Source organism: Agelaius phoeniceus, chromosome 11 (assembly GCF_051311805.1).
Source record: "Agelaius phoeniceus isolate bAgePho1 chromosome 11, bAgePho1.hap1, whole genome shotgun sequence".
Taxonomy (NCBI): Eukaryota; Metazoa; Chordata; class Aves; order Passeriformes; family Icteridae; genus Agelaius; species Agelaius phoeniceus.
Genome location: NC_135275.1, coordinates 2,501,536 through 2,566,287, shown reverse-complemented (window position 1 = coordinate 2,566,287; position 64,752 = coordinate 2,501,536). Strand labels below are relative to the sequence as shown.

At 46.0% G+C, this 64,752-nt stretch overlaps 1 protein-coding gene and 1 long non-coding RNA gene across 3 annotated transcripts; one reads left to right on the top strand and one right to left on the bottom strand.

Annotated features, from left to right (window-relative positions):
• Window positions 1-4,176: 4,176 nt before the first annotated feature.
• Window positions 4,177-7,252, bottom strand: LOC143695027 (uncharacterized). Its single transcript, XR_013183912.1, has 3 exons — window positions 6,603-7,252; window positions 4,577-4,708; window positions 4,177-4,392 (listed from the first exon to the last, which is right to left on the bottom strand). It is a non-coding gene; the product is annotated as an uncharacterized LOC143695027 (long non-coding RNA).
• Window positions 7,253-12,506: 5,254 nt separating this feature from the next.
• HDAC11 (histone deacetylase 11) lies at window positions 12,507-33,432 on the top strand. Of its 2 annotated transcripts, XM_054640216.2 has the most exons (11): window positions 12,646-12,660; window positions 13,257-13,454; window positions 14,051-14,199; window positions 16,236-16,336; window positions 20,110-20,226; window positions 22,247-22,289; window positions 22,438-22,514; window positions 23,741-23,803; window positions 25,655-25,751; window positions 28,464-28,642; window positions 31,528-33,432. In XM_054640216.2, the coding sequence occupies exons 3-11, from the start codon at window positions 14,133-14,135 to the stop codon at window positions 31,768-31,770; spliced, it is 987 nt and encodes a 328-aa protein (XP_054496191.1). In that variant the 5' UTR covers window positions 12,646-12,660; window positions 13,257-13,454; window positions 14,051-14,132; the 3' UTR covers window positions 31,771-33,432. The 2 variants fall into 2 exon arrangements, with proteins under 2 accessions (XP_077040633.1, XP_054496191.1); XM_077184518.1 differs by lacking the exon at window positions 13,257-13,454 and having other exon boundaries at window positions 12,507-12,660.
• The last annotated feature ends 31,320 nt before the right edge of the window (window positions 33,433-64,752 follow it).

Below are 64,752 nucleotides of genomic sequence, written 5' to 3'. Positions count from 1 at the left end.
CATTTTAAACAATCAAGGGTTGGCATTTTGCAAATAGTGTCCTGAATGAATCCTGCCTTTGGAGAGGTAAAATCAGTGTGTGTGCTGCCAGGGCCAAACAGTCCCTATCCCTGCATCCCTGCAGTCAGCTCTGCCCAAGCACTCCAGGAAGAGGCAAAGAGCAAGGACAGTGAAACCCACAGCACTGCCAGGAGACAGCATCAATCCCTGTCAATGTTACCTGCAGCTGCTTTCAAACCCAGCCAGGGTAACTCACAATCCTCCATTTCTGGAGCGAGGTATTTGCTAGGGAGTTTGTTCCTAATGATCTGTAACCTCAGGTATCTGTTAGTTCATCTCAAATCCAAAGCATGCAGGGAGGTTTTGTGGAACTCTCTGGAGGGTGCTGGCATCACACCAAATGAATGGAGCGCTTAGAGTGGAATAAAAGTAATCTGTGATGACTGATGTCGTGCCTCTGGCCTTCAGCTGAAATGCACTTGAAACTGTGAAGAAGGTGCCTCCCCAAAGGCTTGGTTGTCTTGGCAATTTAAACAAATGAAGCATACTGCAAGTGTTCAGATGGGATTATGTGAAGGTGGCTTCCAATTTGGGTTAATTTGGCACTGTGAAGAGGGAAATACTGGATTTTATCTTCTTATAAATCTGTTCAGAACAAAAAACCCAGAACACTATTTTAATTGTTTTCTTTTTTACCAAATGTGACTGTTCAGTCATGCAAATATTCAAACCAATAACAGCTTGCCAGAAGATGGGCTGCTAGAAAACACAGTTTGTCTTCTCCTCATTATTCAAGGTTGTGCCCTGAAACATTATCTACTGCATGTAATTCAAACCATGGTCTGCTGAAGAATAATTAACTTCTTTTTCTGTCACATCCACCCATCCAAGACCTCCCACTAGTGAACAGATCTCAACATTTCTGCAAGCCAGAAAAGTTGTAGTGTGATGGTGGACAAAAGACTGACACTGAAGATGGCAGCAAGCATCAGCATTTATTATCCCACAGTACAACTTTTTATACTTTTTCTCTATATCGCACACATAACACGCACGTGTTTTTGCATTATAACTGGCTAACAAACGACATGCATGCGCCTTCTACACTTTTGTAATTGGTCATAAATTTCTGTTTCTTGGTGTAAATGTCAACACACTTTGGCATTCCATGCTTCTTCCTCCCTCAAAGCTGTTTACATGTCTTGTTCAAGGACACAGCTGTAACTCATCAAGGCCAAGGCTGCCTACAGCCCCATTCCTGTTCCCCTACAGTTCCCCTTTTTTGCTTTTCAACCACAAATGCTGTTTACCATCTTCTGCAGGGCCCTCTGCAGACAAGAGAGCAAACACAGTACAAGCATCTCCTATGTAGTTTCCATTAATTCCTGAATGCGTTTGTGACTCGATTTTGATTCATCTTTTCAATTCATACAGCACATACCATCGAAATCTTCGCACATGCCCGTGGGATAATAACAAAAATCAATAGCTGCATGGTTTCCTGAAGCCATGTGGCAAATGCTATCTACATTAGTGGCCAGTACAGAGACAAGCTGGCAGCTATGTGTTCCTTTACATTCCATAAATGTCATGGTGACAATCTACTGATGGTGTGTTCAGTGCTCTCTGCAATCTGTGCTGTGCAGTGTGGTTTATAATGCGTGGTGTATTGGGTGTTACCACACCTAACCAATGGTGCAAGGCCCCCCTACTGTCCTACTGGGGATTCCTGGCCATGCATGGTCTCTACAAAGCAAAATCAGATCCTTATGCAGTGCTCTGGATTTTGCCAAGCCATATGCTGGCTTGCTTTGATCTCTACCTAACTGCTGACACCAAGCAGTGTGATTTTGATAAATTGAACTGCCGGGTATAATATTTCGGCCAGGTGTAATATTTCAGTTTCTGATGCTGCTTTGTTTGGTTTAGTGCGTGCAATGGGGTCACCCAAACATTCTCACTATTCCAGGAAGCCAGGTGAGCCACAGCAATGTCTGTGGCTCTGAGGGGTGTTATCCAACACAGGTCAAACACAAGGAGCAGGCATTCACCAAACTCCTGGAATTTCTGGAGACACAAGAATATCCACATCCCCAGGTAACAAGATCCCATGGGCCCTCCCAGGCTCATGTTTGCAAATTGCAAATGCAGATTGGAGCAGGGCCAGGGGTACTGGTGACTGTAACAACAAAAAATGCAATAAAATAACAGGTATTGTACATGAGGGAGGAATAGTAAGATGGTTCAGTGTAAACACAGCTTTCCAAACTCTTGCCTGCAGGGTTTCACCTTGGGTAGTGGTCATAGTTGTAGGAGTAATGATGTTAATACTACGAAATGCACCAGCAGACAATGGAGCCGATTTTAGAACTCAGTGAGGAGGGAAAGTAATGCTATTCAAGCCATCCCCTTTCAACAGTGGAGGAAAAATTACTAAGATTATGCACTCCCTGCTCTGCCTGCAGCCTCTGGCAACAAAACTGCTGGTTGTGCTCAGGGAAGACACCACTTTCCCCCCTTACCCCCTGCATCAGCTCACAGTGAAAACACGAGTGAATGTACAGTTCTAACTTCTAACTAATGGTCCCATTTTCCTCAGTACTCTGTCTGCTGCCATTGGTGAGCATCCTCCTGGTAACTGTGATCAGGTACAGGAACCAGGGGAGAGATCTGAGCCACTTGACCAAAGAGCAGAAATGGGCAGGCCTGGGGCTGACTTTAATGATTAGAGAGAGAAGCATTTCAGCAATGGCAATAGCACTCTCCAATTCTAAACAGTACTCCCTCCGTTTCTGAGGTTTTTTTCCCAGCAGTGCCTTATTGAGAGGTGACATCTCCTGCCCCCTCAGGGATCAATCCCCTCCCTCGACAGAAATAACACAACTTGCCCAGAATTTCAAGCATTTATATTTAAAGATGGAGTTTCCTCTTCATCCTTAACCCTCACGGACACCACTTGCTGATCACAGCTGAGCCTTTGAAATGACTCCTCATTCCCGTTTGCCACACTCCAAGTCTGATAGATGAAAAAAACCCGAAAGTACACAGTAGGACACTTCAGTGTTTCCCCGTCCTGTACTAGAACATTTTAATGAGAAATGAGAAGTAAGAAGGAGGTGGGGGAAGGTGGGGGAGGTGGCCGAACAGCCCCCACTGTTCGGCCCTGGCCGAGCTGCTGCCCCGGGCCGCCTCCCCTCAGCGGCTCTTACGGCGCTGCCCCGAGCACCGGCGATTTACAAGACAACTGTTCTAGGACAGAACACACACTCGTGCCGAAGCACATCAGAGATAAAGCCTGGACTTAGTTAGAAACCGCAGCGGTGATTGTTCCACGAGTTGAGGCGAAACAGCGCAGATCAGAGGGAACAGCTCCGCGTCCGCCCCGAGCAGCGGCTGTGCCGAGGCAGAGCCTCGTGGCGGGGTTCGCTTCCAGCTGCCGAGGGAAAAACTTCTTGCGAGGGCGTTCTCTGTGCTTTGCAGCTCCCAAAGGGAAGCCTCTGCCCTGAGCAGATCCCGCAGTGTCCAACACGAGCACTTCCAGGAGCACAGGATCTGCCGCGGAGCCCTCCGGGCCGGGGGTTCAGGGATGGCCAAGCCCGGGCTGTGAGGACAGCCCGGGGCGTTGGCTCAGTGATTTCACTCCTCACTGCTTGGGTTTGCTTGTTTTATTTTCTAAAACAAAAATCTCTCGTCCCTGTACTAGCACGAGGTGTCGAACCTGCTGTTGCTGGTACACACCAAATCTCCTGCGAGATAGGAAACGACCAGTGCTTGGGCCTGAGCTGGCACTGCTTAGTTACCTGAAAAATTCAGACATTTCAACTCACATAACACCTGGACCTTGGAACAGACACTTGGAACAGACACATTCCCAGCAGCCCTTCTCCCTCTCAGGAGAGAAAACAGTCAGGAACAAGCAGTAAGTGAACATGGGGAAAATTCAACATTAAATGCAAAATCCCCAAATCTCTTCTCAATCAATTAAGAAAAGGACCTTTACATTGGCAGAAACATGCTCAGAAAAATTTATATCTCCAAGACCCCTGCCCCCATGAGCCCATGAACGGAATGAGCCCCAATGGGGAACATTATACAAACAAGAGTAAGGACTCATAAAGATAAACTAAAGCTGAAGTTACTCCTGCATTTCAAATTCCTGATTTCAAAGACAGATACTTCAGTCCAGCTCTGAAGGAGATACTTCAACATGAACCATGTAGAAAATCATCCTACCTGAATCTGGATTTCATCGGACAGTTCTCTTGCCATGTTGTGGAACTGGTTGGCTGCAGCATCGAGGACCTTCACTACAACTTTCAGGCCTGTTCTTCCCTTTACTCTGCCATAAACATCCACTGCAAAGTTGTAGTTTGCAGGAAGCTGAAAAGCAGCCTTGGACAGGAGAAAGGGATTCAAGTTGGACTCATGGAAAGCCCAGACATTGGCACCGAGGTGCTGCCAACTGATCTGGGTTTTGAGGCAGTGGAGGCAGCAATATTCCCTGCATTGCCCTGATGTGGCCGTTTCCTTTGCCCAAGCTGCACACACATGCACTGCACACACACCCACACTTTACCTCACTGTGCCTTGTCCTGACATCCAGAGTGTCCCTCTTGGTGACAGACCAGTGGAACGTTAACCCTGGCACAGCATTGCCAAAGGAGAAAGGAGTCTGAGTGCTGGTGATGCCCATGACATAAACTGGCATCTGGAAAGAGAGAAACCAACCTGCTTAGGTAGTGCCAGCATGCAAACCAAACACCTGCCCACAGCAGAGAGAATTAAAATTTAAGTTCACTGATCAAGGGATGGGGTCTCTTATGAAGAAAATGGTTTGGCTGCTGCTTATGCATCACACAGAAGAGTCAACCCCCAACTTGTCAAAAGTCAATTTTGATTCCTTCTGACTCGATACATGCTCTACAAACACCCAACACAAGGATTTTCATGGTTTTATTTTTAATCTTCAAAGCAATTCATTCACCTGGGATCAATGAGCTGGAATCCCTGCCCCCTCCATCAGCTCACAGTGAAAACATGAGGGAATGTACAGTTCTAACTGATCCCATTTTCCTCAGCACTCTGTCTGCTGCCATTGGTGAGCATCCTCCTGGCAACTGTGATCAGGCACAGGAATCAGGAGAGAAATCTGAGCCACTTGACTAAAAAGCAGAGATGGGCAGAGATTGTCCTTCCATAGTTCTGCCCCAGAGACTCACAGCAGGTCTGGGGCTGACTTTAATGATTAGAGACATTTCAGCAATGGCAATATTTGTTGTTCTGGATAGAACAGACATACTGGAGATTGTCAACATACAAAGGACTGAAGCCTTCACTGCAAACAGAATGAAGATGAGAGAACCCTTCTCCAGACTGAAAGATGCTGCTTCAGCAGGCTTGAATTTCCAGAAATCTGGTACAGATGGTCAACTCGTTTGGATTCTGATTTAGTATCAGAGAATCACAAAAGGATTGGATTGGAAGGACCTTAAAGTTCACCTCCTTTTCCCTCCCTGTCTTGGGGGCATTCATCCTGCCCAAGTGCCTCCATGCTCACAACCTCTGGCTGTGAGGAGGACCTGTGGGGTTGTTGGGTTGTGTCAGCAGGATTGCTGTTACTGCTGCACAGAAATCAAAGGTCTGCCTTAAAAACCACCCAAACAATTTCTGTGGGACATGGATTTAGAGAGGGGACAGTGACTGACCCATGGCCTGCCCCAAAACGGCAGAGTGACCTCTGGCCTGCTCCAAACTGGCAGACTCCACTTGGCTTCAAACAATCAACATTGTTGCAAATAAAGCCAGTGCACACATTGGACAATTAGACAATTGGGCATAGTTAACCTTATTAATCTTATTTAATTTAATCTTAATTTAATCTTATCTTCAGAGTACAAAGCATCAATCTTGAGCTCCAGTGGTGAATCCTCATGATAGAGGTCTCTCCTTGTGGTGATACTAAAAGTGACCAGGTAGAACCTTTCCAACACAGTCTGAGTGTTAGAAAGTAGGCACTGTTTATTGCAGTGCTGGTCACTCTGAGGACTCCCCCTCTAATTAAGTGCCCTGAGCATTGGTAAAGAGTTTTTATTACACACAGAATTCACAGAATCACAAGGTTGGAAGACACCTTCAAGATCATCAAGTGCAACCCATGCCCCAACACCTCAACTAAACCATGGCACCAAGTGCCATATATATCCAGTCTGTTTTTAAAAACATCCACCACCTTCCTGGGCAGGCCATTCCAGAACTTTATCACTCTTTCAGTGAAAAACTTTTTCCTAATATCCAACCTATATTTCCCTTGGCACAGCTTGAGACTGTGTCCTCTGGTTCTGTCAGTGCTGCCTGGAGAAAGAGACCAACCCCACCTGACTACAACCACCTTTGAGGGAGTTGTAGAAGTGACAAGATCACCTCTGAGTTGTTTTTTCTCCAGGCCAACAACCCCAGCTCCCACACACAGATTACATATTCATTAGCTCTGCCTGCTTATTATTTTTATTATATTATTATTTATAATATTATATTATTTATTTATTTATAATATTTATTATTATTATAATGTATATGCATTACTTTATTTTACATAGTCATACTTTTTATTGGAAGTTCTCTTGTGGTTCTTTGGGGTCTGTCTTCAACATCCTTTTTAGGGGGCTGTTCCTCGACTCCCACTTTTGAAAAACACAGGATCATTGTTTTGCACATACTTCTGTTTGGTCAGCCTTGCAGAGCTGAGCTGGCATCCTGCTTGTGTTTTGCATGACTTCTGTTTGACTCAGTTACACCTTCATCTATTTCTCCAAAGCTACACTGTTCTGTTCTACTGTCCTTTTCAGAGTGAAATGCTGTTCTGTCCTGCTGTCCTCATCAGTGGATACCATTTGGATGCCATGAATTAAATCAACGATGGCATCACAGCGAATCACTTGTCCAGTCACTTGAAGAGACATCAGAAAGAGCACAAGAAAGCACAACACTGCATGTGCTCATCAAGAACAACAAGAAGTCAAGATGCACCTCAAATTTAGCCAGTGACACAAGACACTGACACTGAAGGAACTGAAACTTGGTCATGACCTCCATGAAGAAACTCGTGGTCAAACGGTGGCTCAGAAAGCAAGAGAAACAGTTCCCTTCCTCACTGGACTGCAGAAACTCTGATTTCCATCTACACTGACAGGTACAGTGGGAGTTGTCTGGGAGTGCTTATGCAGACTTGCTACAGTGCTCTCATGTCCCACAGAAATTAATGGCTCTTACCCACAGACAAAAAACACCCACAGACTCCTTCAGTTAGTGACTGCACAGCATTGGACTGGCCATCTGGTTGTGCCTCTCTCTCACTATAAAAGCTAACCAAGTATATTGCATGACAGACACTGTCATACAAAAAGGCACTTTCCATCTTTTGCAATGCAAAGCATTGGAATTCGCTTTCATATTCTTCAGTCCATACTTTTTATATTTCAGTCACCCCCTCTATTTTTACTTTCAATTACTTTTATTTTTGTTAAGAATTACCCTTTCCCTGAATGTATCATTGTCATGGTTTAAAGCCAGGTAGAATTTAAGCCACATAGAGCTGCTCCTATTTCCCCAAGCCATCAAGAGAGAATGAATCAAACAACCTCCCCTTAAACCCATGGAGCAGGCTGGGGCATTACAGTGTGGATTTTATAGAGGTGAATAATTCTAACTGGAGCAGCAAAAAAGACCAGGCTGTCACAGCAGAACTTAACTCACTTTGACATTAATATCTTCATAGGGAAAAAATGATAAATAAACTCGAGACAGCAACAAATACTCTCCTGAATTTTACTGATTAGAACGAAAGCCTGATTGGGGAAGCAGAAATGGAAGCCTGGAACACTCAGCAGGTGAGCAGGCAGGGAGATGAATTGCTTTCACCTGTTATTTTGGTGATTTCTTTGGTACAGAGAGAAGTAAGAAAAGTCTCTACTCCCTGCTGCTGCTCTAAACCACCTCACACCCCCAATCAAGATGGTATAAACTACCCCTAATGCAGCACTAACACAAGAAGGTGTTAGAAGGTGTAATCAGGGTTCCTAAATGAGAAGGATGCTAATTGCTGGTCATGGGCATCCTTCAGCTGATGAGCAGCCTCCTAGCCTGAGAAATGAGAGAGCTTTAGTACTGCTGTGTGATCAGAACCTCTTTGTCAAAATATCTGCCTGTGGAATAAAAACAACAAATGAGCTGCTCCTTACACATTAAGAGGAGTTTTCCTGAGATGCTCGAAAAACATGTTTTTATTTTGCTTTGATTGCATTTATTAGTCATATGGAAGATGGTGAGGAAAACAGGGATTAGCTTCATCTGAAATTTATGAAGGATTCCTGGCTGTCAAGCTTTCTAAAAAGCAAGTATTTCTTGATACCACCTCTACTATTTTTATATATGAATATATGCATATTTCTATCTCTCTCATGGTTCTTCACCAGTAGGAATTTTTATTGCAATACAACTATGAAATGTTATCTTGTTCTCAGGAAAATAAACACAAATCACATGTGGGAGTGTGATGCAGCAATACGTGTCACAACCAGATTGTGGGTGGATTCTGACAGCTCCTCTGGCCACGCACCAGAACAGCCCAGAGTCCTGCTGTAGCTACTCAGAGCTGCGGGCTCCTTGGCACTTCCTTTTCTTGCTGCCTTTTCTTTCTATACACCTTCACTTCATAGGTCCCTGGCTTCCTCAAGAGTGTCCTGGGCACAAAGCAGAGCAAGCACTGTGGCAGAATCCAGTCTCTTCCCTCTAATTTCTGTGACCATTACATCCAGTTCTGGATCAGTAGTAATAAAGTCAATAAATAAAGCCAATTATCTGATAATTTGTGCCTGAATTGTACTGTGATAGTTGAGAACAAGTAAAATGTCCCATCTGGTTATCACAAGACATCCCTATCTAAACCTGAGAACACCTCATGGCTGGTGAGGAATTTTAGCTGAAGGCCTTTGAAGGAGTTTCTAAATAGCTTTGAGCTTAGGAAACTCCAAAGCTTGGAATAACTCCAGGTTCTTTAGAACTGGTTCACATTGCTTTCTCAGCTGTGCTTAGGTGAACACCAAGACTGAAATTCCTCCAGGACATCTCTGGAGGCATCGTTAGAGTGCAATTTATGAATCTAAAACTGGCACAGAAATAAGAAACTAGTGAAAAGCAGTAATGGATTTAGAAACATGTTGAGTATGTTTTGTGTCATGTTGGTTCTTCCCACAGGCCACACCTCATTTCCTGAGCCCTGGGCCTCTCTTGGGGCAGCAGAGGTGTTCCAAGTCATTCCAAGTGAGGACTGTGCTGCTGGTAGCAGAGAGTCCCTGCTCATGGTTATAAGTGGTCAGTACCAGGCTGGATGAGGCCCTGAGCAAGCTGATTTAGTGACTGACATCCCAGTCCATGGCAGGGAATTGGAATGAGGTGATCTTTAAGGTCCCTTCCAACCCAAACCAGTCTGGGATTCTGTGATATCTTTAGAATGTAAATCTGCTTTTCACTCCCCAGCCCCATTTCCATCAAGTCCAATACTTGTGTAGCAATGGTAAATGGGAAAGATGCAGGAAGCCATCAGAAACAAAAAATGTCCTGAAATCTGAGATTTAATGTTTTCCTGGTAGTCTAAGTAGTATAATAGTGAACTTTTAAACATTTTCCCAGTGTTTATTACACTTTTCCCATCAGCTGAGTCAATGTGTTTATTTTGAATATATTTGGAAAAGGTGGGGCAGAAATGTGCATTGCACTTCACCACTTGCATATTATAAACAGACTAAGTATCACTCAGATTATCACAGCACTTAAAGATCACAACAGGTCAGATATGTCAAAGAACAGATGTTTACAGAGTTTGAGAGTAAATCAAGTCTCATGTCTTCCTCCATGGCCATCAGCTCAAGGCACTGAGCAGAGTCCCTCCAGTGAATCTGAAATGGACATTTACAGACTATTTTGGAAAAACCCTTGCTGGGGTTTGTATCATCTGAATTCTGTTGCAATAGCCCACGTCTCTCATCTTGAAAATTGCACAGCACTGAAGGCACAGAGCAATGGTTTGTGGATTATGCCAAATCGTTAAGAAGTGAGGATTTCAGTTAGGTGTAATTCAGAGAGGGAGACGGCCTTAGGCTAATTAGAGTGAAGATAACACTGTAAGGAAAAGAATCTTATCTTTAAGGAATATTCAGGCCTTGCATTTCCAGTGGCTCTGAGCAAGGGAAGAAAGCTGTATCAGTTTCTGAGCTATAAAAAGCACAGACCTTTTTCTGCTCTGCTGGATTACAGGAATCAGTAATTTCACATTTTCAACACATCACCAAAGAAAATGCCTGATCTCAGTCGTGTCACCCCATGGCAGATCAAAGGCCCCAGGATCAAAGAGATTAAAGTAGCATGGTCTCTCAAAATATTATTTCCTGTTTGAAAAACACCAATTCTATTACTGTAGAAATTCATGTAATGAGTTACTATTCAAATTTTTTTACAGGAAAATCAAGTTCCAGTGTAAATTTTAAAAATCCCCTTTCTATATGTTTCTTTACAAGTGTTTAATTCCTGATTTTATCGACAGATTTCTTGATGTTACCTATTTCAAAAGCCTCAACTCAAAGAGGTTTGAAAGCAAACTATTAGTGACACAGCTTTTATGTCAGTCTTGAAGGTGCCTTGCCCTTTAATGATGTGTAATTAGCATCTCACAGCCGAACCACAAGGAGCTGATTCATACACGACTTTTTTGCCTCTACGGAGGACAGGCTGTCGTGACAAGAGAGGAGACAGCTACTTTGGAAGTAGCTCAGCTGCCTCCGTGCAGTGGAGGAGGAGAGCTGCACATGTCAGGCCTGATCAGATCCACCAGGGTTATCCCAACTCCAGCAGGATTCCAGCTCCAGGCACTAAGTGGGAATTTTCAAGGAAGTAATACTGGGAGTTTGCATCAACTCTTAATTTGGCATCACACTGCTGCATCTGGATGAGGTAACCCAGAGGTTATGTCAGTATTCCAGAGTCCCAAGTTTCTTTGTGGCATGAATTTGCTACCACTGGCTTTAGCCCATAATTTCGCTGATTCTTGATAGGGAAAATCCCTTATCCTATTTCACCATTCATCATGTTCAAGGGATTTAACCATCAGAGAACTTCACAACTTCTTGCAGTGGGCTCTCAGGACAAGAAAGACCTCTGGAGCACGTCCAGAGAAGGGAATGGAGCTGTGGAAGGGTTTTGGAGCCCCAGGAGTGGGTGAGGGAGTTGGGAAAGGGGCTCAGCCTGGAGCAAAGGAGGCTCAGGGGGGACCTTCTGGCTCTGCACAACTCCTGACAGGAGAGGGGGGGGTGTGTCAGGCTTTGCTCCCAGGGAACAGGGACAGGAGGAGAGGGAACAGCCTCAGGCTGTGCAGGGGAAAGTCCAGGATGGGTATTAGGAAGAATTTCCTCATGGAAGGGGTCGTCAAGCACTGGGCTGCCCAGGCCAGTGGTGGAGTCCCCATCCCTGGAAGTGTTCAAAAAAATTTACGACATCCAAGAAACATGGAAATTAGACTGTCAGTGGATTTTTAATTTAAGTAATAATATAAATGAAAATGAAGTAAGGACATGGTAGAAATTTAGCCCCGTGAAGGGCTTAAAACATTAACAAGCTATGTTTGTAGATTGTTAACCAAACACTCAAACTCTAATTAAGTCCCAAGTACTAAGAAGTCAGGAACAAGGAAGAAAAGGTAAATGTGCTGGAGGAATACTGAGGTGAGCACACAAAGGACCAGAACAAAATAAATGTTAATTAAAAGATAATGTCAAGGCGATGGAATGTTTTCATGGTGTAACAGTCTTCTGCTGGTAAATAAATACCAAGGTGAAGCCCAGGCATCCATCAAAACTGAATGCCAAGCCAAAGCCAGCATATTTTAAGAAAAAAGACATTTATCAGAGACTCTCACAAAGAGACATTACTCCTCCAGCAAAAAGAGTGCTTCTGGGTATTTATCCCAGGATTCATAGATACTGCTCCTATTGATGGACCATTTTTCATTATATTATTGATTTAGCTGTACAACTGTGTAAGAAATGCTTGTTGTAAATATTCAAGCAGGATTAATTAACAATGCTTAGAAATGGGGGTTTGACTTGAAACTCTTTTCTTGTGTGCCTGAATTCAGTGATGTTGTCCCTGGGGTGAATCCTGACCAGTCAAAAGCACCAACAGTTCCGCTGCTGTTAGACAGGATCGCTATTTCACCTTTGCTTTCCTCATTTTGCTGTAGACCCACTAGGACTTATTGGTACGAACTGTTAATTTTATTGTACAGCGAGGATCGTGTCTTCCCATCCAAAGATACCGTTAGTGTGGAATCGCCTTGAGGCCCTTGACGCTGCGTTTATATAACCCCCCAACATCAGACCAGCGTTTTGTCCTGCGACCTCCCAGTTCCCTTGACAAGAGCCGTCTGGGGCTCTATTACACCGCCCATGGCGCACAGCCCGTCCACCCCACGTACAAGCCGGTGTCAGCGCACTTCGGCACGGCCGGGCCCGCGGGCCCGCTACCGGCCCCGCCCGCGCTGCCGTGCGCCCGCCCCGCGCCGGGCGGAGCCGGGGCCGGCCCTTCCCTGCGCGGCCCGGCGGAGGCGGGGATGTGAGTACGGGCACGGGGGACGGCAGCGGGGCACGGGGACCGGGACCGGGGACAGCGGCGGGAGGGCCCGGCCTGCACTGTCCGGCCTGGGGGCCGCGGAGCCGCAGGGCCGGGCTGGGACTGCGACAGCGCCCGGAGCCCCCGCGGGCCCGGCCTGACACGGCCCGGCCCAGCCCCGCCCCGCCCCGGCGGGAGGAGTCCCACTGGGAACGAGGTGTCCTTTCCTTCTGGGAATGGGGAGCCCTGCTGGGAACGGGGTGTTCCGCCGCCAGCACGCCGGGCTCCGCAGAAATGCCCCTGTTCGCAGCCCCCACGGGCCGAGGCTCCAGGCCCCGCTGTCGGAGCCGGGGCTGTCCCAGCCCGCCTCGTACCGCGGGGAGGCCGAGGGAAGGGCTGGGCAGCCCTGGCTCCCAGCGTGGGCGGTGTGTAGGCACCGGGCTGCGGGTTCTGGGGAGAAGCCTCCATTGTCCTCGTGTTTCCTTTGGCTTGCTTCTCTCAGGGTTTTGAAAGGGTATTTTTGAGCATGTTCAGGCTGGAAATAAGGGTGTTTCTGTTTGTATTGTTCACCTGACAAAAGACCCTTGTGTCTTGTACAGTATGTTGCATAGCCTTTTCCAGACTTTACATTTCGGGGAGCAGGAGAGGTCTCGGCATGACTCAGTGAGGTGGCGTTTGGGGCACAGAAGGCAACCAGCAGGTGGTGGAATAGGCTAAGTGTGAACACAGAATCCCATCTCAGCCTTGGTTCTCAACCTGCTGACCCACGTGTGCACACAGGCGTCCACAAACAATTGGTGTGTGTCTTTGTAAACACAGAGCATTTAATAAACATTGCTGGGTTTGTGAGTGGCTTGTGAAGGAGGGCTGTGAGCTGGCTCTGCTGTGTTTCCTGATGATGGGAAAATACAATGATTTATAGGGGGAGGCTAAGGCAAGTATTGGTTAAGGGTTACAGGTGTGACATCTGGAGTTAAGAGCATGTCCCTGGTTCTGTGCTCTGCAAATAAAAACCTAAGGCTTACTAGTTTGTTCAGACGGTCACAAAATAGTTTGTTGCTTTCTAGGAAAGGAGCATAAAAATCTTTCCAAGCTTCTGTTGTTAGAAGCGTCATGGTTTGTGTTTTGATACAGAATTTAAAATAGGAGTCTAGTCATGCAGGTAATGAAGGTTATGTTGTCTACAAACTGGGTGCACCTTTGAAGGTAGAGGTGCTGATTGACACGTCTGGAAAGACAAGGGGAGAGAACCAAATGTTTGAATTTTTCTGTTGGAAATACCATGTTTAAGAATTGTAAAGTTGGTATTAGGACTAATTTGTAATTTGGGCCTCCAGTGTAAAAGTGGTCAGTGTGTTTTGAAGTGGTGACTGGTGTGTGTTTGCTTGCCAAGGCCTCACAGGACAGAGCTGTACGAGGACCCCCCTCTGGGATGCTGGCCCATTGTGTATTCCCCCGACTACAACATCACCTTCATGGGACTGGAGAAGCTGCACCCCTTTGATGCAGGGAAATGGGGGAAAATCATCAATTTCTTGAAAGGTAAAAACATAACAGAAGGTGCCTCTTAAACCAACATTTGCACAAAACCTAAAGAAAATTACATGGTTAGTACAGGCTTGTGTTGGGCTTACCAGACCTGAATTGCAGTGTGCAAGGCTTCCTATAGCCTTGTGCTTCCCTGCCTTTACAGCTGGTGTAGCAGGAGCTGGGGCATTCCTGTGGCTGGTGAAACACAAAGTGGTAATGATGGTTTGCTGTAGTTACTCAGCCTGGACTGCACACAGGGCTCCTCAGGCTGAGGGAGAAGTGCAGCTGTAGCACTTTAGTCCATTCTTTAGCAGCCTCATCCTATTGCTCTGATGATATTTGGAAAGAGCTTTGGGGCCTCTCTAGTACAGGCAGAGCTTCTTATGATGCTTCTAATTATTGCTGTTTAAACCATTTGTGGGATACAGGTAGAAATGCTTTAAGGGGATGCAAATGTAAGAACCAGGGGCAGGATCAGGGCCTGTGAAATCTTGACATTTCTTCATTTAAAGTACAAACTTCCTCATCAGGAGTAAAAACCAAAAACAACAACAACAAAAAAAAGGCTTTTTCTCTTGCCAACTCAAAGGCTGTTGGCTGTCCCAAAGCTAGGCCTCTTCTCTTTATGTGGTCCTAATGACTCCTTCAGCTGATGATCCTTGGCAGTTCAGGATTGTCCTTCCCACTGCAGGCTGACTTGTATCCTTTTAACTGAAGTCAAACAATTTTAACACTCTAATAAACTTAGTAGATGAGTTTTGGCTTTTTCCTCTACCAACCTTAAATAATTTAGTGTTGAGTTCCACAAGAGTTCTCTTAGTTAATCAGAACTTCTGCCTTTCTGTTTCTTCTGTGTAAAGCCTTTTCCTCCAGCTCTTTTTCTGTGACATGCCTATTCTCAAATGTCCCAGGCTTTCACAGAAAATTAGTTTTCCCAATTGTTTTGCTGTCCATTGAAAGGAGGAAGAAGGCCCAGGGTGCCCCAGAGCCCTTGGTTTGCTGTAGCTGTGTAGCAATTCCTGGCAACAGCTGACGTCCCCTGTGCCTTATCACTGAGCAGATCAGCAGTGAGCATCTTTCCTGAGCCCCTTCCTCCTGGAGGAGGAAGCTGGCAGCAGTTTGGCTCTGTTTGACACCAGTGCATGAATGAATTGTTTCTCCAGCCTCAGTCAGGAGAAACAGAAGCTTGCCAAAACAAATGTTGTCGCAGGTGCTGTTCTTGTATAACACTTCAGAGCAAAATCTCTCGCTTTTTGGAGTTGTTTTTTTCTCCTCCAAGTATAAAATTAAAGAAGAGGTACAGGCTTGGGAGGCTACAGCTGTGCAGCAATTAAATATCAAAATTTGCCTGGGAAGATCGTCAGGATTCCTTATAATTGTTGTTTGTAGTGATCATATGCACTCATTCTGAATTCTTGGAGTAACTTGCTCTTATAAAACAAAGTTTTAAAATAATCTTTTGGTCTCTAAGGGAAAGAATATCTGCTCTTTGTTTTTTCTTGGAATTAGATTGAGGGGGGGTGCTATAAATATCCTAATTAAGCTTGTTTGCTTTCATGAACATCCAAGCCATTACTTTGTTTTGAATTTTGATTTATTACTTTATTCTTCTGTGATTTTGGGGATTAAATCCTAGTATAAACTGTGGGATTTCTTAAAGCATGTTAAAATAATGGTGGCTATTTGATGGTACCAGGACCAAGATTTCCCCAGTACACCAAGCCCTAAACTGTGAGGAGTTGTGTGATTCCAGTGTGTGTTTGTCCTCTGTCATTACGTGTCTGTCCTTTCAGTTCAACTCCCCATGATCTTAGCACACTCTGAAAACTTCCTGTACACAATATTTCTCAAACACACACTACCTGAACAGCTTGCATGTAATAGAGTATTTGGAAAAACTTGCAAACTCTGAGCAACCTAAAGTCATTCCAGCAATAAACATTACAGAGGAAGTTACCACACCAAGGTCAGAGCAGAGTGTTTGGAGGGGGTCATGGGGAGCTAAGCAGTGCTGTACAATGCCAATTTTTATTTCTCTCCTGTTGCAGAAGAAAAACTAATTGCAGATGACTTGATTGTGCAGGCACGGGAGGCGACTGATGAAGATCTCTTGGTTGTTCACACCAGGCGCTACCTTAATAAATTAAAGGTGCTGTACCTGCTCATGTTTTTCCAGCAAACTGTCCAGAGTGAGTGTCAAAGGCAGGGAATGTCTTGTACAGTTGTTTTAAATCAGCCTTACAGGTATACAATGGTATCTGTGAGTCACCATGCTTACATTGTTACTGAGATTACTGAAGGAAAACCACAGAAATATTGGGCACTTCACACTACAGAGGGGTAAAAGAGGGGAGGGAGGGTCTACCATATGAAATAGGTGATCTGGAAAGATATTTCAGGGAAATTAAACATAGGCACAATTAGAATGTCTGAGATGTCAGTAATATTCTTGTCAGTTCCAGGGTTTTAGTGTTGAGCAATGTAAGTTTTGTTGTACTCTGATAAAATATGGTTCTGCAATTGAAAATACAATAGAAAGTACTAACATGAGGGTACTTTGTTGGATGTTTTCTAATGCAGGGATTGCTTTATGGGGTTTGGGGTTATGTAATCTTGACAGAGCATGTGTGTAGGGGTTCTGTGGTCAGTCTGTTGGGGGGAAGCACTCATTTCATAGTCAGACACTGCCTGTATCAGTGGAATATGGAGAGAGTTGAAAGATCAATGTAAGGGCATAACTAAGCACATTATCTGTTGTGAAGGTTTCCAGAGCCAGCTCACACAGGACCACAGGGGGGATGAAGAACATTCCCTGTATATTTCTAAAGGAAACATGAGTTTGTTTAACTTCAGTGGAACTCTAAAGCATAAACATGTGAGATTTCTGGTTCTGAATCTACCCAGTCGTCTGTGGGTAGAATTGGGTAATAGATGAGTGCAGGTGACATTACTTTTACTTGGCAACTCTGCTTGGAGGGCAGAAAAGGGATTTGTAAGAAAAAAGAAATCTTCCATTTCATAATTCAAAAGAAGTTATTTTGAGCCACCCATGCCCTTCCACAGTGGAAGAGTCCTCAGATTGCTATTTCTGGAATGTTTTATTTTTTCTGTATAAATGATCTGTTATTTGTGTGAACTTTTTCACTCTTAACTGCTTTCCTGAGTTCTCTTATGCTTCTTCATTCTGTGCTATGAAGTTACATGCAATTTCATGCATCATTAGATTTGATATTATTGCAGTTATTCTGGATATTGAACTTTTAATTCCATAGAACCACCCACCTCTTTTTCCTGAATCACTTCTTTGAAGCAGGGTTTAATGTGCATAGCTCAGATTGGAATGCCATAATAATATTTTTAGTACCTATGGGATGGTTTCACTTGTAGAACTTGGGTCTTGTGGCCAAGACCAGCACTGTTGTGTGTATCCAGATGGGATTAACTGGGTGTCTCCTCTCCCCCTATTCTTGAGAGAATATTTCCTGCAAGTGTAGGAACTGGAAGGTGTTGTAGTGGTTGCACCAGCAGATTCCTGCCAAGTAGCAAGGATAAAAGTGCTTAGTTGCAAAAGCAAAATAATGTCCTAGACATGAAAAAGCCCTGTGAAAGCTCTTTATTGCCTCATCCAAAGTCTACCGTGCTATTTTTCTTTTAAATCCAGACAAATAGGTATAAATGGTATAGTTTTACATTAAATTAGCTGGAAAGACCACAAAGTTGCTTGTCTTTTTCAGAATGCCCAGGTCTCCTAAAATAATGGATCACTTGAGTGTTCATTTAAAATCTGAACGTGAATTTGCTAGGAAATTGCCTACACTTGCAAGAGTAGGTGATGATTGGTGTCTTAGCAGCAGCTGAAAGGGCAGCTGAGCATTGGCAGAAGAGAAACAAAAAGGAAATTAGGTCTGTGTTAGCAGGAAGGGTCTCCCTGTTTCCCTGCCGAGTCCTCACAACAAAGTCTGGCCTTTTGAATTGAGGCAATTCCCCCTCAGTTATTCCTCTGAAGAATTTAGATCTCCAAGGTAATGACTGGACTGTGGGGAGTTTGCTTGCAGTACTTTTCCACTCGCTGTCTTCTTCTAGTGTTATGTAAAATAATGAATTTCTTGCATGTCAGCATTCTGACCTTTGGGAAGGAGGTAGGCAATGAGGTTAGAGCCAGTTTCTGACTGTGCTTTTCCCTTTTTTTCATGAGAAGTTCTATGGTAACAAACGTGAGCAAACACTGAAATGCTAATGCTGAGGATAAAGCTGGTCTGGGAATTTGTTGTGGTGAATGCTGGAAAACAAAACCAGCACACTGAAGAAAAAAGCATAAAACATTCCACAGATTTTCAGTTACTAAGTGGAGAAGCGTTTTCCTTCACCTGTAGCTGCCTTCTTGAACCCCCAGACTTTGCTCCCAGTTGGTGACTGCCCCCCTGTGCTGGGAATTACGAATCCCAGTTCAGGCCCAGGTGTGGGCACTGAGTGGCAGCAGGAATGACCCCAGCTGTGAGCAGCGAGCCTGGGAGCCAAAACTCCCACCACACCTGGACTTCTCACCTCCACCTAAAAACCTGCAGCTGCATAATTGCTGGTTTGAGTCATGATTGCTCCCACTTCTCTCTGTTGACATTAATCTTACTTTAAACTTTGTTAAAACTTTCTGTGTGATTATCGTTCACATTTGAGGTAAAATTTATTTTTTATCCAAATGTGACCTTTTCATTTCCATTTTAGAACAACAGGATTGAGTATAGTTTTTAATAATGTGTTTGTTCAAAAGCTAAAATGTCTTGCAAAGGGGCTTTATCAAGATTGACTGTACTAAAAAATAATTAAAGCACCTTGTGATGGACAGCTGATAAGATGGTAACAGAATAATGTCTTGCAAATACAAAAGTAGAGAGATTTTGAAATTAGCTGTTGGTAAAATATAGTTAGGACTTAGGCACTGCATGAACAATGCCACCCCTTCACCCATCCAGTAGTACCTGGTAATTGAAATGTTGCTAACTGGAAAGTTATTTTGAGCATCAGAGGACCCTGAGATGGGGATGTGATTGCCTTTGGTTCAGATTGCCCCCCTGTGCATGCTGCCAGCTGTGAGGAGCTCAGGAATGGGGCAGCCAGTGCCCTCAGTCTCCTTACAGTTCCTAATGCTGCAGAAAATAGGATCTGCTCAGACTCTTTGTACATGGTGGCAAGTCCTAATCCTCAGTCCCTCAGTGTGTCAGTACTGGTTGGACAGGTATATTCTTGCTTGTGACTTAGGCTTTGAAATATATTTAGCAGTGTTATCACTAGTAGCAGTGTTAGTGGAAGTTCTTTGAAGTAATCAATGTGTTTGCAAAAAAAAAAGCATTTGCATATTGCAAATATTTTGTGTTCTAACCTTGAAGACTTTTGAACAAATTGTTTCATTGAAACATTTTCCAGAAGTGTTTAATATGCTAAATAAATTTTAATCAGTTCTCTATGCTAAAGTTTGTACTGTGTGTTCACTTAAGTGTTTGAACTTCTTAGTTCAGTTGTCTGTTTGTGTTTGCTTTCTCCTTTATATCCTTTTGATTCCACACAGGAATGGATATTTTAGGTTTGAACAATATATCAAGTGTAGCCGAAGGGGATTTTACAATTCTTCCTCCCAATTTGAAGGATATTATATTTTCTGAAATACTGCCTTCCTGAAAAATTGCTGATTTGATACATTTTGATACTAAAATCTGGAAAGTGATGATTCTCATAGTTAAAAACTTGAGGATGAACCTATTTAGAGGTCACTAATAAGAACTTCTGTGGTCACTTCCATCTAAAAATAATAAAACTTTTCCTAAGGATCTGTGAGCACCTTTTCAATAAATAACAACTAATGAGAGAGCTGAGTGTCATCATCCAACTACAATACATTAATTGGAACTCTCTTTTTCCCCTTTGCAGTGGTCATTTGTTGTGGCTACAATCACAGAAATTCCACCAGTTGCCTTTCTTCCCAATTTCATTGTTCAGAGAAAAGTTCTGAAACCTCTACGAACCCAGACAGGAGGAACAATAATGGTAAGGAGCTCTTGATGCACTTTTATCATGTTTAAATTTGTTCATCAAATGGTGTAAACCTGGGAGTTGTGGTGATTCTGTAATTGAGATTGTCAGCCTTGGACAGTGCTGCTGTGCCAGATACAGGAACAGGGTTTATTGCAACTCCCAGATGTCCAAGGTGAGTTAGGCTGGGAAATACAAAAGTTAAACCAACTTTTTTTAGGACTATTTAAGGATTTGAATTCTGAAAGAACCTGCTGGGCTCTGGATAAATCTTCAGCTGTATTGGATTATGGTTATAGGCCAGGTAACAAAAGTGCTGCCTCCTCCAGAAGGCATGAACTGGCAAAAGCAGAGATGGGGAGGAGGAGGGAGAAAGAATTCCATGTAGTTCAAGGTGCTTAAAAATATTAGGTTGTCACTCAGAGCAGGTCCTGCTGAGCAGGGACCTGCAGAGTTTCCTGTCATTACAGCCATGCTGGCACTGCAAGATTGTCACAGGAATGAAGGCAGTGGTCTGAGAGAGGAACTTGGGAAGAGTTTAGAGCTTCCTGATGCTTTGCCTTGGATATTCTTGACAAGAGCTCAGTGTGTGTGAAGCCTCTTTTGCTTGGTTCCAGCTAGGCAGTACTTTGCTCTGCTTTGCTTATGTTTTTCACTGTGCTTGTGCTATCTTTAACTCCCAGGTGTGTGTTCACCAGTTAGAAAAGTGCTCAGGTAGAGGAGGCACCTACCAATTGTCTGGTTTTTCTCATGGCTTCTGAAACACAGATGCCACTCCTGGGCACTTTGGGATTCATCTTGAGGCCATGTGCTGTTATTTTTACCTTTTTTCTTTTTTTTTTTTTTTTTCATTATGGGGAAATAGGAATGTACTTTAAATGCAATTTTTATTCATCAGACAATAAAATTTGTACGGTACCAGTCAGAAGTGCAATTTTCTGCTATTCCTGATAGGCCTGTTTATTACAAAAATTCCTGTTGAGTTTCTCTACTTTTTAATGATATTTTAGCAATATGGGAAGATTGGGTTTTGGTGAGGAATCCCTAGGAAGTGTGATAAATTGCAGATAATGTGTTCTCCCTGGGACTTAATGGGTTTTATAGTTCAGAAACTGCAATCTTCCCCCAAGATCTAATTTGTGTAAGTTGGCATGATCATAGCAGGATCATGTTTACCATGCCAGTAGTTGTCCTAGTACTGAATTAAAACCGCTCAAATGTAAATATTGGTTATAAAGATTTCATAACTGTCCAAACTTCATTTTGGATATGATGTGTAATTTTTTCTTTCCATGATTACAGACAAAAAATAATTGATTTTTAAATGTTTTCTCTCCCTGTTTTTTCTTTTGCTTGTAACTAGGAATATCTTAAAGTAATATTACTTTTAACAGACCAGTTAAGCAATGCTGCACTTAAATGCTTGTATGGCTTTTCCTGGCCAAAATAATCAGGATTTTCAGTTAAAATTCCATCATTCAAGCCTTGTGTATCTCTTTTCTGTCAATACTTTCCCCTCCCTGAATGTCACTTGAGTTCAAAGGAGAGATACAGGCACAGTTTTCTTGTACTGGATGGGAAAAGAGCAATAAGAATCTATATCCTGCATGTTCTGTCCTATAAGAAGTAGAAGTAGTACCAGGACACTTCACACTGGAGCACTTGTCTGGTCCCATCCCCAGCTGGAACTATGGTTTTCTATGTCTGTGTTCCAGGATTTTGAGCTTACATTCCTCTATCACTGCATGAACAGGAAGGACATCAGGAGCTTCTTTGTCATATTTTACTTTTCCCAGCACTGCACTTTCCCTTTTCCAGTTGCCAGAGGAGGAAATATAGATGAATAGCAAATACTCTTTCAGCTCCTGATGCTGAGGGTATTTTTGTTAAGGGTTGTACTCGGGGATCTGGTTTAGTGGCAAAAGATCTGAAAATTCCACGGGCCTGTTGGAATGCCAGGAGTGATTTGGGGTGGAAGCAGAAATTAACTGTTGCCTCATTTGTTTATGGAATTCCAACTGTATTTTTTTTTAAGGCAGGAAAGCTTGCTGTGGAGAGAGGCTGGGCCATCAACGTGGGTGAGTACAAATTCGGTGATACCCTGAAGAGTGTATTAAGAGCATCTGAATGTTTTCATTTACATCTCTTTGCAAAGCTCATCAATGTTTTTAGTATCTGGCTTTTGTTTAGTTTGTAGCTTTTCATCCCTTCAACTTTTCTGTTCAGGGGGTGGTTTCCATCACTGCTCCAGTGACAAAGGGGGAGGATTTTGTGCATATGCTGACATCACACTGGCCATCAAGGTAAGAACTGCTCTTAAACCACTGCCTTGTGCTGTTTCTGCAAATGGAGGAGAAATCCTTGTGAATTCCTAAGAACTAATTTACATCTTAATAGGAGAAAATGAAGCTATTTCCAGATGGGCCGGAATGGGGATATGGAGAGTTGCAAAGTGGAAGGGAAGAGTTTCAGGGGTCAGAATTATCAATGTAAATAGGCATCACTGTAATTGCATTGATAATGTTGTCTTGCAAAAACCACTCCAAATCAAACCAGATGGATTTCTAATATCCTCAGTGATAATTCTCCTGGCCTTGCAGGTGAACCTGAGCATTCCACATTGATTTCAGTGGTGACAGTCAAGACAAATGCAGAGACAAAAATCCCCTTTCTGAATCACACTGCACTGTACGGGGCTCAGACTGGTTCAGATTCATGAATAAAAATGTGAATGACTCCAAAATAGTCACCAAATGGGAATGAATGCATTTGGTATTTAGCTGTTGAATGACTGAAGTAAGAGCCTTCTGCAATTAGGGCTTATTTTTATCAAATGAGCTATGGTATATTTGTATACTAGAATATTTATAAAATATCAGTAATAATCAAACACTAAAGAGCTCTAATGATTGCAGCACCCCATGTGACATAACATCCTAATTTCTGTGCATGGCAATTTGTAGAAAAGTCATCCACAGTGTTCTTTTTTCACCTACCATTAAAACACAGATTGAGAAATTATAATGGGTGACAGTTTGTACAAAATCTTTGGGTTTTACTATGTCCATATTAAAGATGGTAACTTAGCAGCAAAGTTAAGACTCAGAGAAGTAAAAGCCATTTTTTTCTTCCCAGACAGAATAAGAAATTAATTCTGTCACTAAAAGTGGCTCTAAGGCACACAGTCCTTACAGCAGCTTTTCCTAAACACTGAATTTTAGGCTGTTGCAGTTGGATGCTGTCACCATCAGCTCTGTGATCCCTCAGTGGGCCTGGCCTCCTCCTTTTATCTGGTGGAAATGTATAGGGTTTTCATTTTAACAAAAATTACCTTTTAAGTCTAATAATGAGATGTTTACATTAAATGTGTGAGAATCATGCCTCAGTTTATTTGGTGACTGAAAGAAATAGATGTGCCCAACATTCAAATTCCAACAGTCACGGGACTGTGCAATCTTAGAGCTTCCAGTTCAATCTGTCGCCTAACTTCATAAATTTTTCCATGTTTCTTTCTTGCTTATATATCCAGTTCTTATTTGAGAGAGTACAAGGAGTGTCTAGAGCCACAATTATTGATCTGGATGCCCATCAGGTGAGTAGTTTACCTGTATTCGGTGCTGTGGATGTTTTGCTTAAAATAAAAGTGTGTGATAAATACATTTTTTTAATACAAACATAAAATCACAGAATACAGAGTTAATCAGAGATAATGAAAAACTGTGAAGAGTTGATTCTTCAGTTATTTTATGGCCCAAAAGGCTCTTAAGCCAGTTTAATAAAATTAACCTGAGTTGCAGCTCCATCATGTGGCTGCATGAAAAACCTTGCTGCGTTGCACTCCTGTGAGAAACAAGGATCTCTCCAGACACAATCCCAGCTGGTTCCTAACGCCTGGTCACTGCAGCAGCCTCTGCAGGGGAGGGATTTGACCTTCAGTGGTTTAATTTTAAGCCTAGCTTCAAGCTAATGAAGTAAAGGATCCGTCCCTCTTCACCTGGTGGAGTCATTTACTGTGGTACTGAGATCAAATCTCAGCTTTGGTGGGATTTGCAAAATAAATCCTGAGGGGCCAGAGATGGTATTTTTAGAAAGGCAGTTAATGCACCAAAGTGATGTCCAACCTGAGGCATTTCAGGTGATTTATTATGTCTAAAGAAACCGTTTTTACACAGTTCTGTGGCACTGAGGAAGCCTAATGGCTGCAAGTTTTTAATCTTGTCTCATTTCTCTTATGTGTCCTAAAATCACCATGATAACAGGACACAGATGGTGCAGCAGAAAGATGTTTGGTGTTCATGGTTCTCTTCAGCCTCTCTGTCAGGCTGTGGATTTGTTTTTTGCTATGTGGGGGTGGTTTGGTTTTGAAAAACTCTTGAAATGTATTTTGGTTTTCAAATGTGCTGGTAGTCTCAGTGTGCACATTAAAACACCTGTTGTTTCCTTTCTTTGGGGAATGAGAGGTATCTGAAGTAGCTCAGCAGATCCTGTTTAAGGATGCAGATACTCTCATCTTGTGACTGTTCCAATTCTTAGTGCAGTGCTGAGTTTCACCTCTCATAAGGAAATGATTCCCCCATATTCCTAGGCTTTCATATTCCTAGGCTTGTGTGCATGAACTGTTCATTTGTGGACCAAAGATGCTGAAGAAATAAATAGAGTTGCCATTTGTCAGCATGAAAACTGAATTACAGCAGCTGTATCTATGGAAATGTCTGTTTCTGTACTTTAAGTGAAATTCTAGGGAGAGGGGCTGTGGTCCTCTATGATACACAGATTTAAATAAAATTATCTTAGTGATTGCTGTGGTAAAATGATTTATATATTAGTGAAAATAAGTGAGAGCCAAAAGAATAGTATTTAAATTCAGAAATGGGGAGGGGGGACTATTCCAAACCTGAGTTTTCTCTCGAGCATCCCTCTTCACACACAGTACAGTACTGTTGGGTTGTTATTGTTTGTAATTTTTCCAGGGAATGCTTACCTCACCAAGGCTTGAGTTATCAGGAGAGCTGTAGTCTGCTTTATTTATTCATTAATTCTTACATAAGAATACTCAGTATTCCTGCAGCAGTTGAAAGTGACTTTTTCTTGCACATTTGGAAGATGAGAGATCTGTTTTGTAGTCACAGTTGCTTTTGTTATGCTCTTGAGGACAATTAGCTTCTGATTTTTGCTTATTTTTCTTACATGTGTAATGAGATCCATGCAAATTACCTTCAGAGAGACAAGGATTTTATTTGTGGTAATACCTGCAGTCTTCAGACTGATCCCATCAAGCCCCCCAAAACTGCACACCTCAAAATAATCTCCAGGACTATAAATAAGAGAATGACACAGGAGTTATGAATATTAGAACCTCTGTAGTGTTAATAACTCTAGAATTTACAGTGTATTTAATTCTGTGTTGCCATGCTAGGAATAGCTAACTGTAAATTTCCTGCAGGGAAATGGCCACGAGAGAGACTTTATGGATGATCCTCGGGTTTATATTATGGATGCATACAATAGATATATTTACCCAGGGGATGGTTTTGCTAAACGTGAGTATAACTGAAATTCATCTTCCCAAATGTTCCAGACCTACTGTGTTGTTACCTAACTTCTTTATTTACTGCAAAGCTTCCTTGCAACACTGTTACCTAGATTTCTTTTTTTTATTATTATTTTTAATTTCACATCATTTTCACTGCTCACTGTGATGTATCATAATAGTGTTCTGCTGTAGTGTTTTCCCTCACTTCAGGAATGACATTTTGGAGTGCAGGGTGTGGGGAGGTGTCAGTCGATGTTACTGGCAATCCATTCCAGAGCTTGGAGCAGCAAGCTGCATAATCCTTTCATTTGAAGAGAGTTGTTAGAACTTCATCTTTCTCTTATATTACATTTATGAGAGGATTAGCTGATAGTGAGTAAAAAGGTTTCATGTTCTTTTGAGAGTGAAGTTATAACATATTCAGGTGTTGCCTTGCCAGTAGAATTTGTTAGATAAGCACGAAGGAAACAATCTGCATCTGAACGTGGCACAAGGTGGGAAGCAAAGCGAGTCCTGGAACAGAACCATAGAATTTAGAGCTGGAAAGTCCTTTTGAGGTTGAGTCCAACCATTCCTCCAGCACTGCCACCCGTGACCAGTGTCCCTAAATGCCACATCCATGCTGTTAATATGGGGACTTCCCCCTTCCCTGTCATCCCCATGTTAAGAGCTGGTGCTTGATTTGGTTTAGTTGTGGTTTGTTTATCCCTGCTGTGTTGTGTCTGTTGTGTCTTGTGGCCTGCCACAATTAATTACTGGGGCTTTGATAATGGTTAAATTGGAATGCAAAAGCCCCATGTTTATTTGGTCTTTGATTCTGTTACACTGTCATTTACTACAAGCTCAATTTGTTCACTGAGTCAGGGGTTGCTGGGGGAGTTGTTCTGCTGTTGGATTCCTTCAGTGATGCTGTTCTGAAAAACCTACTTCATTTAGATTCTTGACAAGAGTTAGGTGCAGTGCATTTCACTGTGTCTTTTGACTAGTAAAGATACTAAGAATTGTACTACTTCAAGGTTTTAAACTAAAACGTTACCATTTAAAGCACACCATGTCTGGAGGCAGACAAATGGCAAGCAAATATGGGGGGGGTTTCCCCCAAGAAAAGCATCCTTTTATTCATGTATCACATGGCAGCATTTGAACAGATGGATTAAGACCAAAACAGAGTCAGTCCTTGTTAGCAAGTCAGAAGCACTGAGCTGCAGTACCACACTGAATTCCAGCATTCCTTTTCTGCAGATGAAGGATGAGGTGCACAGGGCTGGGCCAGAGCCAGTGAATATGTAGCTCCTTGCACTTTGCATAAGAATGTCTAAATAGGATTTTTGTGGCCAAGTCCCTTAAACCCTTTCCAATAGGTGACCAGGCAGAGATGGGATCACAGGGGGAATCTCCTTGCAGAGGGGCAGAGGCTTGAACACGAGATTTTGAATCCTTAGGGTAAACTCCAGTTGATCACGGTCTCCTTGCACTTCCTGCCTGTTTCTTCCAGGGTTTTATTGCAGGAACCTCTTCAACACATTTTTTGCCCCATGGGCTTCAGTAGGGAGGGGAGAAAAGGGAGCAGCTCAGCTTGCCAAAGTTAAGGCACAAGCATATTGAATCCCTGGCAAAGCACTGTGGAATTACACAGGCTTAGGAGGAGAAAGAGGGATGAGGAATAGCACTGGTTCACTGAAGAGTAAGCAGGAAAGGCTGAAACTCTGAGAAACCATAAAGAAGCAAAAATCTTTGAAACCAATGTTGATGCAATATAAAATAACAGGATGAAAAAGAAAAGCTTCACTGATGCTGAACAAAGATGAAAAGCAGAACAAAAAGCAGCAATCACAAGAGGAGTTGTCATTCTGTGTTGAGGACATTCTTGCACACTTGGTGGGGGCTGAATCCATATTTAAGATGTGAGACTCCACATCATTTATTGTGAGGAAGAAGTCATGCCTTGGAACAGCTCTGGCATGGCTTTGATTAATTCAGTCCCACATCCCTCCATAAAAGCACCCAAAATTCAGCTGCATAACCTTGGGTTTCTTTCCTTTACCTTCTCAGCCTTCATTTTCTACTTCTATTGCTTTATTAGAAGCATTAGAAATAATTTGATTTGAATTAAGAATTGACATTTGCTCTTCTGGTAGGATTACAGGGTAAGAACATTAAATTGAAAATGCTTGGGGCAAAGCTGAATCTTGTTATACATTCATAAAGCAGTTCACATAAATTCATGATCCCTTGCTGTGAAGTTTTGAGTGTTGTGATAAAAATAAAACATCTTCATAATTTCTCAGTGATATTTATCTTGTTTTTCCCCCAGCTGTTTCCTCTGCAATAGCAGCTCAGTGTTTTCTTTGCCTTACACCTTATTTAAGTTACTTTTAAGTTAATAATTTTCTTTATGATTTCTCTGCTGATTGGTAACTGGACTTGCAGATCAGCTGGTTTTCAATAACATTTTCCATTTGCATCTCAGATTATATTTTTTTGTCCTGCATCTAATTTTCTCTCTTCAGTGGAATTTTTTCAAGGTCATTGTGCTTTACATTTGCTGAGAAAACAAGCAGTTGAATAGTTTTCTTTAATTCATGTTTCTGTGAAAATGCAATGTATTGAGAGAGCTTCCAGAAATGTAATTTTTTTTTTGCCTGCTTACCTAAATTGTGCATTTTCTTTCAAAGCAATGCTTTGTTTATTGAGCAGTGCTTGCTTTGCTGTCCCTCAGGTGCCATAAAACGCAAGGTGGAACTGGAGTGGGGCACAGAGGACACCGAGTACCTGCAGAAGGTGCAGACCCACGTGGAGGGAGCCCTGAATGAATTCAAGCCTGACATCATTGTTTACAATGCTGGCACTGACATTCTGGATGGGGACCCCCTGGGAGGCCTGGCCATTTCCCCCCAGGTGTGTGAGCCTGCAGCAGCACTGCCCTGTCACAGACACACATCCCCCTTGCCCTTCACCCTTCTCTTCCTTCTTCCCTCTCCTCACTCTGAATATTTTTGTTCCTCTGGTGCCTGTTCCAGTGCCATTCATCTTCTCTCTAAAATACACTGATTGCCAACACCCAAAAAGTAACCAGAGAGATACATATATTTTCACACTTCACCTGACTTCTATTTTCCCTGCTTGGTTTGTTCTTTCTTTGGTTCTTTTTTCCCCTTACATGACCCATTTTGCAATGTATTTCTTTTGTCACCTGCCCCCAGTGTGTATCTTACACCTAATTTCTTTTGTAGCACTCCCAGCTGTTTTAACCTATCCTCATGGTTATAACAATTTTGTGCAGCCTGGCTGTGCAAACATTCTCAGCAAATGAAGTTACTTTCCTTTTCTTGATCTTTTTCTTCAGATACCATCTTTTTCTTTAGATACCATTTGCTTTCCCCAGTTTGCTACCAGACTCAAATTTTGGTTTATTCTGTAAAGTTTCATAGAAGTCTTCACCTTTCTGCTTTTCTTAAAATAAGCAAAAATTTACAGTCCTCTGATTTCCTTCATGGGTTTTTGTGATTCCTTCTCTTGACAGTTCCTCTGTGCTATCTCTCTCCTGTTTCACATTTAGGTCTCTTTAATGACCACCAGATCAATACAGAAAAGTGCCTGTTTGATGTGTGAGCTCTCTGATTCCCCTCTTTGAGCCACCACTTGGTCTGTTCAGTTTTAATTCTGTTCCGTTCTCTTGCACGAAGGAAGAGCTGAGGGGCTTGGACTTGGTTGGGACCTTGGAGAGGAGATGGCCTGAGGTGTGAGGTGGGGTTTGGTGAAGCAGAGCCCTCTGGAGAGCAGTGGCAACCAAGGGAAGTGACAGCTTGGTCACAGGGAGATACTTTGGATTTGCCTCTTAAAAAACCCTCAAATTTCTGCACTTTGATTAGGAGCAGTGTTCACTGCCAAGAAAAAGGAGTTGCTGTAGCTTCCTGGGTTCTGTGCAGACACAGGATGTGAGGCTGGGGGAAGAAAGGTGAAGCAGCTTCCCTGGCCACGAGGAGGGGTGAAAGGAATTCTCTGCACACTGGAGGGAGCTCAAGCCTTTACTGTCTGCTCTGAGGGCAGAGTTCTTGTCTCTGGTGTGCAGACTTGAAATCCCAGTGCTGGAAAGGCACAGGCCTGCACAGTCCCTCTCTTCAAAGGTCCTTAGTGCAGGCTCCACTTCTGCTCCTGAAGATGTCATTTGTATTTTAAGCTCCTGCTGCAGTGTTAGTTGTGCCCAGAATGGGGCTCTCAGAGTGCTCTGAGTGATGGTTTCCTGGTTCATGAGGCTGTAAAAAAGCCTGTGGTGCATCAGCTGAGTCCCTCTTCCCTTTGTTTGGAAGTGGGAGCTGTGCCAGGCTGTTGTTTTCCACAGAAATGTGGGAATAAGCCCATGTTTTCCCCTCAGCTCCTGCAGACTCCCTGGAGCTGCTGGAGCAGTGAGGCTCCTGAGAGCAGGGGTTGCTTCCAGTTCTGGTGTGGGATAATAGTGATGCATCTTCTGCTGGGTCCCCAGGGCCCTGCAGCTCCTTCTGTAATTCTGTTGCTTCCTTTAAGGGTCTGTTTCTAATAGAATTCTTCAGTTTCCTTTGTCTTACTGTTCATTTGTTATTCCTGGTTCTTTCCCAGGGCTGTGTCAGACCGTGCAGTGAACAATATTCTTGGATGGTTTTACAAGATACTTTTTTTTTGCTACATTTGTGTTTTATTCTTTCCCTTTACCATCTGTTTGTGGTCTAATTAATGGCAGGGTGCTATTTCCTGATGTTCTTCCACTCTTCCTGTAACCAGCCTGGGCAGTGCATGTTCATTTTGAAACACTTCTGCTGCTGCTTCTTGGATTTTTGCATTTGATTGCATTGTGATGCCTTTTCCCTTCACCAGCTTTGCAGTTATTTAAGTTTCGAGCTGTCCATTGTAAGCTGTTGTGTGTTGCTTTTTTTTTTTTTTTTGAGGAGTTCTAATGAATTGCATGTATCTGGAACTCTGCTTTTACAAAAGTAGATTTTTAATTCTGTTCTCACTCATTCCTGAAGTATTTTTGACTCTCATGTGCTTATTTGAAACCCAGAAGACTCACATTTTGCTCTTGCCTGGGTTCAATGACAGTCCACCACCTCTTGGTCAGCAATCCTTGCTGTTTTTTCAATCTTTGCTATTTTTCAATTCCATACCCTTCTCTTAGTAAGAATACAAAGAATTTTTTTCTTTTTATGGACTTACCATTGCTTACATTCTGCAACTTCCCCTTCAGCCATAGATTCTTGTAGCATTAACCACAGGCTCTTATTGCAAACACTGGGACTTAAGATTGAGCCAGTGATTGTGAATGTGTAAAACTTGATTTGAATTTTGGGCTTTTCTGTAAGATTGTGAAATTTTGATCAAGTTACTAAACTTTTGACAGATGGTGCTGTGCAAGTTGAGCACAAACTAAAGCATTGTGAATTCAGAGAGTCTTTACTAGTCTCAATTCCTCACCTGGGAAATAGGTGTAAAATTTGCAATCAGTTTAGGCTTTATGGCCTTTGAGTCGGAATTCTTGTAGGAATTTGTACTAAAAAATTTTATCTGCTATGTCCTCTAAAACAAGCCAAGGATATTTGATTTGCTGGGGGTTTTGAGGGGGTGTGATTGGGGTTTTTTTTAATGATTAGGCATGCAAACCAGCTAACAGGACTGAATTTTTAATTGGTACAGTAAACTGTAAGGCTTAAACACTTAGCAAGCATCCAATACTCTAAATCCATAAACCACAGGTTAGAACTGAAGCACCTTGTTGCTCTCCCTTATTTTTCCCTGTGGTGACCTTGCAGGGCATTGTGAAGAGGGACGAGGTGGTGTTCAGGGCTGCCAGGAGCCGCGGGGTGCCCGTGCTGATGGTGACATCCGGGGGGTACCAGAAGAGGACGGCGCGCATCATCGCCGACTCCATCCTCAACCTGCACAGCCTGGGGCTCCTGGGCAGGCAGCAGCCAGCCTGTGCTCTTGGGAGTCCCAGCCTGGATCAGATGGTCAGAGACTCTGCCAAGGACTTCAGCAACTTGTCACTGCAGTGACAGGGCACTGAATGTTGGTCACATAACCCAGAGGCAATACAGAGTAACTCTGTCTAACTGCTGAATTTATCTTGAGCTAAGGCAACACATCCTTTTAAACTAATGGAGATATGCACTCAAGGGTACTGTCTTTGTGTCTAATGTTGCTGTAGAAAGCTTAATTTGCTTCTCTGATTAAAGAAGTGTGGCTGTGGGGTGGGGGGGTGGGTCTGTTATGTTGGATGAACTATGCAGTTGGTTTCCAAAGACTGTCCCAGACCTGTTTCAGATGGTGCAGCATGGTCTGAGGTGGGAGGAATATGGACTAAAGCTACTGTTTTGTGGGGTTTTTTAAATACTGCATTTTATTTATTGCTTTTTAAATTTAAATACTGTTATAAAACGAGTTCTGTGCAGACTTCAGCTGTCAGTTTAACACTAGAGGGAAGTGCAATACTGTAAAAGCCAGGGCAGTTTGTTTATGGCTTTGAAGCCATAGACAGTTAGAAGGAATGTTTGTAAATTCACTTTATTCCTGTTGTTGATAGTGACTTAAATCTTGCTCATAAACACCTTGTGAAATAGAATATGAAATACCTTTGGCTCCATATGCAAATGAGCCATAAGGGCTCACCATTACCAGTCTGGTGTTCCAGATGAGCTCTGCATGTGACAGGCAGTAGTTCCCATGCACTGTAACTCACAGACAGAGAAACTACAGTCCAGTGAAAGCTGATCTAACAGTTCTCAGCAACCCTGCAAAAAAACTATGTAGAAATATAGGCTGTCATTATTACTGCCAGCTTGCCATGTATAAAACAGTGAGGAGTAGATTTAAATTATCTTTGCCCACTAGCGCTGGGTTTTTCACTTGCTCAGAGATCAATGGTACTTCTAGTTGCAGTCATAGTTGGTAAGCAAATCCTTCATTTTTCTTGTTCATTGAGGAATGCAGTGACATTCCTACATTGAGATAATGTGCTAACTTCATATGGAGCTTTTAGGAGGATTTGGGAACAAAATAATGTATTCAAAGCAAATTCAGGTGCACTACCTGGGAAGTTTGGCTTTGATCAGGTTGGTATATTTTGCATTAGGTACTGTTTGTACCAGTGGGTTGTAAATGTACTACTAAACTGTATATTTTGCAAGAGCTTTTATAACTTTCACTGATTTGTACTACAGGTTTTATGTTGTGTTTAGGTTGGAGCTGTCCTGTGAGGGAGCACCAGGATTTTCCTTGTAGTACAGTTGTTGTGTAACCTATTTAAGGAATGTTTAATTCTAATTCTAATATTTACCTCATTTAGTGTTTATGTTTAGATCATGGGGTTTGTCCATTGTAGGAATTGCACAACTGCTATAAATACCTGCTTTAAACCAGATCTGACCTATTGCACTAAGCTTGAGTTGCTACACTGGGATTAAAGAGCACTTTTAAAATTCTTACTAGAAGGACCATCAGAGTATGACTAATGTTGAGATTTATTTTTTCTATACTGTCTGACATTACTGAAAGATGTTGTTATTCTTTCATATAATTTTTATAAAATTCTAGATTACATTTCTATGAACTAAACCCCCATCATAGCACCATATGGTCTTTCCCCAAACATTTGCTGTCTGTGTTAACATGTTTCTATAATTTCCCCTTAGTGGAGATTAAAATTATGTTGAACAATGCTGACTGACTTCTTGTCACTTCACATGGATCTTAGCTGTCAAAAAGTTGGACTGGAGTAGTTTATTGAAAAGACAAGAATATGTATTTTTCATATTTAAAATGTGTCTGAAACTACAGTGAGTCTCAAGGGTGAGTAGTATAAGGTTTGTCAACAGCTTCTCTGAGAGTTCAGTGATGACTCCTTGAAGAGTGGTTGCAAGTCTTGTGTCCAAATACTTTTAAGATGTCATTATAAGGGATTAAAGTCACTTTCTAACTCCCAAGTTCTATTTCATTACCTACCTTGTAAATCCTAATCCAAGTATTTCAGTATTAGAGGTGTTAACTGGTAACTGAGCTTCTGATAAGGCTGCAGTATCTTTTAGAGGCTTTTTATAAATCAGTGTCTTTTCAGAGAGCTGAATGTTTGCAGTAGAGCCTGCTGGCTCTCAGGCTCACCTGTGAAATTTCTGATAAGCAGCATTGACTGCATTTCAGTGTTCATTGTAAAGTTACAATTGGAAAACACACCACTCCTTCATATTTTCATAAATTTGGTGCCTTAATACAGAAAAGGAAGAACACTGTGCGTGGAATTTTATCTTTAAAAGTTCCTGTATTTTGCCAGATATATATATATATATATAGATATATGGTATTCTGTGCTTTAATTGGGTTCCTCTGCTGCAGTCATCTGTTAGATGAATAAATCAGTGCACAATGCTTTCAAAAGATGCAATTATTAATCATGAGCTGTTTGTAAATGGACTGTAAATATGGCTGGTCATGTAGACTATCACAAAAATTATACAGGAGCTAGAGACATGTCAGGGGCTGAGGAGCTGGAGTCTGACAGCTGGAGAGTGAGTGAACTACCAATAAATAACTCATGGAGGGAGAGAGAGGCCGCATATCCTAGAAAATTTTTTTTTGCAAGAGGTTTCCAAAGGAAAATTGGTTTGACCTATATAAAAAGATACACATTTCACCAAACCATTTCAGTGTTAAAAGCCATTTCATCTGTTTACATTTGCTTTGAGTATTTTCTCATGAAGTGCAGAGCTGTGCTGCAGATCACCAAGATGCACAATCTCTCAGTATTTCTTTACAAACGCAAGCAGAAGCAGTGAAACTCTGGGTTCGACTATGTGGGAGTTAAAGAGGAAGCTACCATTGCTGTTGGTATCTGTATGTGTAAATCTCTTTATTCTGTGATGGTTTAACAGGTTTCTCCTGCCACCAAGGATTGGATTAACTCCTTCTCCTTGCAGAGAGAGGCTGGTGAGGAAACTTCTTGAGCTTTTTACCACCAAAAATCCAGAACCCAGTATTCTCAGGCCAGTTTACTGCTGGAAGTACCTAATGTGCAAGCACAGCACCCAATTTAGAGAGGAATACAGGCTTGTTCCTTCTTCAGGTGTCATGAGCTCACCTTGTTTTTTGCCAGTTCAAGGCAAACAATAGCCTTCATTGTCCTGAAGATAAAATCTGGGAGAGGAATGAGGCTCCTAATGAAGCATGTGATGGTTGAGTTGTCAGCTAATTATCTTTTCCATCTGTTACTTAATAGAATTCTGCAACACTGGGATTTAAGGTTTGTCAAGTTTTGCTGTCTTTCACTCTAAACCTGGATGTGTCTGCCAAGGCCAACAGTGAAATGAGCATATTAAGATAATAAATCTCCAGTGAGCAGCCTGAGTTATTTATATTGGATGAACAAGGCTGCAAGTAGAATTGGGGTGTCTTTTGGGTTGCTGGAGATGGAAGTGCTTTAAGAGTTGAATACTTTCATATTCAGCTTTAGCTGTGGGAATGTTTGAGCCTGAGACATGAAAGAATGCAGACCTTTAAAAATATGGTATGTGAGAAAAATGTATGATTTAGTGTTTCCATTTCCATAGAGGAAATAGCAATGCTCTGCTTGAATCAAATGATAAATTTCCTTTAAACTTAGTCATATGATGATCAGGGAAACAAATTCCCTCTCAACCCCTGTCAAAGAAACCAAGGGCAAAGTTGGGTGTCTTAAAGCCACCTGCTACCTACAGGACATGGTTCCATTAGTCACTAAGAGGAGGATTGCACTTCTCCTCTTCAGAAAGGCTTTTTTAAACAGGCCTAGAATAAGAGATAGAAGTGTTTGGGAAATTAATAAAAAAATTATCAGACTCCGAATTGTGGTCGCTGCACTGTCAGACCAATTGTAAGCATGATTCAGTCTTGGACAAACCCACACCTTTTCCTTCAACAGAGAAGTGAGGGGCAGTATTAACAGTGTTTCTGCTTTTGAGCTGTTTGACACTGTTTGAAATTGCAGAATCCCAGAAGGGTTTGGGTTGGAAGGACCTCAAAGCTCAGTGCCACTCCCTGCCATGGGCTGGGACGCCTTCCACTGTCCCATGGTGCTCCAAGCCCTGCCCAGCCTGGCCTTGAAGTGCATGAGGTTCAGCATGTAATAAATACATCTTTCCAACCTCACACAGAAATGTGGCAGGAAAAGGCCATTTTGGTTCTTCTGTTACCATGAAATGCATCTTGAGCTCTCTGTATTGCACTAAACAAGGAAATATCTGGGAAGAGCCTTTGATAGGACAAGGAGAATAGTGCAGAATCATCCCTGGGTGCAATCAGGCTTGGAATAAATGCAGCCAAAGCAATAATTATCACTGTTGCCTTTATATCTCTTAAGTCTGAGGCAAGAAAGATCTTTGGGTGCTGCTTGGGGTGTTAAAAGTGTGAGTGGGATGCAAAGGGAATTTGTGGCCAGCGAGCTGCTCCATGTTGGAGCTTGTGGAGCAGTCAGTGGCTCTGCTCAGGATCACCATGTGCAGCACTGCAAACAGCTGGAGCCCACAGGGAAGAGGGCTGCTGCCAGTGACTGCCAGGAGTCAGCAGGACTGGTTTCAGACAGGTTTCCTCCTGGTTTGTCCAGTTTGATTTGGAATTAGGGAGACGCAGTTATATCGTGTTGAAGCAGATGTTCAATTTCCAGTGACCCATTAAAACCTGTTCCCACCAAAGTGTTCCCTATTCCTCAGCTCTGTGGGGTGATCTGTGTGCTGAGAGTCAGAAATGTCCTTCTGTGGGCTACGACAGGAGCAGGCAGAAGTTTCTAAGGATCATCCTGTTAGGAATGTGCAGTCCTGGATCAGCATCACCTCATAACAGAGTGCAGGTTCATTGAACAGGTACAGTAATGTTGTGAGAGATGTGGTATTAAAATGAAGTTGTTTAAAATTGTATTGCATTTACAACAGATTAAGTGCTCTGCAATGAACCACCCACAAGTGCTTAGTTTAACAAGCAGTGAGCTACTGTGTAAATCCTTCCGTGAGCCCTTTCTTGGTCCATTTCATTATGAAACATAATTGTGTGGCCAGGCTTGTTTCCAGGAAATCTCCTCTCTGGTCCTGTGGCAATCTCACCATCATCAGGCTCTCCCTGCAGGGAAGAGTGAAAAAACATGGCAGTGGGAAAGATGACCAGTGTTTACAAGCAGCTGATGGGAATTCCAGCTGCTTTGGTGGGGTTGCATAACCTCGGAGTGGGAAATCAGTGCCCTGAGCCTCTCCATGGGAATGCTGTCACATGAAGTGCTGACATTGTGTGCGTGGTCACATTTAAACCCCCCAGTCTGTCCTTGCTGAGTTCCTTGCTTATGCAGAAGGGCCTAGTGGGTTTATACTGTAATTGGAGTAAATATCTCTTGAATTCATGTTGAATTTGGAAGTCTGATGTGGCTCAATTAAAATGTGATTAGGTTTTCTGTCTCCACTGTAGAGGCTGTAAGTGCTCTGGAGAACCATTTAATGTTGAAGGCTGGCCTGCTGCTTTTGGCTGAAATGCAGCTCCAAATAGGCAATGCTCTGAGAAATTCCAGGACTCCCACTAGGTCAAAAAATTTTCTCTCAACCCTAGCATTTAATCAAGTTTCCTAGTAACACGTCTCCATGTATCACAATTCTTATTGCTTGGAAAGCCACCAATTTTGCAATAAGCTGAGAGTTTTTGTTATGTGTATTGGATTACATTCTCTAGGTAGAGAGGTCTGATTAAAACAATTTCCATCCCTTCTGATTTCAGACAGCATTTGTGTTAGATGCTTCTGTTTTACTGTATGTTATGTGCTTTGAGTGAGATTAATTTAGTTACACTGAGTATTTATCTAGTTTAATTCTATTAATTACAGTATTTTTAATCAACTTAATCTGGGATAGTATGTCCAGGATCCAGTCACTTAAATCTGGGTTGAAGCAAAAATGAGCTGTACTTTCAGAAGTGTACTTGGCATAAATCAAAACATTGTGGACAGGACAGGAGATCCCAAAAATCTCTGAGCTAGTCATGTTGTGGTGACCATGCTGACTGGGACTCAATCATGTCCCAGTTCAGTACAGCAAACCTTTGGGAGAATTGTGTCCAGCTGGTCTTATGGACTGTCACTTTCCTGGAGAAAATACAGGTTCACTTTACCCAAGGTAAGACCTGCAGGGCCCCTGTGCTCTGGTCTGAAACTGGCTCACAGGAGGGCTGAAGTCTCACACAGACCTTTCTTGGCTTTGGCACTTCTGATTAAGTTGTTCAGAGATAGTCCAATAAATTGTTTAATGCCTCATTTTCAGCTGAAAGAATGGTGTGATTTACATATGGAACCAAAAAACCCTTCCTTTGTTTACCTACCGAAAGACATTGATAATACAGTAGTTTTATAGTAAAAAAGGGCACTAATGTTCCACAGAGTACCAGTGTACTCAGTATTTATCATGATTAGGGAAACAAAATCCCTCTCAACCCCTGTCAAAGAAGCTGAGGGCAAAGTTTATGATGTGCTGGATCCCCTAGACCCCACTTATTCTAGATGTGTTCAATTTGAGCTGATTTCAGCAGTCTTCACAGTGAGTGGAGACTTCTTTTATTTCAAGAGAATCCTGGGGGGCAGAGTTAGAATATTCCATATTCTGGGCCTCTCAGCAGCTTGTCCATGTGGTGAGGACTTGTCCATGCCTGTTCCCACAGCAGCACTGTGTTGGCACTGGGAGCTGTCTCTGTCCTCGTGGCTTCTTAAAGAAAGAAAAGGTCCTGACCTTGCAAGTGGGACATCAGAATGTGCTGACTGGGACCCAAATTTCTGAAAATATTTGGGCACTCTAGGCTTATTTTAGTGCATGTTAAGCACCTCGGTGGCTTCCTGGAGCACACCTGCCCTGAGTGGCCCAGGGCTGTGCAGGGGGTGCCTGGGGAGCTGCTCACTCCATGCCCAGAGCTGTAACCACTGCAGGACAGTGCCTCGTTATTGCTGGAGCAATGAATCACTGCAAGTGTGAAATGCAAATGATGGGGGTTGCCTTAACTGCATCTTGGATAAGATGGATATTTGTATTTTGCCCTGTCACTGTGACAGTGCTGCCATATGCTCAGGTTCTGCTTTGAGCTGAATTGGTGCCCAAAGGCAGCTGTGCTGCCCTGCCCCAGGTAACAGTGAGCACCTGAGCTCCTTGCTCAGTGCCTCAAGGGCAGCAGAGCACCCCTGGGAGACCCTGCAAAATTGAGAGCTGAGCGTCAGCTGGTGGAGGGTCTGGATGGGAAACCACACAAGGAACAGCTGAGGGCACTTGGTTTGCTCAGCTGGAGAAGGGAAGATTGAGGTCAGAGCTCCAGGGGCTGCAGCTCCAACCTCTGCTCCCTGGGACAGGGACAGCACCCAGGGAACAGCTGGAGCTGGGCCAGGGGAGGTCAGGTTCCAGAGAGTTTTAACTCTAATGATTAAATTCCAGGTTAAGATGAGTAAATGCATTGGGATCCTTTAGCAATAAATCAGAGTGGCATTGTTTGGATGCTGAAAAGATAAACCAAAAATCACTAATTTAGTAATATTTTAAAAATTATTTTAGGTGTCTGCCTTTTAATATCTTTTGACATATACTTTTTAAGTGATTTATCCATGCATTTATAAATTTCTCTTTTGCTTTAAATGAAGCAGAACTAGGTATTTGATATTTGGAATCCTCGTAATTGTTCTTGGAATTTTTGTTTGGATGAGGATTTTGGCATGGATGATACTTTATGAAACAGTCCCAGGTCTGGATCTCATTCATCGCAGATCTTGAAAAGAAACGTCCCTTGGCTTTCAGATACGGCCATGTATTTTCTCAAAGGAGGAACTGGATCTATCAAGTGTATGTACCTTTAAATACAGGGGTTTTTTAATATGCAGAGCTTCCATAAGGATCAGGTTTGTGCACATTGCCTTAATTGTAAATGTAAATTTAAAATCTATTACAGGCAATGCATTATAGATTAACAGAATCTCAGAATGGTTTGGGTTTGGAAGGGACCTTAAAGCCCATCCAGTCCCACCCCTTCCACCTTCCACTGTCCCAGGCTGCTTCAAGCCCCATCCAGCCTGGTCTTGGACACTTCCAGGGATCCAGGGGCAGCCATGGCTGCTCTGGGCAACCTGTGCAAGGGCTTCACCTTTATATTATGCTGGTTTTAAATATGCCAGAATTTGCCAAATAAACTGGTTTCCTTGAATTAATTATGTTGTGATCAGACATGAATTGAAACCAAAGTTATTCCTGTATGTTTATTTTTTGTAGCTGGCAGATGTTTGTCCTTGCAGAGTATGCAGTGGGGTACTCACCACAAACCTCCCCTGGCTGGGGCTGGGGCTGGGGCTGGCTGGGCTTTGGGCAAGGGGGGAGCACAAGGACAAGGGTGAGGGGGGAGCAGACAGGCTCCTGGGCTGCCCGGTGTGAGAGTTTTTGTGTGTGTCTGATCTCGATGACTCCAGTCCTGAGAAGGTGTTTATGAGCTGTGCTCTGTCCTGCTGCACCTCAGAGCTACTCCTGGTGAGGAGAGTGAAGCTCAGCAATACATCTTGTCATGTTCAGGGCTTGTCACTGGGCTGGAGCGTGGTTACTGCAGCCAGAGTTTGCCTTAGACGTGGTGCTGGGATTATAAAGCACACTATTGGGTTGTATTAAAGTAACTGAGCTCATATTAGCAAAGCCTGACAGTTCTGACATGGAGCCTTTAGATTTACACCATCTTTTGCCTTGGGCCTGACCTAAATCCCAGGCATTTAGGGACAAGAAATGAATTAAGTCTTGCCTCTGTTCAGACCAAATTCCTGGCCTGTGCTGAGTGCACCATTAATGGAGCCAGCAGTGGTCGTGTCTTTGCCTAAGACTGTAATAAATTGCATTTATTAATGGCAGATTATATAAACTTCAGCCAAGTCTTTATCAGCACTTAGGCCAGACACCAGATAAACAGTTGGCTGCAAGTCTTTGCTCTAATAAAATTGCACATGAACCTTGAACTCACTGTTGTGGTTTAAACACTTTAAGAAATGTGCTGGCTGCTCAGCAGTGTAAACTGGACATTCCTTGAAGCCCAAGCAAGGCTGCTGTGCCACATCTGCTGAGGATCCCACTCCTGGCTCTCTGTGGGACTGTCCTGGCTGGTGTCCCTGCAGGATGAGGACAAGCAGAGCTGGGGCTGCCCCACGTCCTTGGCTGTGCCTCATGCTTTATTCCTTGGGATGAGTTTCCCTTCACATCTGGCCTGCCATTCCCCCTCAGAAGAGCTGGCCCTTTGCTGCCAGTTGCACTCCAGGAAATTCCCTGCTGCTGGGAAGAGATTCCCTGCTCAGGACATGCAAGAGCTCCCAGGGACTGTGCTCCCAAATTAAAGCAAAGTGACAACACATGTTTACTAGGGGGGGCTGGAGCAGCTCTGGTAAAGTCAGAGAGAGCAGTGCAGTTTCCCTAAGGTTTTTTTTTACCAAGTCTTTGAAATGCTTTTTGACATCTGCTCTTTATTACACAACAATATAACTGTCCTTTCAGGAAAGGAGATGATTTTCTTTATTCATTTCTAAGTTAACAGACACATTTTCAAGTGCCTACAATAACTGTGAGAGCTTTGCTTTCAGGTGATTTGGCCATACAGCTGAGTTGAACTCCAACACTATTTTCTGTTCCATGTCTGCATTTACCTTGGTCACAACTGAAACTAGGTTTTTATCAGAGAGCCAGGGTTTGGTTTTATTAAAGAAATAGTGTGACTCTGAATGAGGAACATGAAACTCTGGGAGGAAATCTGAATGTTGCAGCCACTCACATTCCACAATCATCAGCAGAAGCATCTTGTTTGTTCTTTGTAGGGACAACATCGTGGCTTTTCCCCTTCCCAGCCCAGGGATCACACTGAGTTTTCTTCTTTTACATCCAAGTAAAAAAAAAAAAAAGTAAACTTTGAGGGTTTTAAATTAAAAGTAATATGTAAGGATGTAAAGGCAGAGGGATGGAGCACTGAAAAGCTGACATTTGTTTCCCCTTTCATGCCAGGTTGCATTTGCTGTAGTGTTTCTGGAACAGCAGCGCTGGGCTGGGGCTGCTCTCTGTGAAAAGGATGCTGTGAAGGGCAGTGGGCACCTCTCCTGCCCTGAGTCTCACATAATGCTGCAACACCATCTGTATTTGCACAACACAGAAAATTATCCATGCACCTATTTTTGATTTTTGCTGTGCTTGACTCCAAATTACATCTGCATCCACCTGATTTTAAGGACTGTAGCACGTCTGCAGTTTCAAGGGATAGCAAAGCCAGTGCTGCACTCTGAGAAATAAGTCCACAGTAAGAGGTGTTGATGTCATTGAACTAATTTGCAGCTCAGTCTAATTTGCAGCTCATTGTCTTGATGAGCACGATGAGGATGATGATGATATCATAGAACATTTCCCTTTTTTTCTCCCCCAAATCAAATGGTGCCTCTAAGCTTCTGGAGAAAAGAACTGTCAAAGGTGCTGTTTGGCAGTCATCTAGGGACAGGTGCGGGGCAGAAGGATATGTCCTGGAAGGATGCTCTGGTGGGCTCCAGCATTTCAACAAGTTCTTTGATTCATAGACTGGGCCATCTTCAAGACTGAATGGCTGCATGGAGTGCTTTCCCAGGCCCAATGCTGGCCAGAAAGCTTTGAAAGCCCACGGCAGTTTAGCCTCCACGAGAAAGGCAGCATCAGTTTGTGTGCCAGGTGAAACATAGCATTCAAAAGCTCAAGCTGTGTTTAGAGAAGCCAGCAGGCTAATGTAAGCAAGGCCAGAAAGCTTCTCCAATCCTGCTGAGCGCGTGTGGCAGAGCTGCTGTGTTTTACAGCAGCTCCAGGGCAGCGCAGCAGCTGCAGGAGAGGGCTCAGGACAGGCTTGGGGCGCAGCGGGGCGGCAGGAAGCTGAGAGAAGCCTCTGCTCTAGAACCGAGGCAGTTCTTGAAGAAGCAAACAAAGATGGGGACTTGAAGAGATTTCCTCCCGCTGTGCTCAAAGTTTGCCTCTGAAGGCTGAGAGGCGAGCTTGTCAGAAATCCCAGGAAATATCAGGGAAAAGGTTTTACGTTAGTTTTTGTGGCTAGGTACAAATCTGCGGTGGGAAAAGAGCCTCTCCAGTATACTAGATGTCTTGGGTTGCCTTAGTTCTTCCTAGAATAAAGATTACCAATCAAATGCAATTCTGATTTTTATTCTAGAAGTGTAAAATGTTCTAAGTTTTCCTGAATTCTACAACTACTTTGAAAAATCCTAAACTACTCTGGAAAAAAGGGAGAATTTTGGTGGGATTTCTTTCTAAATAAAATATAATTCTAAATATTTCATATTTCTTGTTAAAAACACCAATCACTTGTTTTTAAAATTTTTAAAAGTTTAATAGTTATAAAATGGTTATAAAAATTGTAATACAAATAGAGTCACAATATTTTGGACAAACTGAATTAGGACAATATAAGACAATAAATACAAAGAGTTACGGACGTCCAGGTACGTTTTTCTGGGCAGCACGAGCCCGAAAAAGGACAACCGTTAACAAAGGTTTAACCCTTAAAAACAATAGCCTGTTGCATATTCACACCCTTCATACATGATGCATAAATTCCATGAAAACACAGGATTCTGTCTGGTGATGTCAACTTCTTCCTCCAAATCCTAACAGCGCCTTCAAGGCGGGAAGAAATTAATTTCTTCTGATAAGAGGACAAGAGGGCCATAAATTCTTCTTCTCGGAAAGATTTAGGTGTCCTGTGGCTGCTATCTCGCTGCCAGTCCTTTCTTTTTAAAAAAGTATCCTACATGGCATCGTTTCTATTTTAACAATTTTTATAACCGAAAACTGTATTTAACACAGTACTTAAGAGAATTAATACGGCATTACTTTCTAACACAACACATATAATATTCATTTTAATATTTGCAAAAAGCCAATCATAAAATACGTGCATTTTTCACAATCCCCACTCTTATTCTTTGTAAATCATTTGGCTTGAGCAATATTTCTTATCTACTTGCATCTTCTGGACTATGCTGGCAAAATAAAACAGGGGATTACACAAGGAAGAGATATAAAAACAGTTGTAACACTTAAAATGAAAGATCTTAATTTCTTCTAATATATTACCCCACCAGCTAGGTTTTAACATTGTTTTCTAATTATTTTGGACCAGTACCTGGGTTATTATATGCATATATATTTTTTTTTCTTCTTTGAGTTCTTTCCCTTTTGCTAGAATGACTTTTCTGTCTCATCAATCTTCAACAATCTGATATAATAAATTTTCCACAAACACCCCCTTCTTTTGCCAATAAATAGTCCAAAGCCATCCTATTCTGATACACTACAGGTTTTGTTTGGCTTAGCTGACTTGATATTAACTCTAATGCCTGGGCGGCCTTATTTGCTATCACTTCTATAACTGCTTGGAGTCTTGTAATACGACTCAATAGATAATTTGGGGTCAATACAGAGTTAAATTGCTGTGCTGGTTTTACCTTTTCATTTACTATTTGTTTTTTTACCAAATCTTGAACTGTCTCTTCAAGATTAAATGTAAAACAAATCCATCTCTCTCCTTTTGGACATTCAATTCCAAATCTATTACCTCTTTTTCCTAAGTTTCTTGTAATCTAATTTTCTCCTTTTTGCCTACAGGTTCTTAATTTGGATGGGTTATAACAGTGGCTGTTGACATAGGTGTGTGTAATAAAAGAGGAACTTTGGTTTCTTTCCATGCTTTCTGTAGCATTTGTGACACAGTCTTGTTGGCATCCCGAAAGGGAAAAGACAACAAATGAGTGACAGAAACAGGAATAACAGAGTTCCAGCATGGCTTATACTCCCACCTCCCATGCCCGTGAGGTTGCAGCCCACAGCAGGTGTATTTGATCTTCTCGGTGGCGGAATACAGAGGCCAATCTGGTCTTGCCCTCTACTTCCTTGTCACTTTCTCTTAACTAGTTTCCAGGCAAATTGGTTTTGACACCCTTTCACTGTGGTCTCTTACCGTTTCCTCATGTATCTCTCATTCAACAGGCACTAATAATTCCCATCCACAAAACAAAGTTATTACTTTAACACTTTTTGCAATAAGAGCATAAATTTTGTGAACCACAATACTAATTATTCCCACAATTCAAGCATTTACTTAGAACCCAGCTAGCATGTCCAGTATTGGAATGAATCAAATAAAGTTTACTAATGGAGATGGTAATTCCCCTTCTCCCCTGTACAATTCACAGGCTAAGGTCAGAATACAAAAACAGTCTCGATCTTTCTATCTGAAGTATTCCTCCCCAAAGGAGATGTTTTATTCAGGCAGTGCTTGAAACCAGTGATATAAGCATTGTCTTACTTCTTACTTCAGTGTTATTCTTTGTACATTTCTTGGATCATTTGGGTTTTTCTAAACTATTACCACTCAGTCCCCATTGGAAAGTCAGTTCAGTATCACCCAGTTTAAATGTGATAGTCTATTCTTCAGGTTTCTTCACAAGTCTTTTGATTCTGCTGGCATTAATTCACCCTCTTTCTGTGATTCTGATTGTTGCTTCAACAGTACCTGGAAAGGACTTCTTAATAGCATAGTAATAAAAGAAAGACAATACTGCATTAACTTCTACCATTCGCTTTTCTTCCAATCTTTCTGGGTTTAGCTAAAAGCTTTCTCTACAGCAGCCTCTTCTTCTTCTTCTATCCAGCTGTGCTAATAGCTGCAGAGGCAAGTTCTTCTTTCTGTGAGTTACAGTTAGTTAAAAAAGAAAAGCCTGACCAATTTCAACACGAGATGTATCACATCTATTGCTTTTTACTTTTTGGGCAGCATTTAATTGTATTAGCCTTACAAACCCATTCTTCAGGAAAAAAAAAAACAACTTCTTTTTAAGAGCAAACAAAACACACAAAAGAAAAAAACCCCAAAAAAACCTTCTTACTTTAGAAAAACAACCCACTTTGTGAGGTTTGGAGAGTCATCAATCTCTGCTTTGATTGTATCTTTTAGTGCTAGCCCCCTCTCCCTCTCTTCACGGCCTTGCTGTCAATGCTGTTCTTCGCCCTTCCCCTGGTGCTGCCACTTCGCTGCAGGGCCGGAGCAGGGGAGAACAGCCACGGGCAGGGGGACCCTGGGGGCAGCCTTGGGTCTCTTTTGCCCCCTCTCTCTCTTCTTCTCTCTCTTTCTCTTTCCTTCTCTCTCTCTCTAGTCCCACTTACCGGGGCCGACGCTGCCATCCTGGACTCGGGACCCCGGCAGTCTGGGAGCCCCCCGGCAGTTCCGCCACGGAGCCAGCGCGCTCCTGCCCGGCAAACCTGTGTCCCCTGCTGCCAGCACTGCCACCGAGTCACCTCCATGGATCGGTGCCTGCCGCAGCCCCCGAGACCCCGCCGCTCGCAGGGAGCGGGCAGACACCTCCCAGCCCTGACAACCCCAAACTTGGCGTCCCCAGGTGCTCCTGACATTCTTTTTCTTTCTCTAGTCAACTTATCCTCTTTTCTCTTCAAGGAGGGCCCGTTCTGCTAAACCCTTTCTGGACCCCAGTTTGGCATTGAATAACCTCCTAACAACCATGTGTTGAGACACTTCCCTGCCTTTCATGCAAAAAACCCGCATTCACACTCCTGCTCTCTTCTAGCACCAAGATGTCATCACCCGACACTCTAACATCTCAGAGTTTGCTAACCACCTCCCTACTTCAACTTCTCTCTTTCTTTCCTTCTTACCTGGTTTTTTTGGTTGTTTTTTTTTTTTTTTTTGATTCAACACACCTCAGACGGTACGAGGCGAACTTAACTAATTTACTTCTAAAAGTAAGCTTAGAACTTCCTTTTACTAGGATTGCAGTAGCTGTTATAACGTAAATACGTACTGGCTAGCTGTGGCTTACTGGGTCTAACATCTTTTGATATATGAGCTACTAGATATTTTTTTACTCTTCCTCACTCCTGAATTAAGATTTTATGAGCTACTCCATTTTCTGTATTTATGTATAAATGATAAAGGATGTTTCAAACAAGGGTAAGCTTAAAGCTAGTACTTAGGCTATTTTTAACCTAACTCTTTTAATTTAACAATATCTTCCTTGGTTCCATTTTATATCATCTCCTTCTGTCAATTTTTTCATACACAAATTTTGCTACCTGTGTGTACCCCTCAATCTATAATCTATAATATTTCAATAATCTAGGTAATTTTCTGATCTCCCTCTTTGAAGAGGGAGGGAGAAGGAATAAAATTCTTGCAATTTTCTCATGGTTGGGTTTCCAGCTATTTTTATTTATTGTCTAAGATATTTTACCACTGGGTAGTGAGTCTGAGTTCTTTTATTAATCTCCCTTAAATCTTGTACTAGTCTATAACTCCCATCAGACTTTACTGGGGGAACAGGGATATAATGAGGAGACATACAAGGTTCTATTGCCCCATCCTTTATTAGTCCTTCTACTACTGGCTTCAAACCTTCCCGTCCTTCTAAAGATACAGGATACTGACGTACACGTATGGGACAATCCTCTCTCTCAATTGTAACCCTTATGGGGTTGATATTTAATCCTCTCCTATTTCCTTCACCAGCCCAAACTTCTTTGTTGATTTTTTTTTCTTCATCTTCTTGGCCTAATTTTAAAACTCTAGCTGTCATTTTCCCATTTTCTGATATAACTCTTATTCTTAATTGCACTTGTAAGATTCTTCTTAATAAATTGCTACCTGCCCCTGGGACCAATAAGACATCTCCCATCCAAATTCTAGTTTCTTCTCTCCTTTACCACAACTTTAATGACCAGAAATGGAAAACTTTCTCTTTTTGCCTCTGTTACTTCCACTGCATGTTTGCTCACACTATAACTTTTTGGAACATGTAACAGGCAGGTCCTCTCTGCCCCTGTGTCTATTACAAATTCTAATTCTTCTTCTTGGGGATCCACTTTTAAAGTTATCACAGGCTCCAGATGGTATTTGTCCCTCAAAAAAAAAAATTAGAGCTTATGACCTCCCTATTCTTCCTATGTGCCCATCTCTTTAAAGGTTTTCGGATCTTCCGCTTACTTAGGACAATTTTCTTATTTCTTTTAAGTTTGTTTATCTATTTTGTTGGTGTTTCTTCTTTCTCCTCTAAAAGCTGTCCCTCAAAAACCTTTTGTTTTTGCATTTCGCCTTTGATATGCTGTCTCATTTATTCCCTTGGTTATGTAATTACGATAATTATTCATGTGTTTACTCCCCTCCTCAATATTTTAACTTTATTTAGGAGGTACAGTTGGCATTTTGTCTTCTCTGGGGGTCCCCGTGGATTATCTTTTTCCTAAGCTTTTATTTCAGTTGCTCTGATGAATTACCTTTCTTCTTGAGAAAAATATTATTTTCATTACAGACCGCATCTCTTCTCAAGTATAGATGTTTGGACCTAAAATTTGGTCTAATTGTTCAGCTATGCCTATGGAATCCTCTAAATATCTCTTTTATTTATTTCTTAAAATTTTAGACCTCAGACGAAGTCAAAGGAGCGTTTACAAACTCTGGTCCGTCCCTTCCTATGAGAACCTCTCTTAATGGAAATAGACTAATCCCTTTATCCCATTCTTTTTGGATTTTTATCTTCTATAGCCTTTCTCCCATATTTTTAGGAAGAATCAGGAGAGGGCTTACTTTTAACTGAACTCTTAGGGTTTCGATAAGGTGATTGCTTTAGAGAGTTCCCCTGAGCAGCCGGAGCTGTGGTTCCCAAGGGAACGGAGCTCAGGGCAGGACGGGCAGCACTCGGCACAGCTCCGGGTGCGGGTGCTCCAAAGGCGGGGTCTGCAGGGGGAATCGCCCGAGGGGATCGGCACAGCTCCGGGTGCGGGTGCTCCAAAGGCGGGGTCTGCAGCCGGGATCGCCCCAGGGGCTGTTTCGGTGCAGACCGAGCTGGAGCGTGGATCGGCCCCACATGGCTGATCCGGCAGAGACAAAGCCGGCGACTGACCCCGGCTGCAGCTGCGGGAGCCGAGCAGAGTCAGGGCAGCTGGGATGGGACAGACGGGACAGACGGGACCCCCCCTCGGTGCGGTCAGCGCGGTGACCACGGTGCACACGGCAGGACAGACCCCCACCCCCCGGCACGGCCAGCGGAGCGGCCGAGGGCCAAGCGGCCGGACTGGGACAGGCGGACTGGGACAGGCGGACTGGGACAGGCGGACTGGGACAGGCGGACTGTGCCGGAGCCGGCACAGGGGCTGGGGGGGTGGTGCAGCTGCGAACGAGTGGGGGAACAGACGGGAATGGATGAGGTAATACTTTGTTCCCAGCTTTATACTTTCCCTGTTTTTCCTTTTTTGCTTTTCAAAAATGTTATTTTCTTACAACCTCCCCCCTCCCCAGCATGTGGTATACTCTTTTTCTTCTGGATTAAACGGTTTTTACAAATAAATCCAGAGTTTAACAAATCTAAACTTCTGCTTGGTTACTTTGAAATGGTCGACGAGCTAACTTACGACCTTCTCATGTTGTTCTTCTCATCACTTTTTTATTTATCTTTTGGCAAATTATACATCTTTCGGTTACTTGCTTTTCTACTCCAAAAATCTCAATGCCCGGCTGCTGCCTGCCCCGCTCTGACTGTGCCCAGATACTCGGATCATCCAGTGCTGGTGCTACCACCCAGAGACCAGAGCCAAAGCCCAGAGGTGTTGCTCAAGCCCTTGCCTGGCAGGAGGGGCCCACCTTTGGTCCTGGCCGGACACCAGGGCCAGCACTTTAGGGGACAGAGGCTCCTGCTCTGGGTGGTGGCTGAACATCCACAGCAATAAGCTCAAAGTGCAGTGGTGGCAAACATGTGTAGCAATGGCTTGGGCATGGCTGATGACAGGTCCATTTCCCCCTGGCAGACTTATTTGGCTGATCTTGTGAGGCTGCAGAGGCGCTCCTGTGAAGAGAGGAGGTGGCTGAGGCCCCAGCTGCCAGTGGCACACAGGGAGCCTCGTGCACAGCAGGGCCCAGAGCTGGCAAGGCTCCCCAGCACGGCTGGAGCTGCTGGCGCAGCTTGGCCCAGCTGCACAGCTGTCCCTCAAGGCCCCGGCCAGCAGGGGACGGCTCTGGGCAGGCTCCCTGGCCAGGAGCGGGCCCCAGAGCGCCTCTGCCTTTTGAGGGCAATCTCGTCCCTGCTCTTTCTCCTCCCCACCTTGCTTTGCCTCTGCCCTGTGCCCCTGGGGCTGCTCTGGGCCAGGCAGCCTCAGTGGGCGCCAGCACTGGCTGCAGCCCCAGCGGGCCCCCCAGGACAAGGCCCAGCAATTAAGAGGCCAATGAAAGCTCTGGGCAGCAGCAGAACCCTCAGCAGAGTTCTTTGGACAATCATGGACTGGCCACAACTCCACTGCAGCCTCACTGGCAAAGTTTCCTGTCTACATTAGGCTTTCAAAAGAAGCTCTTTTAGGGAAAAATGATAAAAACACTCACTGTTTTCTCTTGCAGTAACACCAGATTCCAACACAGCATAAGATGAGGATAAGCTCCAAACAAAGCAGGCCTGCCAGTAACCCTAGCCAGAAGCCTGTTCCCTTACAGAAACCCCTTCCAGGGCCCTTCTGGGAATCAGGAACATGTGTGGTGGGGCCGGCTGCACCTGTGGGAGCAATGGGGAGCGTGAGCCCGTGCTGAGCTGCACTGCTGAGCTGGCAGCACGGTGCATGCGGGCAGGATGTTCTCCCTTTCCCCCAGAGCTGGGGCCTGCAGGCACCTTGCCGCCCCTTGGCACAGGCTCTGCCACCCAAAAAAGCCCAGCAGGCCAGGAGGAGAGCCCGGGAGCAGCACCGCTGCTTGGGCAGTTGCTGCTTGGAGGGACACGGGCCAAACCCATCTCTGAGCAGCCACTGCCAGCCCTGGCCCTCCCTGCCCCGTGACAGCTCCCCCAGCCCCAGGGCACAGAGTCAGGCCCTGTCAGGACCCAGTGCAGCCCCTGCCCAGTCGGGAGCCAGGGCTGCCTCTGGCCCTGGGCTCACGGCCGGGCTCCCACTCGGGGCTGCTCCTGTGCCTTGGGGCTCTGGGCACTCAGGGCCGGCTCCGGAGCAGCTGCAGCGGGAGGGACGTTGGTGCACGAGTCCCCTTTCCCCGGGGCTGTGAACGAGCTCCAGAGGCCTCCAAGCCTCCGGAGGCGCCTCCAGCTTTGGCTGCTGCCGGGCCGTGCAAGGGCAGGCCCTGGGGGAAGAGCTGCTGCCACAGAGCCCTGCCAAGGGCTGAGACTGGCACAGCAATTACCTCCTGTACCTGTGCCCATGTCTGGCTTGGCCTTCCTTTCTGCAGCAGGGGCTGCCAATTGGCCACTGCTTCCTCCGGGGTGGGCATCCTCCTGCACAGACGGTTTGTCCATCACTTGAGAAAGGAAGAGGCACAGCTGGATCAGATGGAACCATCCACTATTCATGGAGGTGGCATCTTCAGGTGCCAATACTTTTCAAAATAATGGATAAGGATCAGGAAAACATCTGGGCTTTTCGGGCTAGGCCAGGGCCCAAGCTCCTCCACACAGCTGCCAGTGCTGAGCAGAAGTTGTGAGTGAATCGCACAGGGCGAGGGCACACACGTGCATGGCTCTGTCCTGGCACCTGCAGCCATGCCCCCCTGGCCCAGCTTTGGGCTCTGAGCTGGCAGCTCTCCCAGCAGAAAGGCCTTGACCTACCCTCACCATCTCCCAGAGGCTCAGTCGTGGACGTGTGTTGGGGATCCAGATCACCTTCAGCAACAGGTTCAGCTGCAAAGAAAGGCAGGACAGAAGAGCTCCCGTGGCACTGTAGGAGATCCTCAGGCTGCAGGAGAGGCTCAGCCCCGGGGCACAGCCCTGGCTCCGGCCCCTTCCCTCTCTGCTCTTCTCCGTGGCTGCACAGAGCACACGGAAGGACACACGGCCATTGCACATGGGAGGAGGATGGACAGCTAAATGCTCCTTCCTCCCACTGACAGCGATCCTGTGGGATCACTCAGGGCTCCAGAAGAGAGCAGGGCAAATTCTCCTGAATCCATCAACCTTGAGATTGTCTTAAGGGATAGGGCATATCTATGATCCCTTGCCACCTGGTCTCTGCAAGTTCTCTCAGGAAAGGTACATTGAGAACTTGCCTCCAGCATTTCCCAAGGTCTTCAAACTGTCATGTGCCAGCCCTCCCAGATAAACCATGTCACGGCCCCAGTCTAGAGAGAGCAGAGATCAGAATCATTTCTATGGCCTGCTGGGGTCTCTCTCTGCCTTACGGAAATGGGCTCTGCAAGGGGCTCGGGTAATGCCGTTGGGGCCAAATGTAGCAGGACATGGCCAAAGCTGCACAGGGGCCTGGGGAGCTCTGGGTTGGCTCCTGGTCCCTCTCCAGCCTCTCTGCAGGCCCCTGTGACACATCCCTGTAGAGGTGGCTGGACCTGCCCGGGGCCCATGGTTATTCTCATGCTCCCACAGAGGAAACCCTCCCTAAATCCCTGGGGTAATCTGCAGCAGGCAGTGCCACAACTATCCCTTGTTGCCTCTCTCTGCTAGGGCAGCTCAGACAGGTCAAGGAAAAGTCAGAACCTCTCACACAGGTCAGGCCCTGGGGGAAGATCTTCTGCCACATAGCCTCACTGAGGGCTGAGCCCAGCACAGCAATTACCTCCTGTGGCTGAGCCCATGCCTGGGATTGCCTCCCTTCCTTCAGGAAATGCAGCCTTCCACAGAGCCTCTCTGTCTATCCCTTGAGAAAGGAAGAGGCACAACTGGATCAGATGGAATCATTGCACATCCAGGAGGTGGCCTCTTCAGGAGGCAATACTTGTCCAAGACATGGATAAGGATCAGGATAAGGCCCGGGCTATTGGGGTTGTGACAGGTGGTTTCTCTTGTCCAAACAACCACCCATCCTGATCCACCTCGGGACCAGGAAATCCCAGGGGATCTCAGGCCCGTGGTGGAGTTTGGGCTGCCTGTCAGCTGATGCCCAATGCCTTCCTGCAGAGGCTGGGGAGAAGCTGCAGCCAGGCCAGGCTGGGAAACAGCCCTGCAGGGCGTGGAAGCAGCAGCGGGGCAGCCAGGCTGCCATGGATCCCTTCCCGCTGTGCCGGGCACGGCGTGTCCAGATGTGCAGCCAAAGCCCCCGGCTGCTGAGCCCCAGGACAAGGCTGAAGGAATGCACCCACCTTGTCCTGCCTGCAGCATTTCCTTTAGCATTTGTCTCATGTCTTCAGATGGCTCATGGGGTTTCTTGGGTCGTGCAGCTTTGTTCTTTCCCGTTGGAGGACCTTAGCGCAACATGGTTCCATTTCCCATGAATGGTTGCCACAAAAGCAGGGCTCAGCCTGTGGGGTCAGCAGGAACACACTACTCACCCCTGCGATGGGAGCCGGGCTTGCGTGCCACATCCACCAAAGGGCCTGGGAAAGTCCTCCCTGCAGCCACCCCTGTAACTCAACAGCCACAGAAGCTTCTGCCATCTCTGCTGATCTGCACGGGCAGCACTGAGCCGCAGGAGCGGTGAGGGGATTGTGCAGGGCGAGGGCACACACGTGCATGGCTCTGTCCTGGCACCTGCAGCGATGCCCCCCTGGCCCAGCTTTGGGCTCTGAGCTGGCAGCTCTCCCAGCAGAAAGGCCTTGACCTACCCTCACCATCTCCCAGAGGCTCAATCCTGAATGTGGGTTGGGAAGCCAGATCACCTTCAGCAACAGGTTCAGCTGCAAAGAAAAGCAAGACAGAACAGCTCCTGTGACACTGCAGAAGATTCTCCTTCAGGCCCAAGTGGCAGTGAGTCCACCTGGGTGATTGGTGCCCTCCAAGGCACTCCCTCAGCTCTGCCTTCTACTCAGGAGCAGGGACAGGGGGACCTCGTGCCTGCAGTGGCCCCACACTGGGATGGAAGAAGCCCCTTGCGGGGCAGTCGGGGCAGAAAGGACTCCCTGGAGCTGCCTCAGCTCCAAACCCAGCCCCAGGCATTGCCAGGGCTTGGCAGTAGAATCAGGAGCAGCTCAGGCTCCCTGGGGCTGGCAAAGGAGCTGAGAAAGTTTCAGTCCCGGGAGCTCAGCCCTGGCCCCGGCCCCGGCCCCTTCTCTCTCTGCTCTTCTCCGTGGCTGCACAGAGCACACGGAAGGACACACGGCCATTGCACAAGGGAGGAGGATGGACAGCTAAATGCTCCTTCCTCCCACTGACAGCGATCCTGTGGGATCCCTCAGGCCTCCAGAAGGGAGCAGGGCAAGGCTTGTAGAATTCAACAACCTTTGTACTATTAATGAAAGTGGGACATGCACGAGCTTTTGCGGCACTGACACTGATTATCCTCTAATTAAAAAGGGGCTTTGAGAACTTGGCTCCAGCATGAGCCAGGGTCTTCAAACTGTCATCCAGAAGGACAAGCAAGGAATCCATGTCATCATCCCAGTCTAGAAGGGAGCAGAAAACAGAACTGTTTCCGTGAGGTGCTGGGATCTCCTTTTGGCTTTGGAACCTGGGTACTGCAAGAGGTTCGGGTTAGGCTGTGGGAGCCAGATGTCAATGGACATGGCCAAAGCTGCAGAGGAGCCTGGGGACCTCTGGGGTGGTTCCTGGTCATGCTCCACAATCTTTACAGGCCCTTTGTAACATCCCTGGAGGGGCAGCTGGAGTAGCCCAGTGGCCCTGGACTCTCTCCCTGCCACAGAGGGAAACTTCCCTAAAGCCTTGGGGGAAACTGCAGCATGCAGTGCCACAACTATTCCTACCTCCTTCCCTCCTGCCCCCCCTCTCTCCCTCCCTCCCTCTGTTGGGATGCCTCGCCCAACCCTAGGACACATGGCCAGACTCTCTCAGGACCCACTGGAGCCTTGCTCTCCCCCTCTGCCCTTTTCCCACAATGGGCACCCCGTGCAGCCACTCCCAGGTTTCGGGATGTGTCTCCCATGGAGGTAGCCCAGGAGGACAGCTCAGTACCCGAGTGCCCTGAGCCTGCTCGGGATAATGCCTCTGGGCTGTGCCCGTCTTGTCCGGGCTGTGCCCGCAGTGCCGAGCAGCAGAGAGGGCAGCTCAAGCCTCAGCAGGGCTCAGGCCCAGAGGCACAGCAATTACCTCCTGGGACTGGGCCTGGCATCGCCTCCCTTCCTGCAGCAGAGGCTGCCAATGAGCCACTGCTGCCTCCGGGAAATGCTTCCTTCTGCACAGGCTCTCCATCTGCTTCTGGAGAAAGGATGAGGTACAACTGGATCAGGTGGGGCTGTTCCCCACTGGGAAGGTGGGCCTCTTCAGCAGCCAGCACTTGTGAAAGATATGGTTAAGTATCAGGAAATTATATAAAATGTTTGGAGAGGCCAGGGCCCACTTTCTTCAAAACACCTGCCCTTACTGATCAGCCTGGAGATGGAAAATCACAGGGGATCTCAGGCCCTTGGTGGAGTTTGGGCTGCCTGTCAGCTGATGCCAAATTCCATCCTGCAGAGGCTGGGGAGAAGCTGCAGCCAGGCCAGGCTGGGAAACAGCCCCGCAGGGCGTGGAAGCAGCAGCGGGGCAGCCAGGCTGCCATGGATCCCTTCCTGCTGTGCCGGGCACGGCGTGTCCAGATGTGCAGCCAAAGCCCCCGGCTGCTGAGTCCCAGGACAAGGCTGAGGGAATGCACCCACCTTGTCCTGCCTGCAGCATTTCCTTCAGCATTTGCCGCATGAATTTGAGTGGCTCATGGGCTTTCTTGTGTCCTGCAGCTTTGTTCTTACCAGTTGGAGGACCTAAGAGCAACATGGTTCCATTTCCCATGAATGGATGCCACAAAAGCAGGGCTCAGCCTGTGGGGTCAGCAGGAACACACTACTCACCCCTGCGATGGGAGCTGGGCTTGTGTGCAGGAACCAGCAAAGGAGCTGGAGAAGTCCTCCCTGCAGACACCCCTGTAACTCAACAGCCACAGAAGCTTCTGTCATCTCTGCTCAGCTGCACGGGCACCACTGAGCCGCAGGAGCGGTGAGGGGATTGCGGAGGGCGAGGGCACACACATGCATGGCTCTGTCCTGGCTCCTGCAGCGATGCCAGGATATTGACACTGTTATGAAAGGCATAAGGAGAACTTGCCTCCTGCATTCTCCAAGAGTTTCAAGCCATCATCCAGCAGGGCATCCAGAAAATGCAATTTGCGATCCCAATCTAGAAGCGAGCACAGATCAGACCCAGTTCCATGGTGTGCTGGAGTCCCCCTTTGCCTCTGGGAAATGAGCACTGCAAGGGGGTCGGTTAAAGCCCAGGGAGCCAGATGTGCAAGGACATGGCCAAAGCTGCACAGGGGCCTGGGGAGCTCTGGGCTGGTTCCTGGTCCATCCCCATTCTCTTTGCAGGCCCTGTGCAACATCCCTGGAGAGGTGCCTGGAGCAGCCCAGGTTGCCTTGGGGCTCTCTCACGGCCAAAGCTGAAACTCTTTCTAAAGCACTAGTGGAAAAATGCAGCAGGCAGTGCCACAATAATCCCTCCCTCCATCCTGCCCTCCCTTAAGCCCTTCCTGACTCCCTCTTTCTCTTTATTTATCTTTCCTTTGAAATTGCTCCCCCAACAGAAGAGGATGTAGTCAGGCCCTCTCAGGCCACACTGGAGCCTTGCTCTCCCACTCTGTCCTTTCCCCACCACGGGCACCCCGTGCATCCGCTCCCAGGTTTCGGGACGTGTCTCCCACGGAGGGAGCCCAGCAGGACAGCTCAGTAGCCGAGTGCCCTGAGCCTGCTCGAGATAATTCCTCTGGGCTGTGCCCGTCTTGTCCGGGCTGTGCCCACAGTGCCAAGCACCAGAGAGGGCAGCTCAAGCCTCAGCAGGGCTCAGGCCCAGAGGCACAGCAATTACCTCCTGGGACTGGGCCTGGCATCGCCTCCCTTCCTGCAGCAGAGGCTGCCAATGAGCCCCTGCTTCCTCTAGGAAATGCTTCCTTCTCTGCAGCTTCTCCATCCATTTCTGCAGAAAGGAAAAGGGACAGCTGGATCAGATAGGGCTGTTCCGCACTGGAAAGCTGGCATCCTCAGGAGACAATGCTTGTCAAAGACAAAAACTTGCTGGCTAGGCCAGGGCCCACTGTCATCAAAACACCCGTCCTTACTGATCAGCCTAGACAGAGACTGGGAAATTCCAGGGGATCTCAGGGTGTGCATGGCCTGTGGTGCACTTTGGGCTGCGGGTCAGCTGATGCCCAATGCCTTCCTGCAGAGGCTGGGGAGAAGCTGCAGCCAGGCCAGGCTGGGAAACAGCCCTGCAGGGCATGGAAGCAGCAGCGGGGCAGCCAGGCTGCCATGGATCCCTTCCCACTGTGCCGGGCACAGCGTGTCCAGATGTGCAGCCAAAGCCCCCGGCTGCTGAGCCCCAGGACAAGGCTGAGGGAAATGCACCCACCACGGCGCCTCTCCAGATCACTCTGCATCTTGTCCATCTGTTTAGATGCCTCCAAGGATTTAGTGACTCCTCTAGGTTTGTTGTTCATTCTCAGGGGACCTTAAGAGAAATGTTTCCATTTCCCATGAATGGATGCCACAAAAGCAGGGCTCAGCCTGTGGGGCCAGCAGGGACACAGTGCTCATCCCTGCGATGGGAGCCAGGTTTGTGTGCAGGAACCAGCAAAGGAGCTGGAGAAGTCCTCCCTGCAGACACCCCTGTAACACAACAGCCACAGAAGCTTCTGCCATCTCTGCTCAGCTCCCCAGCCCCACTGACCCGCAGGAGCGGTGAGGGGATCGCGCAGGGCGAGGGCACACACGTGCATGGCTCTGTCCTGGCACCTGCAGCCATGCCCCCCTGGCCCAGCTTTGGGCTCTGAGCTGGCAGCATTCCCAGGGGAAAGGCCTTGACCTACCCTCACCATCTCCCAGAGGCTCAGTCGTGGACGTGTGTTGGGGATCCAGATCACCTTCAGCAACAGGTTCAGCTGCAAAGAAAGGCAGGACAGAAGAGCTCCCGTGGCACTGTAGGAGATCCTCAGGCTGCAGGAGAGGCTCAGCCCCGGGGCACAGCCCTGGGCCCGGCCCCTTCCCTCTCTGCTCTTCTCCGTGGCTGCACAGAGCACACGGAAGGACACACGGCCATTGCACATGGGAGGAGGATGGACAGCTAAATGCTCCTTCCTCCCACTGACAGCGATCCTGTGGGATCACTCAGGGCTCCAGAAGGAGCACGTCAAGAATTCCAGATTCCTTCAACCGTGAGATTATGTTAAGGGAAATGGCTCATGAGTGAGCTCTTGCCACATAGACACATAGGGTTATTCTCTAAGGAAAGGCACACAGAGAACTTACCTCCAGCATCCTCCAATATTTTCAAGCTGTCATCCAATAGGGCATCTAGATAATGCAGTTTGCGATACCAATCTGGAGGGAAACAGAGATCAGAACCATTTCCGTGGTGTGCTGGGATCTCTTTGTGCCTCTGGGAACTGGGCACAGCAAGGGGGATGGCTAAGGCTATTGGAGCCAGGTGTCAATGGACAAGGCCAAACTGCACAGGGGCCTGGGGAGCTCTGGGCTGGCTCCTGGCCACTCTCCACCCTCTTTGCAGGCCCTGTGACACATCCCTGGAGAGGAAACAGGGGCTGCCCAGGGCCCAAGGGGGCTCTCTCCCTTCCCCAGAGGAAACTCTCCCTAAAGGCCTGGGGAAAACCATCCCCAGCGCTTCCCGGGGAGCAGGGAGCGCTGTCCCGGCAAAGGGGAGCCAGGCTGCCGGCCCACCTGCTCGCCGCGCTTGCAGCGGAGCAGCCTGGGCAGCCCTGGCAGGCAGGGCCACGGCCAGGAGGAGCATGAGGAAGAGGCGCAGAGCAAGGGCCATGGTGCCTTGCCCTCTGCCAGTCCCGCAGCTCTTGCTGCCACCGCTGTCCTGACACCGCTGTCCCAATGCCAGCACCACTGCTGCCACCGCCGCTGCTGCCGCAACAGTTGTGCTCAAGGACTGACTGCTCGCTCCTCGTGCTGCTGTGCAACCACCGGGTCTGGGACCTCTGTGACCTCAGAGCCAACTGTGACCTCAGCCTGCTGTGGTCCCTGAGCCTGCTGTGACCTCATGGCCTCAGCTGCACCCCTAGAGCGTGCCCCCATCTGTACAAGCGGCCTGCCCTGATTGTAAATATTTTGCTTCATCAAAGGGCCACTGCTCAGCAAAGCCTTTGTTTTGCCCGATGACATTGCTGGTCAGGCTGTGTCCCTGGCATGCTCAGAATTTACAGAATTCACAGAATTCACAGAATGACCAAGTTTGAATAGGCCTTGAAGATCATCCAGTCCAACCCATGTCCCAACACCTCAACTAAACCATTGCACCCAGTGTCACATCCAGTCTTTTTTTTAACACATCCAGGGATGGTGACTCCACCACCTCCCCGGACAGGCCATTTCTGGACCTTATCACTCTTTCCATGAAAAACTTTTTCCTAATACCAACCTATATTTCCCTTGGCATGGCTTGAGGCTTTGTCCTCTCATTCTGCCAGCTGCTGCCTGGAGAAAGACACCAACCCCGCCTGACTATAAGGTGGGGTGGTTCTGAGGGGCTCCATCTTTCAGGGGGTTGTAGAAGAAGCTCACTTCTGAGCCTCCTTTTCTCCAGGCTAAATACCCCCCAGCTCCCTCAGTGGTTCCTCACAGGGTTTGTTTTGCAAGCCCCTCACCAGCCTCGTTGCCTCCTCTGGATGTGCTCAGCGTCTCAACGTCCTTCCCAAACTGAGGGGCCAGAAGTGGACACAGCACTCGAGGTGAGGCCTCACCAGTGCCAAATACAGGGGAAGAGTGACCTCCCTGCTCCTGCTGGCCACACTATTCCTGATCCAGGCCAGAATGCCCTTGGCCTTCTTGGCCAGCAGGGCACGCTGCTGGCTCACGTTCAGCTGGCTGTCGAGCAGCACCCCCAGGTCCCTTTCCGCCTGGGCACTGTCCAGCCACACCGTCCCCAGCCTAGAACGCTGCAGGGGGTTATTGTGGCCAAAATGCAGGACTGGGCACTTGGACTTACTAAACTTCATCCTATTGGACTCTGCCCATGCCTCCAACCATTCCAGATCTCCCTGCAGAACCCTCCTACCTTCCAACAGATGGACACAGCTCCCAGCCCAGTGTCATCTGCAGATTTATAATGAAAGACTCAATCCCCTCATCCATGTTGTCAATAAAACTATTGAACAGAGCTGGCCCCAGCACAGAGCCCTGAGGGACACCACTGGTGACTGGCTGCCAGCTGGATGCAGCACTGCTCACCACCACTCTCTGGGCCATCCAGTTCCTAACCCAGCAAAGTGTTCTCCTGTTCAAGCTGTGGGCTGCAGCTTTTCTGGGAGTGTGCTGTGGGACACTCCACAGTGCCAAAGGCCTTGCTGGAGTCCAAATAGACACATCCACAGCCTTTCCTGCATCCACCAGGAGGGTCACCTGGTCATCAAAGGAGATCGGGTTGGTCAGGCACAACCTATGCCTGCTAAACCCCTGTTGGCTGGCTCTGATACCCTGGCCATCCTCTAAATTCTCCGTGATGACACTCAGTATAAACTATTCCATCACCTCACCGGGTACTGAGGTCGGGCTAACTGGTCTGTAATTACCAGGATCCTCCTTTCCACCCTTTGGTGGATGGGTGTCACATTGGCCAGCTTCCAGTCATCTGGAACCTCAGCAGTGAGCCAGGGCTGCTGGTAAATAATGGAGAGCAGCTTGGCAAGTTCATCTGCCAGTTCCCTCATCACCCTGGGGTGAATCCCATCTGGCCCCATAGATTATGAGCATCCAAGTGCTCAGCAGTTCTTTGACTACCTCCTCTTGGATAACAGGGGGCCCATTCTGCTCCCTGACACCATGTGGTGGTTTGACTGGAAATGTGTTTTTTGGGATGCTGTGTTTTGGGCCAATGGATATTCAGGCTTTAATATTGGCATTTAACCTGGCCATTTAGGACATGGATCCGCCTCTGAGAACACAGGGTTAAAAGCAGAGCTCTCCCCTGGGAGGGTCCTTTTGGGTTTCCAGCGGGAAGGAGTTTGGGTCTCTCCCCCGGCCCAGCTGCTGGCTGGGCAGGGGGAGGGGAAAAGCCATGTGGCTGGGAGAGGTAGGCCTGAGCCCGGGGGTGGAAGGGTGGAAGAGAGAGAGACACCGGGAGCCATCGCGCAGCCCCCCCCGAGAGACACAGAGAGAGAGAAAGAGAGCCGGTGCCTGGGACTGTAACCTTGAAACTGGATAAACATGGGCCTGTGCCGGCAGCACAGCTGCGACGGAGAAGAAGGGGGGAGTTCAACCGGCCGCTTGTAGGAGCTTTTAACCCCTTTTTGGAGAATGAGAACTTTACAGATCATTGACCTCTCCTAGAAGATAGAGTGGAAGATGAAGAAGGAAATGTGCAAGTGTGAGACAGGTCTGGGTGAGTGAGAAATAGTGGAAGAGTAGAGAAGAATCCTAGTGGGAAGAGATGATGGAGTGGCTTTTGCTGGACTCTTTTTGTACAGCCATGGACAGAACCATGTTCCTTGTGATACAGAGACTGCATCCAGGGGGAGGCAATGCCTCAGAACCAAGAGGGTTCAGTGTTGGTGCCCCTCGGCCCCAGGGGGTGAAAAAATATGGGGGGGACAGGTGTCCCAAAGGAGAGATTGTGGGGACAGGTGTCCCAAAGGAGAGACTGTGCCTTTTTTGGATCGGGACAGAGCATCCTTAAAAAAAGACAACCCTAGAAGCAGCTCTGGTCTGTGTTCAGTGGTGAGAGCACTGGACATGAAAGGAAGAGGTCACGACGGCAGATGCACTCCGGGCAGTGCCACGAGTGACATGGAAACACACGAGGCTTCAGCTGTGTTTCCAGGGGAAGCCCATGGTACAAGAAGGACTCCTCTCCTCTTGATCAACTGAGGATTGATTGTTTGAAGAGTGGTGCTGGACTAAGAGTTGGTGATTTGAGGAATAGATGTATTGTGTTGGGAATTTGGTGGGGGGAGGAGGAAATGTATTTGTAAGGTTTTCATTTTCCCTGTGTGTGTGCTCCTTTTATCTATAGTTGTAGAGTAGTTAATAAAGTTCTGTTTTCTTTTCTTTCCTAAGTAGGAGCCTGCTTTGCTTATTCCTGGTCACATCTCACAGCAGCTACCAGGGAGAAGGTATCTTCATGGGAGCACTGGCATTGTGCCAGTGTCAAACCATGACACACCATCTACCAACTCAGGAGGACAGTTGTCCTGAGGACAAATTGTCTTCCCACTAAAGACTGAGGCAAAGAAGGCATTAAGCGCCTCTGCCTTCTCCTCATCTGCAGTTACTAAGTTCCCTGCCACATCTACCAAAGAACAAAGGTGTGTCTTACCCTTCCTTTTACCACTGATATATTTGTAAAAACATTACCATTTTTTATTATCCTTTACAGAAGTCGCCATTTCAAGTTCAACATGAGCTTTGGCCTCCCTAATTTTTTCCTACATGCTGCTGCCGAGTGGGCTTTGCTGGTGCTACCACCCGGACACTGGGGTGACGGCACCTTCTCTTTATTGCAACAGAAAAGCTGGGCCAAGCCCTGCCCAACTTCAGGAGGGGCCAGAGGGCAGGGCCAGTGCCTTCAGCGGGAGAGGACCTTGTTTGGGCGGTGGCAACGTCTGCACAGCAACAAGCTGGTAAAGCAGCTGTGACAGGGACATGGGGCATGGGCAGGGAGATGTGCAATCAAAGATCCAGTTCTCCCTTAGGTGTTTGGCAGGACATATGAAGGGGGAAAGATATGACTGTGGAAAGAGGCCATGGCAAGTGACACAGTAAAGAGTGCCAGTCCTGCAAGCAGAAAATCCTAAGGATTCATCGAAGTGGATTTACACCATGTATTCCTGTCTTGTTTTGAGCCTCTACAGAATCTGTGGGGAGCGTGAGCCCGTGCTGTGCTGCACTGCTGAGCTGGCAGCACGCTGCATGCGGGCAGGACGTTCTCCCTTTCCCCCAGAGCTGGGGCCTGCAGGCACCTTGCCGCCCCTTGGCACAGGCTGTGCCACCCAAAAAAGCCCAGCAGGCCGGGAGGGGAGCCCGGGGGCAGCGCAGATGCCTGGGCAGTCGCTGCTTGGAGGGACATGGGCCAAACCCATCCCTGAGCAGCCACTGCCAGCCCTGGCCCTCCCTGCCCCGTGACAGCTCCCCCAGCCCCAGGGCACATGGCCAAGCCCTCTCAGGCCACACTGGAGCCTTGCTCTCCCCCTCTGCCCTTTCCCCACCGTGGGCACCCCGTGCAGCTGCTCCCAGGTTTTCGGGACTTGTGTCCCACGGAGGGAGCCCAGCAGGACAGCTCAGTACCCAAGTGCCCTGAGCCTGCTCGGGACAATGCCTCTGGGCTGTGCCTGTCTTTTCTGGGCTGTGCAAGAATAAACATGAAGAATTAAAAGCAATTTTATTTTTTATTGACAAAGCGTCAGAAGATTCTAGGTTTCTGTAACTGTATATCTACTTTGACAAATAGAGAACTGTTGGGGTAAAGGGAAACAAACATCTGGGCTCTGTATTCTATGAAAAACTTTTCTAAATGCTACAAATGAAAAACATATCAAAATGTTTCAAATGAAAAACAAAGATAACAAGAGGGTGCTGTGGATCTCACGAGCCCCATGCGTGGCTGCTGCCTGCCCAGCCCTGGCTGTGCCCAGACAAGCAGCTCTGCCAGTGCTGGCGGTAGCACAGAAACACCTGAGCTGGAGCTGGACTCAAGCCTGTGATAGATGAGTAATGTGACAGTTGACTCTCACAAGTAAAAGACAAATATAATGTATATATGTTAAGAGAAGTTTATAGACTTATAGTTATGTTTTACCTCCCCTTGCATTGTTAGAATGGGGTGACCCAAGTTCAGGACATTAGGAGGGTCACCTTGTTATGACAGCAGCACCTGACCTCCAATCGAGATGTAAGGAATTAAACTGCACCACTGGACAGCAAATAATAGGTCGATGGACAGAACTTGAAGAAGGGCAAAAGAGTTAAAAAGTGAAACCTCCCTTCTGTAGATGAGCATATGGTGGGAAAATCCTCTACTCCTGGTGCTATAATAATTTCCTATTCAGTCTTCTTCTGTGATATTTTAAATAAATTTTTAATAAACCTCTTAAATTTTTAGAAGGAAGTATCATTTTCCTCAAAAGCCAGTCCCTGGCTTGCAGGGCTGCACCTCTTGCCCTGACAGGAGATCACGGCCAGTCCCATCGGGGACAGAGGGTGCTGTTCTGCGTAGTGGTTGCAGGATTTTTCCAACAATAAGCTGGTAATGCACCTGTGGAAGGGACAATGGACACGGGCACGGAGATGCAAGATGACACGTCCAGTTCTCCCACACTGAAGTCCCTGGCCGGTCTTGTGAAGCTGCAGAGGCTCTCCTGTGAAGAGAGGAGGTGGCTGAGGCCCCAGCTGCCAGTGGCACACAGGGAGCCTCGTGCACAGCAGGGCCCAGAGCTGGCAAGGCTCCCCAGCACGGCTGGAGCTGCTGGCGCAGCTTGGCCCAGCTGCACAGCTGTCCCTCAAGGCCCCGGCCAGCAGGGGACGGCTCTGGGCAGGCTCCCTGGCCAGGAGCGGGCCCCAGAGCGCCTCTGCCTTTCAAGGGCAATCTCGTCCCTGCCCTTTCTCCTCCCCACCTTGCTTTGCCTCTGCCCTGTGCCCCTGGGGCTGCTCTGGGCCAGGCAGCCTCAGTGGGCGCCAGCACTGGCTGCAGCCCCAGCGGGCCCCCCAGGACAAGGCCCAGCCATTAAGAGGGCAATGAAGGCTCTGGGAAGCAGCAGAGCCCTCAGCAGAGTTCTTTGGACAATCATGGACTGGCCACAACTCCACTGCAGCCTCAGTGGGAATGTTTCCTGTTCGCAGTAGGCTTTCAAAAGAAGTTCTTTGAGGAAAAGATGAACAAAACACTCACCTTTTTCTCTTCCAGTAATTCCAAATTTGGAAACAGCATAAAATAAAGATAAGCTCCACAAGAAGCAGGCCTGCTATTAACCCTAGCCAGCAGCCTGTTCCCTTACAGAAACCCCTTCCAGGGCCCTTCTGGGAATCAGGAACACGTGTGGTGGGGCCGGCTGCACCTGTGCGAGCAATGGGGAGCGTGAGCCCGTGCTGTGCTGCAC

What these genes read in the sequence shown, in the direction of transcription:
- HDAC11 (XM_077184518.1), top strand. An exon ending in AGGCTGGGCCATCAACGTGG is followed by an intron (nt 22,290 to 22,437) that starts GTGAGTACAAAT and finishes TTTTCTGTTCAG; the next exon opens with GGGGTGGTTTCCATCACTGC. An exon ending in GCCTGGCCATTTCCCCCCAG is followed by an intron (nt 28,643 to 31,527) that starts GTGTGTGAGCCT and finishes GTGACCTTGCAG; the next exon opens with GGCATTGTGAAGAGGGACGA.